The sequence below is a fragment of the Varroa jacobsoni genome, unplaced genomic scaffold (assembly GCF_002532875.2).
Source record: "Varroa jacobsoni isolate VJ856 unplaced genomic scaffold, vjacob_1.0 contig02158, whole genome shotgun sequence".
Taxonomy (NCBI): Eukaryota; Metazoa; Arthropoda; class Arachnida; order Mesostigmata; family Varroidae; genus Varroa; species Varroa jacobsoni.
The window spans coordinates 1-60,909 of NW_019214769.1; the positions used below are offsets into that span (position 1 = coordinate 1).

General features: G+C 37.4%; 5 protein-coding genes across 15 annotated transcripts; 2 read left to right on the forward strand and 3 right to left on the reverse strand.

Moving 5' to 3' along the window:
• Positions 1-15: 15 nt before the first annotated feature.
• On the forward strand, positions 16-11,334 carry LOC111272399 (guanine nucleotide-binding protein subunit alpha homolog). Of its 5 annotated transcripts, none has more exons than XM_022853834.2 (11): positions 22-154; positions 1,024-1,181; positions 1,923-2,027; positions 2,275-2,375; positions 3,084-3,234; positions 3,523-3,633; positions 3,925-4,019; positions 5,517-5,580; positions 5,712-5,846; positions 9,296-9,426; positions 9,668-11,334. In XM_022853834.2, exons 2-11 carry the CDS (start codon positions 1,140-1,142, stop codon positions 9,774-9,776), a joined length of 1,044 nt encoding a protein of 347 aa, XP_022709569.2. In that variant the 5' UTR covers positions 22-154; positions 1,024-1,139; the 3' UTR covers positions 9,777-11,334. The 5 variants fall into 5 exon arrangements, with proteins under 5 accessions (XP_086829382.1, XP_086829384.1, XP_086829383.1 ...); XM_086973255.1 differs by having other exon boundaries at positions 23-154; positions 1,918-2,027; XM_086973256.1 differs by lacking the exons at positions 9,296-9,426; positions 9,668-11,334 and adding an exon at positions 6,421-7,510 and having other exon boundaries at positions 16-154.
• On the reverse strand, positions 11,301-17,356 carry Pgls (6-phosphogluconolactonase). Of its 2 annotated transcripts, none has more exons than XM_022853836.2 (6): positions 16,861-17,356; positions 15,638-15,849; positions 14,661-14,841; positions 13,998-14,205; positions 13,159-13,357; positions 11,301-11,583 (listed from the first exon to the last, which is right to left on the reverse strand). In XM_022853836.2, the coding sequence occupies exons 2-5, from the start codon at positions 15,813-15,815 to the stop codon at positions 13,187-13,189; spliced, it is 738 nt and encodes a 245-aa protein (XP_022709571.1). In that variant the 5' UTR covers positions 15,816-15,849; positions 16,861-17,356; the 3' UTR covers positions 11,301-11,583; positions 13,159-13,186. The 2 variants fall into 2 exon arrangements, with proteins under 2 accessions (XP_022709571.1, XP_022709570.1); XM_022853835.2 differs by having other exon boundaries at positions 15,638-15,821; positions 16,861-17,355.
• A 1,724-nt stretch (positions 17,357-19,080) lies between these two features.
• Positions 19,081-23,285, reverse strand: Alr (Evr1_Alr domain-containing protein Alr). 4 transcript variants are annotated; one of them, XM_022853827.2, is made up of 6 exons: positions 23,265-23,285; positions 21,758-21,827; positions 21,408-21,508; positions 20,469-20,627; positions 19,951-20,058; positions 19,081-19,266 (listed from the first exon to the last, which is right to left on the reverse strand). In XM_022853827.2, exons 2-6 carry the CDS (start codon positions 21,825-21,827, stop codon positions 19,126-19,128), a joined length of 579 nt encoding a protein of 192 aa, XP_022709562.1. In that variant the 5' UTR covers positions 23,265-23,285; the 3' UTR covers positions 19,081-19,125. The 4 variants fall into 4 exon arrangements, with proteins under 4 accessions (XP_022709562.1, XP_022709563.1, XP_022709560.1 ...); XM_022853828.2 differs by lacking the exon at positions 23,265-23,285 and adding an exon at positions 22,279-22,432 and having other exon boundaries at positions 20,469-20,606; XM_022853825.2 differs by lacking the exon at positions 23,265-23,285 and adding an exon at positions 22,279-22,432.
• Positions 23,286-23,709: 424 nt separating this feature from the next.
• On the forward strand, positions 23,710-43,406 carry Ipk1 (Inositol phosphate kinase 1). Its single transcript, XM_022853829.2, has 15 exons — positions 23,710-23,738; positions 24,835-25,053; positions 25,532-25,582; positions 25,844-25,934; positions 26,112-26,248; positions 26,736-26,964; positions 27,310-27,736; positions 28,199-28,959; positions 29,459-29,565; positions 29,849-29,934; positions 30,213-30,401; positions 30,777-35,995; positions 39,990-40,094; positions 42,340-42,464; positions 42,867-43,406. Exons 2-12 carry the CDS (start codon positions 24,859-24,861, stop codon positions 30,928-30,930), a joined length of 2,427 nt encoding a protein of 808 aa, XP_022709564.1. The 5' UTR covers positions 23,710-23,738; positions 24,835-24,858; the 3' UTR covers positions 30,931-35,995; positions 39,990-40,094; positions 42,340-42,464; positions 42,867-43,406.
• Positions 43,407-44,089: 683 nt separating this feature from the next.
• On the reverse strand, positions 44,090-58,056 carry Dbct (Dihydrolipoamide branched chain transacylase E2). 3 transcript variants are annotated; one of them, XM_086973259.1, is made up of 14 exons: positions 57,856-58,056; positions 51,392-51,532; positions 50,982-51,075; positions 50,313-50,461; positions 49,638-49,709; positions 49,358-49,415; positions 48,906-49,060; positions 48,631-48,726; positions 48,461-48,515; positions 47,958-48,091; positions 47,152-47,277; positions 46,676-46,801; positions 46,408-46,527; positions 44,090-45,830 (listed from the first exon to the last, which is right to left on the reverse strand). In XM_086973259.1, exons 2-14 carry the CDS (start codon positions 51,509-51,511, stop codon positions 45,591-45,593), a joined length of 1,545 nt encoding a protein of 514 aa, XP_086829385.1. In that variant the 5' UTR covers positions 51,512-51,532; positions 57,856-58,056; the 3' UTR covers positions 44,090-45,590. The 3 variants fall into 3 exon arrangements, with proteins under 3 accessions (XP_086829385.1, XP_022709567.1, XP_022709566.1); XM_022853832.2 differs by having other exon boundaries at positions 48,634-48,726; positions 51,392-51,544; XM_022853831.2 differs by having other exon boundaries at positions 51,392-51,544; positions 57,856-58,055.
• Positions 58,057-60,909: the final 2,853 nt, after the last annotated feature.

Consider the following 60,909-nt stretch of genomic DNA (forward strand, 5'->3'; position numbering starts at 1 on the left):
GTAGATTTTTCTGACGAGCGTACTAATATAACATAAAAATACCCTTTCTATTTGTTGCAGGCCCTTGCCAATCTGTTAACTGGATTGGATTCTTTCTTCCGAAAACACGTGCGGTGCCTGCCACGTAAGGCGCCTCAGGAGCCGCCTGTACAAGGTATTCATTTGTTTGTAATTCATGTAAATGAACGCCTTTAGCCAAAACGTGTGCTAAAGTACAGGGCCAATCTTCTAAACCTTCTTCTTCTTCTAATTCTAAAAATACTAAGAGAAATGGTGTACATAGGTTGGAAATGTCCTCATCCTTCGGCGTTGTCTCCGCTAAGAATGACATTTCATGGATTCGGCTCTGTTCCATTTTTGTGGTTAGTTATGTTCTGAGGCGCAATTCCTGCAAAGACACACAACGTGAGAGCTTGTGTGATTTCCACTGAGGGTACCATTTGTCCTAATGGCCGCTTAGAAAGCGAGCATGTACAGTCTTTTAAAGGCTAGACAGACTAGAAAAATCACTAGGAGCTGTTAAGGTCTGATAGTCTGTATTGATATGTCCCTGTAATATCTTAGCGGGTAGCATGCGCATCTGTTAGTGATAGCATACGTAACTGTCTAGGGTCGAACATGGACGTAGATACATTTCGCTTAGTATTCGGAGCCAGCCGTCGGATGAACTGCCTAACAGATGTAAATACTGAAGTACTGCATTGTTTTCGCGTTAATTAGTTAGTTTCTTTTTAAAGGAAAGTGTTTTGTGTATCCATCGGCCCACGAGCATCTGAGCTGTTGAAAATTTACTACGACTCAATTGGTTAAACTATATGATCCCAAGTTCTCACTTCGGTTGTATGTTGGCCAGATACTTTATAATTAGTTACTACAACACTTAGCAATATGCTAAAAAATTTATTCGGCATCTTATCCTTTAAACGATGCCTTGTAATCGCTTTGGATTATTATTAAAAATATATTAGGACATACATAAATCAAATTGGTAGTAATAATATTAATCATAAATATTTGAGACAGATGAAGCCGTTGATGACCCTGTCTTCCCGAGTCACCTTCGATCCGAAAATGAAACGCGTGAAGAAAGACGGCGGCTCCGAAAGCATCAGAAGCAACACTCACAGCGAATTGACCAGATGCTCAAAAAGGACCGCAAGCAAATCGAAAGCGAAATCAAGGTTTACACTTTCCATTCCAATTCGTGATAAATTTATTATGAATACTACATAGTACTGCGATATCCGCTGTCATATATATATGGGCTATATATTGTCACAACCTCACAAAGAAGCATTTTATGCCACTTTCGCTTTGTTCAACTTTTATTGCGTCTTTAAGGATAAATGTTCAAACAAACGCATTTTTTAAGCCAAAGTGCACGTCATTTAAGAAGAACATAATTTTTTTTTTATATTAATAATAAAAAAATAAAGTCTTGCGTGGTCACGCTTCGGAAAACGAAGAAGTACTTTAGTTAGAAACTTATATCCACCTTCCAATGAATAAAATCATACGATGTAATGTTTTACATTATGGTTACATTTTCAAGACCTTGATCTCAGTTGACAAGGTAATCATTGTGATGAGTTTTTGGATAAAAAAAAAAAAACATAAAACCGTTTATTAATCAGAAAAGCGAATTATTCTCTCTCGCCGATTGAATTATTAGCCGAAACTGTTAAAAGCTTGACTTCGGGGCCGCCTATAAGCCGAAAAAGTATAGCGCAATACAAAGGATAAGAGATAAAAGCGCGTACAGTATAGGAGTAAAAATAGGCCCATCCCAGACGAATTTCAGTGAAAAGACTGTCACTCTCTATAGAATGTTGGTTTTTGTCGCGTGGCCTAAGACATCACAAAGCCTGACACAAAGCTCCTTTATTAAGCTACTAAAAGATGTCGTGGTCATGCCAGTGCAGGTTCTCTTATTGGGCCCAGGCGAATCAGGCAAATCAACGGTTCTGAAACAGATGCGGATTATCCACAACGTGAATTTCACAGACGAAGAGCTACAAGAAATCAAGGTATAATCGTTTTTTTTTTCCTTAAAAGCCTACGATAGTGTTTTGGACAAACAAATAATTTTCATATATATATATATATATATATATGATGACCTGCTTCACGCCAGCAGGACGATGGCTTGAATGCAATTACCTTTCTTCTATTCTATGCATTAGCATACGTAGGAAGATATATTGCATATTGGTAATGTCGTTTTAAACTCTGTCCGATTGATGTTATTAACGTATTATGCACTCTGATTTACAGGAGATGATTTTTCAGAACGTGTGCGTTTCAATGTTCACGTTGTGTATGGAGCGTGAAAGACGTGGGATTTCCTTTCAGCTGAAAGACAGTCCATTCCACTGGTACGATGAATAGCTATCTGCATAACTAGTTGTCATTTCGGTACTCCCCTCAGACTACCCCCCCCCCCCCTTAGAACCCCGCTTGTAGTTGAAGTTCGACAAAGAAAGCATTTTTTTAACAATTGCCTGGATGTCGTTTTGGTCAAGTTGATTAATTAGACTGAAGCGAATTGATTATCCGCGATAATTTTTTTATCACTACGAGCGGCAGCATCTTCAGTTTCTCGAAGATTAATCTCAACATATTGAGAAGACTAGGAACGCCGATGTTTTAGGTAGAAGGGAACCACATAGAATATATATGTAGCATAATCAAAAAGCGTTGTTGTATTTCAAGAAATGAGCTAACAGTTTGTGTGTTCTCTCAACTCCTGTTCTATGTAACTAGAGCCAGCTAAAAACGTTCGACACTGGCAAAGCATAAGCATTATTATTATTAAAAATGTCGCTTACAGAATTTATATAAAGGAACTTAGAGCGATCGGATACCTTACTTACTAAAAAAATCTTGGAATTATAATATTTGCTATTTTTTTTTAAATGCTAATATATTTATCCAAATGCTTTTTCCAACAGTAATTAGCGCATACAGTAATTAGGTCACATAACCTATTGTTCCAAACACAGCCACTTGTGTTCCAATGATAAGTTTCTAATTATAAAGCTTTCCATCCATCTCATAACTAATTAACTACTTTATATAAATAGGCAGTCTTTTCGGGAGCGGTTTGAACTATCGACTCGAGACGACCAGCGCGTCAGTTTCATCGACTTCATTAAACACGCTCTTGACATTCAGGAATTATGGCGAGACCAGGCGCTGCGCGACACATACGACATTCGCTATAACTTCAAACTGGTCAGCAGTAACCATATATTCAGTGGCCATGTTATATAAGCAATTATTTTTTATTATATTCAGAATCTATGAAAAATACATATTCATATTATGAGACATCACGGCTACTTTGGTATATGTATAAAGCATGGTAGCCAATGCAAAATTCATGTAAACCTTTATTATTTTATTACTTTGTACATGCAAGAAGCTATAATTTGAATTACGACCTTTTCGGCGTACTCGTCGCCATTTAGATACCATGCCTTTCTACATAAATGTATTGAAGTCATATTTGCTTTCTTGTAGTCGGATAGCTGTTCGTACTTCTTTAGCGAGATCGCGAGGATTAAACAAGCTAGCTATGTGCCATCACAGCAGGATATCCTCTTCGCTCGACGAGCCACAATCGGCATTAAGGTTTGTTAGTTGGACTTCGTATAAACTATACTTAGCTTAGGCTCATCTGTTCGCAATCTTTGAACACACGTCTCAAGTTTGCTTTTACAATCTCGCACTCCACGTGCTACCAGTAAGTCATATCATGTCAACATTACCCTCAGAGATGTTATCGATATTTTTCTTGGGTCGGGTCATATGAAAAAGCTGGCAGTCCATAAAAAAGGAGCCCTATTTCAAGCGACGAGCCAAGTTGGCGAACGCATATTGCTTACTTAATTAGTTGATGTTGGCCTTCTCTACTTTTTTCAGGAAATGCTAGTAGATATTCCATGCTCTATGGGTCGAGGCACTGTTCCGTTCCGCTTTATCGATGTCGGCGGCCAGCGTAGTGGGAGACATCTCTGGTCTGTATCCTATATTAACTGAGTTAACAGACAGGTCGGAAGAATAATTTAGCAAACATATTATGCTGCGACGCCTTCTATTTCGAAAGGGGCTTGTGCCTTCTAGGTTTCCCGTCGGTTTGCTTGGCCAGTCTTATTTAGTGCCAAGTTAGGGCCAAGCTCTTCATTTCAGTCTCATTTCAGCATCCTTTAAATATGTCCAGGTGTCTTGCAAAGCTCCTCAGTCCATAGGTGAAGGTTCTGATGAATCCTGGACTCATGTGGGTGTTTCCTATATGCTTCAGCACAGTGAACTAGCATATGTAAAAGGTTCTCTTCACTGCTCTAAGGACATAGGGCGCAGGATACCGCCGACGGGACCCATCCTACGCGGTAGAATGTTTTAGGTAGTTTAGAACAGGTTGTGACCCATAAGGAATCGAATTAAGAAGATATTGAGCTCACCTCGTTTTCTCACGATCAACTGTTTGACATCTGGGATAATACCCCTCACTTTAATATACACCTTAATAATACACCATTCACTCTACTATCTACGAACAATTGCTTCACTTGGATCAGCCTGCGGATCAACCTAAACCGCCTTTCCCCTTAGCCTTCAGGTTCCATAATATTGTGCCTGTTAACACCAATGCTAATGGCTATATATGCCAGCTTAACCAATTATTATCGATATTTTCATAATCGGTATTATTCGCCACAGAAGGTAAAATATACGCATACAGATCATTTATATTATTCTAATATGGGACAGCATAAGAAGCCCCTTACACTTACCCCATTATCCCTTATACTGCGAGCAAGATGCTAATAAAGCTAAATGGACCTTATAAATCAACTATGTCGAAAGTCTTATATTTATCAATCTCAATGATTCTTTGAACCTGATAACCTATCGAAAAGATACTGGACGCTGTATTTAGGAAAAGCCATGGGCTCAACATGAGATGACGATACATTATTTTATAGTTGTATTACGAAATGGGAACAAGGTGTTATACACATTGTATAGCCTACGAGGGCTACTTTGAAAACTGACAAACCGATCGGGTGTGAAAGATCTTGTTTTACAACGAGACTCCTGCGTTTTAGAGAAAGCTATATGATTTAGCTTAATATTATTAAGCGAGAATCCGTCAAACCTTGGAAAGCATGGCTGCTACAGAATACAATGTATCGTGTGCGTAATAAGGGCACTGAAGTGTACATTCGATTTCGCACATAGATTCTAGATGATAGATCAAAACAACTTTAATACTTTCGGTAGAACGTACCATTCGTACTTGCTATAATACAAAGCATGAATGTATTTTACATAACAAGCGGATTAACTCGCTTTCAATACGGCAATACCCATGATGCCCCAGGGTCTTGATAGTATCTTGATCTATTTTTCAAAACGACCTACTATTTATCTAAAATTTTTTGATAACTTTAGACAACAACCGAATTTGTCTATATAAAGTCTGTACTATCGATGTGTGGTAAACATTGCAGGCGAACAGTGTTCCATGGAGTTCATGCTGTTCTATTTCTAGCTCCTTGCTCTGAGTTTGACCAGGTAAGCTGTCTGCTATACTAACAGCCGAAAGCACCTGAATTTATTTTAAGTTGACTTGACTTTATTACGGCTTCGCTGTGTCGCCAAGCTGACAATTGTACTATTTAATCAAACGTTATGTTATCATATAGGTATTAGCGGAAAATTCATCAGTCAACCGATTAGAGGAGTCTTTGAGGACGTTCGCTTGGATCATCAATGAACAGGCTTTTCAAAGTAGTTGTGTCATTCTCTTCCTAAATAAACTGGATCTACTTATTGAAAAGGTAATAGTCGATTGAAAAGGTCGATGGCAGTAGTATGAGGGAAAAGCAACAGTTTCAATTTTATACCGACACTAAATGTAACAATCATCATTTGTTTACAATATTAATTTATGCAATTATGAATATTATGATTTTAAAATCTAATTTTATGCCAGGCATCCCACAGAACTGAATGCCATAGCAATCATGGTAGTGATCATAACACAGCGCCCCGACCCGGTGCCCTCTTTTCGCCTCCTGTCCGCTTGATAGTTGTAACTATAGTAGTGCCAAAAAGACATACACTATTGAATTAGTGGCAAACGAATACATTTAGGTATAGTTTAATACATTTCAAAGGAGACCAGCTCACATGAAAAAGTTTTTCTCGCATTTCTTGTAGAAAAGCGTTGCAAACCCCTTTTAAAGGGGTTTTTTAAAACCTTTTTTTTAAAGGGATAATACTTTTCGAACACAAGTATATCTACCACCCTTACAAATCTTTGCGGTCAAGATAGCCCTTTAAGGAGGCAAGAAGCGCCTATGCACAGAATGAAAGCAGCTAAGCCTTCATATCTTCTCGTCCTCTAGACAGGTTCGTAATGGAGCACAAACTTCGTTGGTTGCACAGTGCCAACAGTCGATTTTATAGCCAGCGTCAATTTACGGCGATCTACGAAGAGCTAGTATAGGACTTCTGTGAGAGAAAAGGAAGATGCACAATAGAAATCAGGTCAAAAAGGTCCGGAAACTCCTAAATATCTTACAGAATCTACTCTTGATGACCTCGGACCTTCAATGAAAGCATTAGACATTGTTTTAGGAAGCTATTTATTGTCAATCGGCTTATCCAAACAAATCCCAATGGGCAATCTTAACAAAAAAAAAACTGTTCATTGGTCTCGTCGGCATATTAGGCTTGCAATAAAAGCGACACGTATATGTTCCCGCCATACGCAAAAAAAGAGGTCATCCAAATGTCTGTAGATGTATTTCATGAACATGCAACATCAAGATAAACCAAACATGCGATATGTACGCTATAGATTCATAGAAGCGACAGCGCTTAAGAGAGCGCTGAGTTCTGCGCTGTTTATGTCAACCGGCGTTTGCCACAAGAAGGCCGGTGCTCTATCCCAAACCATAATCGCTGCTATTTATTCGACACAAGACACATAAGACAACCTTTTATATATATGTATATGTATATATATACATATATGTATGTATCTGTATATATACACATGTGTATACATACATATATAGCAAAGACTATTAGAGAACAATGTTGTGCATCAATTGCGGCGGGCGCCGAAATTTGGACGACAAAGACGTGACTGACGACAATTCGTCTACTTCTCTTCCGGACATGCAGCAACCGGCTTACGCCTCAATCTTTTTCATCAATCTTTTTCGTATTCGGCCTGACATTGCAGCTGTCTTCACCTTTACATCCTTTCTACATCCTTCTTCCCCCATAATAGTTGCTGGAAATCAGCTTGTTCCTAGAGTCATATAGCCAGATCTCATCACGGAGCTTAAATGACGATGCATCTTCCGATTCTTTGATTTATCTTGCTACGCCCGTAAGCATCGTTCGAGCATTCGTTCAGATGATGACCGGTCGTCGTTTCAATTGTAAACGTGTAATGCAATAAAACTTCTCCTGATCTCTTCGCTAACAATCCAATTTTATTTTTTTTGAAGAAAGACTTCATCGTACGCACACTACGCTCCGCGTGATCTAGGACGTTACAGAGTGCACCGGTTTTACTCACTGATCGTTTATGGACTCGCAAATCTCATACTCAAAAGCTCGATCTTCTGTGAATGGTCTTTTCACGACTTTATTGTTTCAACCGCCGAATATCACTTGCTTTCCTAATCGTTGTAGTAGACCTGTATCTCTAAACTAATATCCAACCATATAGACCAACATACCCTCGTATCACTTCGCCAGCTTCGCCGAACGCGTCTTTTAGTCCTGGCCTTAAGTAGTGTCGGAAACACGTTAATGATTTCTGCAGTGCACTCTTATGAAAAAAATGCTAGCTTTGCTACCGGCTGTCTGCAAACAACCGGTCTACCGGTACCGGCGACTATAACGAGACGTCTGATTTCCCGGCCATTCTAGCGCCTGCATTTTTGGTGGCTGCGTTTAGCTTACTCCAGACCCGTTGGATAACTGAAATTAATGAATTAATTACTAACGGTGCTTTCGCAAATTCACCAAGCATTTTTAGCATTTTTTTTCTCGTTTTCCTTTATTTTCTATACAGCATCTGTTTGTCCTGATTAAAAAGCAACAAGTAACAAGCAACACAGCATGGTAAAAGGGTTGGCGCGTAATTTAAACTATAATGACTTTACCTGTATTTTGCTACATTACCTCAGTACCTGTTTTTCAGATGGAAATATTCACGCAAATCTTCAGTGATGTGTTTAGTGAGGTGCTTTGATGATTCATGTTTTTTGCAGCCTTTAAATTATTCGCTGTGGACTATCTCTGGATCTGTGTGTCACAGTCCCTTAAAGGCACATTTGTTAAATAAGCAGGAAATTCGTAATGTAATTCAAGCCTTCTAATCCTCATCTTCTGCATTCTGATTAAATCTCTCATTTGATGAAAAATAATTACGTTATACTAACGTTGTTCAATTTCAAGCTAGCTGATTCATCTTCATGCGTTTCACTGTCCCAGTTTTCTTTTAATTTATCTAAAAACCCATCGTCTGCCCTATGTCAACCTCTCAAATACGTACCGCGTAGATAATTCCTCTCATATAGTGAGTAAAGCAATGCGAAAGTTTTCAGCAGCATATTTTCTCCTTTATACTGCATGACGTGCACTGCTTACTGTTACCTCTATCGTAAACATTTCTGAAAAGAAGTTCACAATGATGCATGAAGAGATTGGCAAAACATTTATTCGCAGATAGTACCATTATTTACTATTTCTGCCCATTTTTTTTTTTGAGAAAGTAAGGCAATTTCTTTCTGTCGCTATGATGTTCCCAAGGAAGCCATGCAGTAGCTTGAGTTGGTAAGAACTCACTCCAGTCTTGATCGACTTTATCATTTAAAAAATAAGCCTGCATCTTTATGGAGTGGATTGTGAAACTTTTCCTATCGAACCGCGGGTTCCATAGCTATACGCACGAGGCGAAAATGGTCACTAATTATGTCTCGAATTAGTTGAGCTTCTACAATGGAGACTTTCGTAGCTACGGCAGCGACTTCTTTAGCTCTGTCAGGTAAAAGAACGGTAAATGATAACATAAAATAATGAGTTCTCTCATCGATGATCTTCTAATCCCATCCTTACATGTTCTACTAGTACAGCGCACCAGGTCGAAAATCTCATTTTCACAGAAATGCCTTTATGATTATATGTGTAAGACTTAGATTTTAAAAGAAACGTATTTTGTTAATCGATACGTCACATTGTGTTCTTCTTGTATCAAAATTAGGTTGTCATTCAACAGAGAAACATTAGAAGTTATTTTCCAATGTTCGAGGGAAACCCGTTAGATGTAGAAGATGTTCAGAGATTCATCCTCGATATGTTTAGACAGAGGGCTCGCAAACAGGCTTTTTACTGGTAAGTTTTACTAAACCGAATGCCTTCTTGGCATTTTGTCGTTCCATAGGAAATAGTCAAAGTTACCTTTTTGAATTTATATCTGAATGAATTCGTGAAATTATTATCTCGCGCACGTTTTAGGGGCACCTTAGGCTTGATTACAATGGTACAGTACATTGGGGCAAAAGTTAATTCCTTCTTCAAAATTCAACTGTAACAATTCTCTAAATATGAGCTTTATGATTTTGGGATATTTCAGCCACTTCACGACAGCAACAGATACAGATCTAATGCGCTCTTTGGTTGCAGACGTTAAGGACAAGATAGTCACGATGAACCTAAATCAACTAATTCTCAACCATGAATAACCGTACCGCGCAAGCAATTATTTAATTAGTAGTACTTGAACGATGAGTATAGTATCAAGACTATGTTTAAGAATAATTCTGTAAAAACAACGCTATTCTAACATACAGCAGCCAATCTAGAAGCCGATGATGAGCCTTTATGGGCATGTACTGTAAAATACTAAGAAACAGTGCCAAATTGTCAGGCCAAATTTAAAATTACAAAGCTGGTAGTTGATCTTCTTTTTTAAACAGCTGTTTTTTTTTTTATCTACAAGTTAGCGATCTTCAATTTAGTTACTAATTCTAAATACCCTAGTTATTTCTATTCGGACTTGCATTAATTTTTGAAATTTATTTATACATTTTTGCTGGCGCAAACGATAAACAATTTTTCTACGAAAATATCTATGTTGCATAACTCTCCGAACATCAGCAAAAATTTTTGATATCTTAAATAAAATTATAATATGGAAAAATTTTTGTTTTTTAAAACGGCCAAGAGTTCGGTCGAAACAAGTTGGCTTAGGTTGGTTCAGATGGCCTCAATAGAGTCACCTCGTATGCGTTATGCTAGAAAAAGAGTTATAAAGCGTTTATTCGTAAAATATCTTTTTACATGTCAGATGACGTGCTCATGACAAATAGTCATCGACTATTTCGTCCAGCGGCTGCGGTTCATACAATCGCATCAAAAATAGTTAATTCTGAAACAAATTTCTCTAAAGTACCCCATATACGATTGTTATATTCTGTCATAATGTCATCGTGAAATTCAAGAGCAAATTAATAGATTTTTTATATTAGAAAAGAGTGTATACAGCCTGTATCTGACTTTTTAATATCAATTTTTTAATACTGAGTTCCTAATAATTGAGTAATAGGTTTAGACATTACCAAACCAGAACATTTTTCATAATTCCACCGATGATCTTTTCTAGAGTTCTTCTAAAGTTCAATAACTACAGTGACTTGGACCAGCATAGTTATGTCGGGCATACATTAATCAGACATATGCGGTATACAATAAATAGCTATACATATATATATATACTATGCGTTATATGGCAAATTCCAAAGTACATGGATCATACAAAGGATCGTAGCACTAGAATTTCTATCAAAAAATATACTTTGAGACAATTTTACTCGCGCGCGACTTCTAGAGATAAGAAAATAACTTAATCCAGATGATTAAACATTACTCATACATGGCTGCGTAGAAGTTGTTACACGTATCAAATTTATATGAGTTCTACTACAATGTCAAATCTTACTACCTACCAATATTTAAAAACAAATGTATTTCATTACAACTGAGTGCTATTTTACATTCAATACTAATGTTTGTTATTGCATATTTAAATACACATATATTGAACTATTTTTTTCTATAAATATGGTTTAATTTATACGATTGACTGCGCAGGACGGACAGGGACGCGGTCACTGGAGTTATTTGGATAACACATTGTAGTGACCATTGCCTGACACAGGAATGTAATGTATTTTCTCGTGATCACATCTTGAATTGAAAACGATCCGTCAACGTGAAAATATATATATATATAGTTTATTATCCATCATGGTTATCATCTTCGTGTCATGTGCTTACATGTTCTTATCATTATCAGTAAAAGTTGTTGTATTTTGTTTTTATTATCACATCTCGTGTACGAGGAAGCGGATTGTGTTCGGATATCGCTTTAACCCGTAAGGCCACTTGAAGCATTCTAAAAAAATATACCTCTCGCCACTTTATAGTAAGATGAGCAGTCCATATTATCGTTACTAATTATCTCGTATCAGCCAACACAGCAGTGGTTCACTAAAAAACATAAGAAAATTATATATAGCAATAAATGAATAGCTTAACTTGAGCTAAATACAAATAAATTGTCTCCCGGCCCTTTGATACTTAGGAGAGGAACAAATTTGAAATTATGAGGTGTGCTTATAGTGAAGTTTAGTAGAAACTTAATCAACGTTGTTTATCGACTACAAAACAGGCCAAGAGCAACAACTACCTGCACAATTGTAAATCTCTATTTTACCTGTTTTGTGTGCTTCTACAAATATACCGAAGCTTTGATACGGCAAATAGAGAAAATAAGGTGCATGTCACAATGCTGTCGTCACCATAATTTAGCCACTAATTGCTTGCACGTTTAGCAGAAATCATTGTAGTCTTGTGAGACAATTGTTCTCTCGGAAATATTTGACTCTATCTTATGCATTCATATACACAATGGAGTAGGTACCACATAATTGATAAATTCAGTTACAACTCGGAAACGTTTAAGAATAATTCACGTGAAGGCAACAATTTTTCCGCTATTATATTATATTTCTAGAAGCCAAAGATCGTGTTATTAAAATTAAATTACTATAATTTTGAAGAAATTAATATAGAATATATTGTATGCGACTCACTTTTGTATAAGAATTTAATCGTAAGGCTCAGAACGCAGAAAAAGCGAGCTGATAAAAAAATTTAGGGCTACATTTATAGTATCCCCGCACAGCCAAGTCAACATGATTCCTTAGGCTTCCTGGTACTGACTACACTCTCCTTAACAGGCTACGATGCCAGCACGACGTACCTAACGTCACAATCGACGTCTTCGTTTTCTAAAAATAAAAAGCATCCAGAAACTATTTCCTAAATACTTGCTTAATCTTTTTGTGTTATAATGACGTACTGTTTTTTTCCAGGGAGGTAACTTTACATTGGTTGCCAAACTCATATTAGCCCAATACGTTCTTCCAGAAACTGCTAGGTTTTATAGCTGGAAGTGGATCTCTCACAATATATATAGCCAACCACTGTTATACCAAAGACCATCGCTGTCATTACACGTAATTTGCGATCCCGTTTTGGTAAAAAAAAAAAGACCAAGTGTCAAAATGACACGACTAATTGTGATTAAAACGCACCAACATATATGCATATAAATATACCGTAAGAAAACGTATTTAATCATTTGTTTATCGTAAGAAGGTAGATTCATCTCCCAGTATCTGGCTGTTATTTGACTATCTTGCAATGAACTGCGACGCCTCACCATATCTACCTTTTAGACTTCATTTCAAGTCCTAAAAAACCAATATTCTACTGCTAAGCATTTTTTAGCATTAGGAAAACAAGAGACGTCGTTCGAATATCGCATGGAAATTTGATTGATTATCAGTTAAGAATATTATCACATTTTGAGTTCTTAATTTTTTAATAGTTAGCCTGCTTCAAGTCGCTATTTCTAAACGACACTGTATTTCTTACAAGCAACATACACCTGTTAGAGCGGTTGTGGATTTACCACAAAACACGTTTTAGGATCATCTATATCTTAGAGATTGAAGATAATTGAAAAAATGCTTCCAAAATTGAGGCCAGTCACATCACCTAGAAAAGCAGTTCCTCTAATCGTTGTCTAGAGAAGTTCTTTCATGTAAGCAGCAGCCGCAGGTTTGTCGCAGACCCAATGCAGGACGCCGGGATTGGGATGGACTAACGAAGCCGGAAGCGCGGGATTATCAGGTAGACCCGAAAGGATGGCGCGGAGAGCCGCTGCCTTTGACTCACCGGTTACAATGAAAATTACCTGCATGTGCTCAAAATCACACAAAATTAGAAAGCTGTAGTAACTTTGATCGTTTCAGCTGTGCTAATCATAAAACAGATGAATAAACAGACAGTGGTTATGCACAATAAAAGTCGGAATAAAGGTTCAACAAATGCAGACTGTCTTTAAACCGTAAAAATTACCCAAAAAAAAAGAAACCGAATAAATGCTGTATAAACATGACGTATTTCATTTAGAGACCGTAATAGCAATACAAAAGCGAATATTTACAAAATAATAAGTATAATATTACCTCATAGTTATATTTGTAAAACAATTTTCTTTTTTATTGTTTTAGACTCATTGAGACGAATGTCGGTCTAAATACCACCAAGACCTAGAAAATGGCCCTTTTAATATTCTTCCAGGAACTCATAAAACATCTAGAATACATAGACGGTGTCATAGATAGTCTGTTGGATACAATAGAAGACACCCATGCCACAATGGCAGGATGTGTAGGGAACCCATTTCTCAACAAATCCGTGTCTCGAAACTACGAAGCTTAGCATATATAGGCGAATAATAATATTCGTCTAATATAATAATATGTCTCCTACCTATAATATATTTTAAAAGCGCAATGCCGTTTGTAGGTCTACGTAGACTTAATACTAACATTTTTGGCTGCATTGAGAACCGGCAACGTAAAGGTGACTCTCTGCAATGGTGGTTTAGGCGAGTCCGCGATAGCAGCCACCCACCGTTTTGATTCTGCTAAAAGATCATGGTGGGGAAAGAGTGAGCAGGTGTGACCATCTGGGCCCATACCCAATACGCAAACGTCCAAGTCAGGCAATTTCCTACCAGGGAAGAACTGCTTCAATCTGACAAACAATGAATACCAACATATATTTTAAGCATAAATTCGAGGTTGTTTAATTCGATGCCAGCAAACTTTTCTAAGAACTACTTACTTTCATAATTATTTTTACTCTATGCAATTGCATGTAACTGTTGTGTTGCAAACACTAGCTTCACCTGTTCAGCCCGACTCACGTTAAAAAAATTTTATATGTCCCGTCCAGAGAATTTACAATGCCTTAAGTTCACTCCAAGCTAGATTAACACTCGATACATTCCGGACATTCTATTAGAAGCCAACACTAACACCCCTCTGCCTTAGAAAATCGGAAGTACGGAACACAACTAAGTAAATCCAAAGCACACAATCTCGTTTGAAAATGATTTACAGCTAGGGATCTTGACAAATCATAGGCCTTGCTAGTCGATCATTCTTATTCATGACTAAGCAAAGCATATAATGTAAACAGAACACAACCTTAACGTGTAGTCCCGTTCACAGTCTTCTAGAGGTAGAACAGGGTTTATAGGAACAAAGAAAGCCTCGGACAAGCCAGGGACAGAAGTAATTAGCGATCGAAAAGCTCCGAACGTCGACTCTGGGTGATCGAAAGGGACCACGCGCTCGTCGCAAAAAAAGAAGCGCCATTTTTGAAAATCTGGAAACAGAATAATAAAAGCTATTGTATCAGATAAATGAATTAGCTTATTTCGGATTCTACTAAAACGTTCACTTTTGCTATACTGATTGGCGGTATTAAGAAATATCATGCTCGTATTGTATAAGTATATTAAAATTATAAAAGCCACATGTTATATTCAACGAAATGCAGTCGTACTACAGGTAGGTTCATTATTTATTGTTATATTTCTATTACCTCTATTTGTTAAAAGTAACAGATCTTAAATCGGCCAAGAATAGCTGTCTGTGGGGAGCTAGTACAAAAATTAAGCCGAAATAGCTACGAAACTTGATAGAAACATGTCTAAACTTGTTTTCCTGCTGTCTGCATATGTGCTTGTCTTGTTACTCTGAATTTGTGTACCAACAGTTTGTTTTTAGTTAGCTTCAGTAATTTTTTTTATGACAGACAGCTTTGGCATGATAGATATTCTTAGGCCTTCAATAAAACTAGCGAGCGGAGGCATAGTAAGGTATATTGACTGAAAAAGCTCGACTAATACTCCTAATGGTGAAGGAAAACTAGTTAAAAAAAATTCTAAAGCCAGAATTGAATTAAAATTAAATCTTTCATGACTACATTTATTATTTATTATTATATATTATTATTATTATATTAGCTTTGAAATGGCCAACAACCGTCAATCCCAAATGAAACATACATAGTTAGGCTAATAAATGAGAGCCCTTCCCACATCAAACGGCGCTTATAAAATGTGGTCCTCTGATGTGGGTACTTTTACCCAACGCGATCTGCTTACATTAAAACTCACCGTCAATTCGTAACTGCTTGAGGACATGTATGGTGATGGCAACAGCACTCCCACCGGATAGCCCCACAGTGAAAAACCCTTCAGCCCCTGTGCGTGGCTTAGTTAATGCTTCCTCGAAAAGTGACGTTACTTTGTCCGTTACACCTTTTTTGTCGTCCGCAACGTATACGCGAGACATGGCGAACTGTTAAAGTTATCAGATGCGAATGCGTCTGTAATCAATATGTCATTGTCTTCAATACAATAACAAGCACGTGTATGACTTTGTGGAAACGTAAGGGCCAATTTAGTTTCACGTCATACTGCTGATTAGGTAAAATGATTGATCAAAGTAGTGCTATGTTTACTTGAAATATTCCACTGAAAATGCTCTAGCTAGACTTCGTACAATATCGCGAATACCATTTTCTTAATATCAATTCTTAGAAAAATATTACTGTGAAGTTACCTAAAGCTCCAAATGCATTTCCAAGTGGTGAGAACTTCGTCAAGTTAGCTTAACTAAGGCTAACATTAATAAACTTGAGCTCTGATAACTAGAAGAAATACTAATTTATTGTTTATTATTTAAAAATTAAGGGACATTTAATTTTATAATTTTTACAAAGCCAGTACAAAATTCGTAAGATGTTTTACAAACATAATGCACTTCATAATGCATAATGCATAATTCTCTTCATACATATAAGTCAGCGCCAGTGGATTGCTGTTTCGGTTAAAGCAGAAGATGTATTCGATCAAAGCACACGATCTTTCTAAAATACGCCCCTAATAGGCATTAAAATCTGTCCTAATTTGCTGATCTGTAACGCTGCAAGCTGAAACTTGTGCTAACTAACAAGTTAATGAAAAACACTTTTTCATGAGATGATGGCTATGAGAATTGACAGCAAGTCAAGATACAATATGTGAAATTAAAAAACAGAGTGGATGTTTTTATTACATTACTTTTGAGGTGAACATTAGTTACTCAAAACATCAAAAGAACAATGTTGATCTACATAGACCATACTGAACTCGAGTTTTATAGTTAAATGTCCAAGCAACTTCATATCAATATAAATAGATTTTATAATACTCTGTCATGCCCTACTTTTGATGTGAATTAGTTTACACATGAATCCGTTTGATACAAATAGCGGACGCATATGTTAAATGCTTATGACATCTTTGGTTACCAACCTTTAACTGTTCCTAAAATACATTATATTTGTGTAACTCACCTATTTTATGGTGATCCTTCTTTTTCGTTCAGTCAACAGGATTTTAATTAGCAACTCCGAGCACTGCACCTCGCTAACTTTTCCGGACACAAATTTATTTAACAGTTGGAGATTATCTATAACAATCGTTACCTCATTTACTATAGCTACCCGGTTTCCTGAGAATGATCTACCGATCGCCGTCGTTCGCTGTATGCGAAAGTATTGAACACCACAACTTATATCTGATACTTAAATTTATAAATATCTGTTAAGTATAACAGATATCCCGATTAGTTAAGACATAAGTGTAAGACATAAGCGATCAATTGTTATCAGCAGGTAAAATTCGTCTTTTACATTCGATTCGTACAATATGGATCGATGAACTGGTTGGATTAAAGTTGTTGTTGATGGAAGTACGTTAATCACCAATGAATGTTTTTTCATGAAGAGGTAAATATTCCCGTGTTGTTGGGTCCATGCTCTTCTGCTGCCGGGCGACGGCCGCCATGGCCTGTTCTAGTGACATGTCTAACCAATATGGCGCGACGATAGTCCCAGCAATTTTGTGAAAATACTAGCGGTGTTCCCGATAATAGTATACTATGGTTTAGGTTTTAACAAAACCAAAAAATACGTTAGTTAGTTTTATACATTGGTACATCTGGGTTTAATATTGAGTGTTTCGCTCATGGCAACAATTGTCCGCTGTGGCCCTCTCGTTATTGTTTATATGTTTAGTGGCCATGTTTGCCGTTGTAACTCGAATCCCTGTCAGACCGGTGTTCGTTGTGTAATTTGACTTGCTATTTATTTTGCGTTTTTAGCTTATTATATTGTGTTTCCAGCCCCGCGTGTATTTAATTATTCTTATGAAACGAATTCTTTCCCATTTCAATCGTTTGTTGAAAACTGTAAGAAGACTAATTTAGGATATTCCATATAGTTTACGGTCCCTGATTAATAGAAAAAATCAATGAGGCAGAATCAAACACACAGATGTGACACTTTCGGGTTGTTAAAATTAGCAGTGTTTACGATGAAGTATAGAATGCGAACCTGTAAAACCGTGCTTATATAAAAAAAATTGATGCGTCGACTCTGCGTAATTCTACAAAAGAACGTGATTAATTTGTTTTCAAAGAAGGCTCATTGTTCGCAAGGACACCGTATTTAAGAAGAATGAAGCGATACCATACTATAGAAAAATTGAACGCATGATAGTACAGAAAGGCCGGGAATTACAGATATGCTTGACTGTGCTACAAACAAACCTAAAAATAAATACTAATGGAAGATCTTTGTGCATGTTTTGTAGGACACATTTTATTGGGAGTACACAATGTCAGTAAGCAAATTTATTGATATATTGTATAATTAAATTATGCCGAAGGAATAACCAAATCGATTCGAAAAATACATAGAACGTATGTTTTGCAAGAAGGTCCTGTCTTTTGCCATTTGGCTCATTTGGAACCTTCTAATACAAATGTACAGTATGTCCACTTCATAACTAAACAAAGGCATTCTTGTGACGTTTTCGATTTTTTGAGCGATTCTATGTCTTTTATTTGAGAAGTCATTAATCTGGCTGACCATCCATCCGTGTATGCGGATTTCTGGCGCTTGTATTATTTTAAGGAAAGCAGACTTTAAGTACAAGATCCAAATAATGATTAGTCTTAAACCAAGTTTAAAGATTTTGGCCTACTTAATGTAAACTAAAGAATTTCTTAAGTGAAATTTACATATTTTTGAAAGCTATACATAAACGCATTTTTACCTAATTCTAGTATACTCTTGGCGTTCAATACCCTAGACTCTCAGCCCACAACGCTCAGCAAAGCGTTTGATTTAAAACTACCTCCTGGCCCCTGCGTAAAGTATTCCTATCAGAGTAGCACTTCTCATTGCCTCGGTGTTGTAGAAGCTATATCTGACTAAAAGGATTTAGGAAGAGAAGATACTCAAGGTCGATGGAACACATAGATCGCATTCTTGCCCTGATAAGCTACTATTGAATGGCTCGTTTAGTTATATGTTCATTAAACTTAAAATGTTTTTAACCTTTAAAATGTATTTAAACAATTAATAAAAGTTAGTGTTTAAACAAAAATAAATATTTATCTTACGTGTATTCGAAAATACTTAGTACTGGTCTATATAGACTACTGGCTACTGCTGAGTAGTCTCCTAAGAGCAAAACGTGGTTAATTAAATGATAAGTTCACTGGTGCATTTAAAAGGTTAAAAAGAGGTATATATTCTTTATTGATAAATATTCTATGAACAACTTCCATCAGGTGGTCCAACCAGCCATCGCTCTAGAACCCTGCTGCAATCAAACTCAGTCTTCCCTATTTTCTTATTAACGATGTTATGTTGCTCGCAGAGCCACATCGACAGCTCCCATCGTGAGGTCACCTGTAAAATAACAGTTATATTTAATTATTTTTAGGTCTACGGAACATACGAATGTTCCTACCCACCTGTATTTTTAGGTAAACTTAGATTTGCACTGTGAAAGGATTTTTAATGCTTATTTAATTTTTAAAAGTAAACGTTCAAATACTTTCTTTTTTATTTAAGCTAAAAAAAAAAATTGCAATTTACACTTAATTATCTTCTTTAATTTAACAAATTACTGGTATTTAAGTCAGCAACTTGGAAGATAATCTGGAATACCGGCAAGTAATTGCTAGACAAATTCTTTAGCGGTTTGTGCTTTGCTAATTTCCCATATGTGTTGACTTGTAGAAATAAGTATGGGAAATTTTGATTTACAATGGCATATTTTCGGACAAAGTTCCGAAACTTCTATAAAATATCTATAGATGAGGTAGAAGAAAAAGTATCGTTCTAGGCTAAGGACAACGACAGTAATTAACCCTATGCTGCAAAATATATAATAGGTATTTCGTATTTAAAAAAAAGTCAGGAACGGCAAATACATGCTGCACAAAAAACATCTGCTGTGAGAAACAGAAAAAATATTATACTCTGATAGTAATAGTTTTTTTAGTTATTATTATCAGAGAACCGTGGGTGTCGCGCTCTTACGCCGAGTAAACTTAGCGGCTGCACAGTTCGTACAATTGTATAGCTCACCCTTGGCGGTGATTTTTGCATTTCCTGACGAAAATCATTCGCACAATGATCGCATGGATAGAACTGCCCGAAGGCCTTGAAAAAGGCCTGTATATGCTCCTGCTCGTCCTAGAATGAAAGCATAACAAAGTCACGTTTGATACAATGGAATATAAGGCTAGTACTTTTAATATGGTAATGTTGCACATTTTATCTGATGATAGCACTTATTTAACCTTAATAACATGAAGGCATTTCCGATCGGACGCACATTGACTATTCAGCTTTTTCTTTCAGCTAATCAAAACTTTCATTTGTATAGATTTTTTCTTTTTTTTTTTTGCGAAGGCATTGGCATATTTATAAGACATAGCTAAATCCATTAACTTACACCACTGGCTATCTGGTGAAAATAGCACTAATAAATGAACAATTGTAATATACAGGGTCTTGATATACGGCATGCACAACGATAAAAGCACCTTTTTTCTCAATGTCACAATGTCTTGAGAATTTTCTGTATTATAAACGCTTGTTACCTTGGAAGGTTGTTGCGGATAATACGCCGCCATCGTATGTAGAAAATACCACGTATGCCTGCCTAGTTCAGAGCGATCAAGAGGGCACGAGGTGTTCTCAGGTTGATCCAAAGGGCCATTTTTTGGATTGCCTCCAGCCTTGAAATTTGCAATTGATAACTAATTTCATTGAATATTAGTGCAATGGAATGATAAAACTGGGTATTATTAGTCGGTGTATGAGGGGCGCACACAAATAGCCGAACAAATGTCGGGCTCCCAAGCTGGCAAACTTGATAATTGTTGTACATTTTTCACGCATCAATGTCTATGTAACATTCAATTTATCCCCTACCGTGACTCATTATAATAGTTCCTCAGCAGGGCTATATACGCTGATGGGGTTCAGCCCCCTGTAAAATATTATTACATAATAATTTTGAAGACCAACAGATGTACTGGGTGATAATGTATAAAAACAGTATATATAATCATTAGTAATTTTCTTATATAACGATATTTGTGCAAGCTGAATGAGATACACCGTAAGCTACTATATGGCATGCATTTAAAGACTTTATAAAAAATGGGAGGTTATTAATGACCCCACCAAGACGTACTTAACTATGGTGCTCTTTGCGAAACGCAGAAGAAAAGTATTGATCGTATTGAAAAATTAGTGTGTAACAGAGCTCATTTATTTGTACGATATGTGCTCCGCAGGGTGAACAGTAGGTTCACTTTAGCTCCGAATACGTGACGTTGTTGCTCCGTGCCCTTAATGCTAGGTTCAAAAGTTGACCTTTGGTTTTTGATAATTATCAAAACCGGATCGTGCAAATATCAGTCGTTTATTATACATGAGGATAAATTTATTGGGATTACAGCAACCACTTTGCATTGTAATACATTTAGTTATACATGTTTATACGTAATGATACGATTCTACGTAAAACTTGCCTTCATCCAGCTTCGAAAGTCGCGGCATGCTCTACAAGGGATTTCGCCTGATTGTTCCAGGATACGGGCATCTGTTTTTATCACTATATTCTTGGCCTCATCTTGTCAAATCAGAGCAACAAGATTTATAATTTAATGTTAAAAGTTAATTGCTGTTCAAAATAAACTACAGGTTTGAACAGATCATGGCTATCAATAAGAAACGATTGTAATTGACTTCCGTAACAACAACAATAGCATTTATAATAATTGGCAATATAACAATACACATTCAAGGTAATAGACGCCCGATCATTGCCGGTGTAGTGGCCTAATATATATTTATACATATATATCTACCTTGGAATTACCATTGGTAACAGAAGAAGGCTCTTTTTGTCCACCTCTAGCGCGGGTTCTGTAGTCGTAATAATCACCCATCTGAAATAATAAATGGGGATGAAGTGCAGAGTATCCATTTGTAATTCACTAACTCGTTTTATGCTTTACCTTATCTCCGTATAGTACTTTTTGTATAAATGCAAATACACTTAGGTTCATAGTATTCAAATCATTGCAGAGATGATAATTAACTTACAAACAATAGAACGCGTTATAATTTTAACCGCGTCATTCAATATTGCCATTGCAATGACGTACGACTTGTGTACGAGTGACAAAGGGTTCTTCAGACGATGCATACAGTAAACGAGAAGAAATCAAAAAATGGGACGGATCTATGCGAGGTGGTTCATGGTTGTAAAGCAAGCACATATAAAGAAGTAAGCATAACGTTGATTGCACTGGTGTTACACAAATGTATGTTTTTACATGCAGCCACGCACGATGGGATTTGCTATTTACTGATAAGTATACACGCAAATAAACTCACCGTAATATATTACTCGCACAGAATTACCGGCGATTTCCAGTAAGATAGTTTATTTTATTATAGTAGTAGTTTACTTGGGGTACGTTCGTATCTTATACAGTCGCTAAAAATCGCTAGTTTCCTGTATCAGCCATACACAATCAAGAAATCAATGCATTCATTCATCCCCAATCGCGCGAAATGCCAACTCATTTTCAGGGCATCTTCCTAGGTTTTCTGGTATACTGAATCAACATGTAAAATTGTACGCACTGGCCAACCCATATCTCTATTTAAATACGATGTCATAGGACCCCCTCAGCGTTAGGAATCGGATTTTTAATGTGTATATTGAGAGCAAGTACTTATCATTGGGACGCAAAGGTTACTTCTTTTTCCGTTTCTCATTCGGTGCGTTTCTAAAGCGTCTCGTCTCAATACAACCTACTCTGTTTTATACATGTCTAAATCTATGAAACATATAATATTCCAGTCGTAATAGTTTCTAATAAGGTATAGTCTCGCAAATCTTTAACCAACCTGGAACAATAATTATGCCTATAGTATATTTGTATGAGGTCACTACGTACCGACTAAATCTTGCATAATAATGACCAATGTCCTATGGTTTTTTGCCTTTAGCTCTATTATTTTTCGAAAACTTCTATATAAACATTTTGTAAAATAAAAAAATCTATGCAAACATATATATATATATATATAAAGGTTCTATACAACTGTCCACTGAATTTTGTGGTGTTTGCAATACCTAGTGTACTTATTTCGTATAAAAGTTGATAATTTTAAACGATTTTTGGGTGGATTTACGAAACGGTACAAGCTTAGCGTAGCTTTCAGTATATTACATGGCAGTACCAATATCGAACGTTGCATTGTTATGGTTCCTATTCAGAAAGCCGTTACCTTGAATATTGAACTAGCACGACTGCAGTTTACAAGTTTCTTCTGTAACCAGTGGTCCCTAACTTTAGATCCTATTGACTCACCTACTTTAGCGTAGCTAATTCAATATTTTTTTCGCTTTTTTCTAAGCAGTGTTTTCCCTATCGATTTTAAGCACAACCCGAAGTACATTCAATCTACAATGATTCCCATTTGGTTCTTCGCTATTGATTTCAGCGTATACATCTAAAACCGATGTACGAGGCAGTAATACGAATGAATACGATAGCCATCAAACAAATTGATCGAGAATTGTAATTGTTATAAGAAATTGCTTAGTACGAACAACAACTTAGAGGTTTGCACGCGTTTATTTACTATGGTGAAAGGATGCACACTTCTAATAATAATTATTATCTTCAAACGAAAAAATTGCGTTTTTACACAAAGCAGCCTTCGTGGCATCTCTCTCCATATGGACTAGATGAAGCATCAGAGAATGGCCGTTGTGGAAAGGACGGCTCAAGGGTGAGAGGAAAGAATAACCGAAAGGGCGGGAAAGAAACCGGATCAGTGCTGTGAGTATCATCGAGTCCTGTATCGATGAAATAAATAGTAGACTCGAAGCAGGCTCAGATCAAGCTAGAAGAAAATAAAAGAGCCTTTTGGACTTTTCGTACAAGGACAATTAGTACGACGCTGTAGTACGCGGTAGTACACGATTAGCTGAGGTCCACAACGTAGTTCAGTATAGAGTGAAACAGGTAGGCGGTCGTTTTCCCCTAAGCAGATGTGCTCGTCTTTGACGGAACCTGGTCTTTGGACCTACATTCCTATTTTACCGCGCACCTGTGCTATAGTCAGTGAACTTGTTGTATGTAGTAGTACTAATAGTAGAAGCGGGATTCTCGGAACCGGGAATCATGCTATAGCAATGCTAAAGAAAGGGCTGTTCTGTGTTTGATGTCCATAAATGAATTGCTAAAATGTTTATTCGTTGCATAGTGTTAACGATGTGTTGACGTTATTGTTTTCTGGATTAGCCACTTTGTGCAACTACATTGTCAGCATTTTCAACAATTAATCTCAGATAAACGCATAATGACTATTATCTTGTACGGTTTATTAAATACACCGATTTTTCACGATAAATGACAATATATATATACTATTTTCATAGAATCTAACAGTTGTTTTGCTTGCCAAGTGCGTTTGGTCCATACCAGGTAGGACGGTCTCGCCACAAACGCTTACGGTCACAAGCCCTAGTAGTGCAGAAAGAGTGAATGATAGCTATATCCTATTGTTCTTCTGTCTTGTCATGTAAAAGTGAAAGTCTAACAATTGTCTTTTTGAGAAATTAGGGAATGTGTGTCGACGTCGATTCTCAACTGTTTTAACAGTCAAACTATGCAGAGGTAGCCGAAGTAATATTTAATTTTCGCATATCTTATTCGTCTTATTATACGTGTGAAAAACCTTCGCGTTTCCTATCTGGGTTCTGAAGGTGCAGCACATAGTGATCTTTCATCGTAGAGTAAGTTAAACTACTTATTATCAGTTGTCGCGCAACATGCGACCGTTTTTCAACGGTCAAAATGGGTTAACCTACTTACCTAGTGTACCAATTCAGTCCGCATTGTATACAATGATTGCAACGATGATTATTTATAGGTTGTTCAGAGCAGAAGGAATATCATGGCAGATCGCTTGTTAATTGGCCATTCGACTGCCGCTGCCTCGGCTATGTGGAACGATGATGACGAGTCGTTACACATTTTGACTCTACTGGGAATGAGAGGACGTAACGATCAGCACAGAATGGGAAAGTTCAATATCTCCCGTGCCAGGTTCCGCGGAGAAGGAAACTCCAGCCTTGTTCTCGCCTTTGAGGTCTGTTTCATGCACACGATTTCATTGTTTACAGTCGCACGCTTCTCAAGTATTTTTCACGGTGTTTGAGCGCATCGTTTACTCGATAATCGTTTTGTACTGATACTGATACTGCCTTAAGCTTATTTGTATATTGTATGGTGTGTAATGATACTAGCACATAATATTTCCATATTTTGGTAAATCTGTAAATTATAGATGTACCCTGTTGGGGCTCATTTTATTATGATATTGTAATGTCACTCGTCACCGTAACAGCTCTAACTTTGCACCCTCGCAGGAGATACTGACTTAAGTCTTACGATGCAACTTATCGCCTTATCAGAAAGAAACAATGGCTGTGCAACCCTCTCGTTTTTTTTGGCACTCAAATGTGGCTTAGCTGGAAACACACCTACAACATACATCACTACATATATATAATAAATATAATACACTAGTATAATAAATATTCCAAATATTTGTGCTTTCCTTTTAGGATCATCCGTATGTGATTAAACTAAAAAAAGTGCCAATTTCCGACGTCGAGGTACGTTAATAGGAGGCTTCTTGACCTACATGTAAACGGTGTTTTCTCTGTTAAGTAAAAATAGAAACTGTCTATAAAAATAGAAAACCCGAGTGGCTATTTTAGCGAAAAACTGACGCTATCCGTCAGTACCGCAGGAGTCCCGCGATGTATAGTGATGTGTATAGTAAGTGAAAGATCTTATATTCAAATCAATACTGCAATTTAATTTTTTTTGCCTAAATTAATATGTTTTTATTGCATGTCAACATTGTGAAATAGAAGCACCGAGATTCAGGCGAGAGCTTTGATCGTGCTGGAGTTGCCGGTCTCTCGCGTTCGACGAGGAATTTGTTATCACTTAACTGTATAGGTAAGGGTAAAACCGTTTCCAAATTGCGTGGGTATTCCGGTTGTGCAGAACAGTATATTTTAAATGAGCGTATTCGATTGATATTGATTGATATATCGTATACATTTCATTCGGTTCCCTGAATCAAAAACGGCGCTGGCAATTCAATGCTTAACTTTTGCTTCTCGTATATTGCAGAGAGTTCAAGTAATTGCCGAATTGGATCCGACCAAGTATCAGCTGATGACTACTGGCTCTCTATGCACAAGTACCAAATCTCTTTTATAAAGAATGTTGCCGTACCCCTGTTAGGAGGATCTCTGGTCGACGTTCCTGTGAGTTCAATATCGTAATATTACACTTATGACAGGAGAAAACTCGTATGCTTACAATCCTACACAGTCTTAGTCCGTATATCCATTGAATGAACATGAAACTCGAGACATTGCTTTATAACATTTGACACCGCTGCTAGGGCTTTTATCGGACAGCTGGCCCCAAGCACTGAACGAAATACGTCTACGCCCGAACTCGAACAAACCCAGACCACCACGGGTGTAGCACCCGAACACATTGCCAATTAAGCCATCACGAAGACACCTTATTATTAATGTATGGCTCATTTATCTAAGTCTATTCACTGCTACGAAATACTTACTAACGTAAACTTCTATATAGGGGGCTCCTGATTGTTGGATTGTTATATATAACCATCGCTGTAGTCTATTTCTCTTTCATCATGCCTGATATTATGGCGGCGATAAGAAGTGTATTCAGCTTCTAGGTTAGGCCTAAATGATTAATAGTAAATTTTAACTTTAGGCGTTGATTAAAATCAGCCGAAGTGAATTAGCTGCATTGCTCGCAGAGTCCCGCAAAGATCGAGCAGCGCATCGGCTGATGAAAGCTCCTAGCCCCCAATTGGGCTGCGGTTTGATTTTCCCTGATTGCTGCATATTCAAATCCAGCTTTAGAGCAGTCGATCCCGAGCAGGCTCGCTCAGTCATCAGCGGCTTTCAAAAAACGCGCAATTTGGACAAAGCTTGTTACGGTGAGTATTCAGACTGTGAAGAAAATATCTATATTTCTTTTTAATATTTTAAGCAAGAGTTTCCTTTGAAAAAATATTGTTTTATGTTCACATAATTATCCTTAACAGTTTTGCCATATTGTGTAGAAACGCTCATAGCATTTCCTATTTGTGGTCATGCTGGTTTTACAGTAAGCTTCAGCAACGTATTAAAACCCGGCTAATAACGCAAAAACAGCTCTTTTTATATATTTCCAGTAGAATGTAACACGTCACAATTATATAATGACAGCTTTATTGGGATCGGACCTGCTGGTCATCAAATACTAGTGATCAGTTATTTATCGATATGTGCCTCTCGTTTAGATGCGGGTCACGTTATTACTGACGGAATGGCGATACCTGTGCTAGGGCCAGTCATCAGTATTGAAATAAAAGCAAAAATGGGATTTCTGCCGCTACCAATAAAGAGCGACGCTGCGTGCACAGTGCCTCTTGATGTGATGACACGTCACTATCCAAACACGAAAGAATCGTCCGAAATATCGTCGGCATCGTCCTGTTACAACTCGAGTAACAGTCCTCCGGGTGTGAGCCATCCATTGAAAGCTCACTCTCCCTATGATCTATGTCCAAGCAGTGCGTCTCATTGTCAGACTTCAGCGTCTCTTCAATTAGAGAAAACTCGTTTGAGATCGCGTTTGTGTCGTTTTCATATGGTTCAGCATCACAAGCTTCGCCAAGGTCGAATTCAGCACATCAGCAATTATTGCCCTCTTGACCTATTTAGTGGGTAAGTGCATAATAATAATCGTCATAATTTATTACCACTGTTTAACATGCAGGAGTCTCTACTTGAGTCAGTGTAATTTTGAAATCACATCTGTTATTCAAGTTTATAATTGACCTGCACTCCATTTGGCCTACTTTCACAAAATTGTTTATGCTATAACGTATTTTTTTCTAGCAACGAGACATGCTAGATAGTAACCAATGAAGTATTAAATTTAATACAATGCATAACTACTGGTTAAATGTTATATGCAGAGCTCATAATAATAAACAGAAAACATTTTCATAGCAGAACTTTTGTACAACGATTTATCAAATATAGCTTTCGATAGACAATTAGTTAGTCTAGTTATTTTCGTTTTGGACGAATACTAGAAGCGTATCTAACTCTCGTCAATTTTAAATCATCGTTTTCGGTTAGCTAGCGTTTCTAAAGTGAGAACATTGGCTTTTCTCTATATAGATGCCCGGAGCGGATGAAGTCCGCTATCCTCGAACTGTTGCATAACCCACAAAATAATCTGCGCCTGTTCCGAAATCGCCGTCTCATATTTGGTGGAGAACATCAGCAGCTAGGACACGACCCTTTCGGAATTATACGTCTATTCGAGAATATGCTGTTCGACTTCCTTCCTGGCCACAAGCCCCATGTTAACAGTGGTACGAAATTAAGTTGCAACGATCAGCATACAGACACAATGTTGACAACCCATGCTATTACTGGGTCTACCGGACGCTCGGATGCTTTTACCACTGAGAATACCTTTTATAGCAATGATCATCCGTCTACGACAGACAAAAACTTACAACAGCTCGAGCACCAAAGTGTTATGGAACGTGCTCTGAGCAACGGGTGTGACGTGAGCGAAAACAGTGGAGATACACTTTCAGCCCAGAACCAGAGTTGCCATGACAAACATCCAGTTGAAACTACACAATGTTGCCAACTGACTCATGGCGACGTTGACAAACACGTCGACGAAAGCAAAGGCATCGATAGTGAACCTACAGTGTCAAAAAAATCGGCCCAGTACGAAAGCTCAGTAAGTCATCTGTGCAATTTGATTCGGTTAGCCTTATGTTTTCCCTTACAAGAAGATCGATGCCAGGAAATTCTATCTGGGAGCGTTCGTCTTGAGACACGATACTGCAAATACTCAACAAAGTGCAGCTGTTACGATGTGACATATAATTATCCAGAGACACGATTTTTAAAAAAATCCGGTGAGTTCCTTTATAATACGACAGCAAAAATGTTGATCATCCAATCATAGCTGCGTCGAAAGCTCTGTATAACTAGATGTTCATGGCGTAGCCTGCAGCTGCTGAAATTACTGTATATAGAACAAATCTAGAATTAACATCATTGCAGTAGTATAAACAGACAAATTAGAGATTAAGGCTCAAAACTGTTATTCTATCACTAGAGTAAATATGCCAAGGGTAAACCTTGTAAAGGTAGCTAAATTCTGTTTTGCATTTTATATATTGTATTCCTAGAGTGGTTATGGTACTATACACTCGGCAAATAATTCACTATACTACCTTTATGCAGAAATATAAAACAGGTATTTAATTCGTTTGGGTTCTCGCGGACGTGTGTGCAGCTGATGACCACGTCCACAAAATCACCTCAGAACTAGGTAGGACAGAAAATTTTGGTAAGATCCAAGATTGACCACATTTATTATGTTACTTATTTAACATTCGTCACTTTTTGTAGCCTCCTGTGAAAAAAACAAAATGTGCGAGGCCAGCATTCATGGCGATAAAAAGCCGCTCTTAAGACACGACATCCCTCACGGTTCAGTACTTTATCGAGTGCTGCAGGTAATTTGAGTGACCACATATCATTACGTAAATTTTTTTGTCATTTCATGCTATTTCACATATCTTGCAATCGCAAATAGAAACAACCAAAGGTTAATCTCTAATAATAGAAATAAGCGAACGTTTTACATCCTCATTGCAAAGTTAGTAAGCTATAAGTGCTGTGTTGAGGCTACGGGGTCATGCAGGTTCCTCTATACTACTCATCAATAACATTTCTCAGGAAACATTTCTGCGTGAAGTTTTACTCTACACTCTCTCTACACTCGGACGTTATTTGCAGGCTCAACAACTCTGCTCAGCAGATGTGTCAACGGTGCATAAAGCTTTCTATGAGGACCATCGGCCAGAAGACTTTGTGGAAGGAAGGTAACGCTAATTACTGCTGGTAATTATTAAAGCAATATACCCCTTTGTATCCAGTACTTCAAATTTACTTTGGTAAGCTTTTTTTGAACGTATGATGTATCAATATAATAACAACTCCTACTAAATCTTTAGCGCGAAGCTATTTGAGTTCACCGTGTGTAATCATGTGGAAGGAGTCATCGCTAATCATAGAGAATTATTGTCTGAGTTGATCTATATTCCAGTAAGGCTTTAATATCAAACTTGCTAGCCTTTTTCTAATTCTATATACGCTGCAGATTTCCATGGCCGGCCATACCTTGTAATCCCGAATGTCTGACAAATAACGAAAGAACGCCTCACGAGACGATGTCACAATTTGCCTCAAGGATTCTCTGGAAGCATCTGGTTGCCCTTACTGCTCGCGATTGTTCCTTGATGCTCACGATGCAAAAAATCGACATTAGCAGGTGGACTGGAAACATAAGGTTTGCCTAAAAAATGTATAGTACAATTTAGAAGTCGATTTCCCATTCTGTCTAAACTAGGGACTTTCAGTGATTTTTTTTGTGTTTAGAAAATTAGAAAAGCTTGGCAATCAAGTTGTTCTAATTGTTCAAAATTAACAGTAAAGGGTTACGATATTTTTAGTGAACGAAATATATATGCCTTGGCTTGACAAACATCTTCCCTGAATACAACTTACTCATAACGCGTTACAAGCATGTAGCTAGCATGTAGCAACTTTCGCTAGAAGCATGACGTGGTACTTCATATGAAATAAAAACAAAATCATTTAGCTCAAGTACGGCAAGCTACAGTTTGCATACATCATGCATTATCTTCAGTTATTTGTGTTACAGCGATTCTCGATTGAATATATTGGACTATGGCGACGAGCGATACCTGCTACAGATCGGGATCGTTGACCTGGAGCCCAAAGCGCTCGACAGAATACCCGAGCACATGCATGACGACCTTGCAATGGCAATGAATTTCTCCCTCGCAACGACCTAGGTATAGTTGCTCAGCTTCTGTTGTGTGCTTACGTTAAGCCATCTACATTTTGATATGTAAATATAGTTTCAATTGTAAATACGACTAAGAGTGAAGGCTACGTTTTGAGCTCTAAAAACATGTGGCCACATAACAAATACACCTAACAGTGAAACACCGTGCATAGAATCAAGGCAGAGTGAATAAAAGGTCCTTAGCAGTAAAACGAAATTATAGTTCTAAAAAGTGCTGTAAGAGGACTTCCTGTATAAGCAATCACCCGTAAAACTCAAGATGATAAACAATGTGTACTTTAAGAATATGCTTTTTATGAGGCGGTTTCTCAGTGAACTACAGAAAACGTAAATTCATGGTAAACGAATAGAATCTCCGAAGGAATAATATAAACCGATTATTCTTAACGAAACGATAGCGGTCAGGAATTGTTAATTTTCATTGTTCGCCAGTACATTTCAGGAAATTAGATATTCAATAAACGCGACCCTTTGGATTTGGACGCTAAAAGATTGAAGTTCTCAAATTGATATTAGCTTTACTACTACTACTACGACTACTAGACCCATTAGCTATATGGTACCTTTTTATGGGCTATTCCTAAAACTCCTAAAATATGGCCTGCTAAGTATCACTGTGTCCATGGAGGTCTGATGCAATACGAAGAGTTTATGTGATGTGTATATGAGTGTATCAACAAAGATGATTGATAAAATGTCTTTGTTTCATTCGTTATTTACCAGCTTTTTCAAAAGTCTTGGCACATACAACCCAGTGTTTGGGATGCAAACTATATATATACATATACGAATTATTCTCTGAAAGCATTTTTTTGTCTCCAACTTATATTAGCAATTCTGATGGCTAATGCATCGATGACTAGTGCATACTCACAGTTTAATTTATTGAGGCTGCTTGCCTTATTGGTGTTGACGTTTTACTGTTTTTTGATGATGCACATTTGTACTTTGTGAAGTTCTTTGAATTTTCATGATTGTTTCCTAAGGACACCTTCTAATGTTGGCCGCGGCCCGTTTCTATACAAAAGAAAGAGCGCTTTCACCGATGATAGCATCGTTATGTTCTTCGAATAAACGGTGATATTCTGCTTCCTCGCGCGGCTCTCTTCAGCTTTTGGTAGCCATATTTGTAAATGGCATTTTTCTGATCCTCTAGTATAGACCACTAGTGAAGAAGCTTCGCTCCAGGGGGCAAGAGGAGCTTCTCACTCGTAATGCAGTTCGATGATCTAGAGAACATTTTTTTCAGAAGGCTGTACGCACCAAGACAAAAAAAGGTAAATAACTCGCTATTAAAATGCCCAACAATATACGACACTTTATGTATATTATCGAAATTCGCTTCGGTCGGGTGCAGCCACAATCTAAGTGGCTTATGATGCGCTCATCGGTAGAAGCGGACTTAAAATCACTTTGAAGTGTCATAAATCAGGCGATTTTTAGGAAAAGCTTATCATTTCATATTAGCGATTGCTTAAAATTCAATTCAATGCACCACCAGTAGTGATTAGTTTCGCATCGTCGGTAGGGGTACGCCAAGTATTAAGCGACATATCTAGAAAGTGATCTCGCTCAGTCATCATGTTGAGTTCTATTCGCGATAGTTATGTACACTGGGCTTCTTCAAATGATTCTGTATTAAGCGTCCATAAATTTCTTCCTTTAACATGTGTACGGTGAACACAAAAATGATATATCATTGTTGAAACTAAATACACATTGAACTCCAGATCTGTCATCTCATTTATTAGAGGGAATAATATCCTTGCCGAACTTGAAGTACATATTACAAAACCGAGTAGAACAGCGTTGGCTAGTGCCATTATTCTTGGTCATAGTTTTGAATCATATACCCTCCGAATAAATTTAGAAGTGTGAGTTTTACCTACATTATGTTCATTTCCTGTTGGTTTTACCTACATTATGTTCATTTCCTGTTGTACGGTCTACGTACTCTATAAATAACGCAGGTTCTTATTAAAGGAAAGCGCATCGAGGGATGTGCACATGGTGGTGTACAATTTGACCAACTTGATAATAAAGTCGTCAATAGTTAAATGCTAACAATAGCATCTGCCCCAAATTAAGTACTTTGTTTTGACGATGATGAGTTAATAGGCGCCTGGGGCAATGGGCAGTTGCAGTACGAGTTGTCATCACATTTCTTCTAATCGATCAATTTTTTCTGGTTAAATTTATTTGTGCTTTTTTTGAAAGTTTTTAAGTGTTTATGAGGAAGTTTTCGGGACTGAGGCTTTGGTGAAAACATCCGATTCAAAATAGCGTACGAAAATGAGCATGGTGCCGTATGTGAGGGAGGCTCTTCTCGACTTCTCTGATGAGTTGAGCCGATTTGCGTTTTAAATTCCTACACCAACATCAGGCCTATTAATTGAACTTATTTGTATTCTATTTTGAGATTAAAAAAAATTGGCAAAAAGTTTGGAATGGTGCTTTACCTAAAGGGAGTTACTTTTGAAAGCCGACAGACAAGTTACACACAAATGTTATCATACAAAAAAAAACATTTTTAGATGAAAATGGCGAAAAAAGATGCGTTTCGGGCGTCGGCTAAAGGCCTACTTGATCTATACTCTAAATCTTCCCTGAATGGCGGTCAAAATTTAGCCCCCGAACCGCCAATACCGGTCGGCTTTTTTATTCCCTTATCTATAACCATCAAACAACAAGCAAAACGTTGGCCAAGGCCAACTGTAGTTGATATAGTACAGTAATTTTGCGCTCTAGAATTGGTCAGTTCCATAAGACAGGGATGGTTCTAGTCATCTATGTGGCTTTTCTCCTTTTAGCCCTCTTACCACGGGGCAACAGGACGTTTAAAAAAAACAAAGTGCATTATAATAAAATTTCTATACGAAGTCAATATACAAGCTCAAATTACTATCCTGAAAAGCACGAAATAAACAGTACGAGTATATAAACAAGCAGAATATTGCGTGTACCAGAAGTAAGTTGGCGGTCACCCGGTTTAGATTAACACACAATTACTCGACGAGGGGGAATCGTGTTCGATGATATTTGTGACATGAAGGGCTTGACGAAGCCGCACGACTAAAGGTTCCGCCTCTGAGCAAACGATTAAACCACACAGATTAGGTGAACGTTTAACAGAAAGAAATCGATTTCGTAACCCGTATGCAACAACGCTCATTTAGCTGTGTGGTCGAACTTCATTAGGTCGCAGTACTGGACGGATCGCGATCTACAATATGTAGTTCCAATAGGCACTGCTTGTTTGGAGCAGCAAGTTTTAAGTACCTCTAATAGAAAAAAAAACATCGATGAATTACCAAGCTGTTGCTGGAAGCTATGTTCCTCCATTATGAAGATGGCATATGCGACAATGTCAAGGACGGCGTCGATCGGTCAAAGCTTTGTATATAAATTAGTACGGAGGTCTAAGGCTTTAGTAAAAGATTGATTCCTGTATACGAGGAATTACAATGAACCGCCTGGCCAATATTTAATTGTCCGTAGAGATAGGCAACTTTGATTCTCTATTGATATCGAGGCTCGAGAAAGCAACTGCTCGCCAAGGATAACGGTGTAAAGGCTCCACCGATTAGTCAAAAGGCACCAAATGAAGCATGTCTACTGGAAGGTACACCCGAATCTATATGGGCGTAGGCGAAGAGCGAGAGCAGGATGAAAGATGAAGCCAACGAAATTGACATGTTGCGATGATTAAGCTTTTACAGATTTGAGATAACATTGCTTCAGTGACACATATATAATGTATATATGCGTGTCGGCATATATACAGACCATATGTGTTGTAGCAGATTAGCTCCATAATGTTGCATATATTGTGTAAGTACGTGTGGCATAACAGTGATTTAGGGCACAATGACTTCTTGCGCTTCTATATATAGTCGCCGATTTTAGCTGCCCAGGTCGTATTACATGCTATGAAAGTACGAAGAATATGTGCAAAATTCAGTTACTTAGTGACACTTACTGGGGTTGCAGCAGAGTGTGGGTAGAGTCTAATGAAAATTTTCAAGTATGCATGGGAAGTAGGAGATCAAGGAGCATCGGGCAAGCGGCATGAGGATTCAAAAACGTACGCTTCCCGTTAACTTGATATCCCAAGTAAACTCTATGCTATATAGTGATCATTTACTAACTTAGGTTTAGTAACACCATATTGGCCCTAACATAAACCAAACATTTTATCAAGATTGGCAAAAATAAGAAGGTTTAGTAACACCATATTGGCCCTAACATAAACCAAACATTTTATCAAAATTGGCAAAAATAAGATGTGCTTCGTATAGTTTCGACCTACAAAAAAAACTTTTGCTTTTTCTCTTATCTTACATATATTCGGGGCAGTACACACCTTTGTGCCTTTTCCGCTCTTTTAAATGTTAAGGTGCGCTTTATATGCACGTGTGACGCTGCAAGAGACGACGCTGCAGTTTTGCACCTCAGTTACCGCTTCAAACGAAAGCTGTACCAGTTTTTACTTTAAAGTACGTACTCTCTAGGACTGAAAAACAGTACTCATATTGTCCGTTCATAATCACTTATTAGGTTTTATTTTGTTACGTATGAATTTCCAACATCAACATTTCGACGATACCTTCTAAAATAATAGCTTAGCATATTTTCTAATTAAAGATGCAATATATCGTACACAACATACACTAAAGCTGGTACAGAAATTCTTGTCGTGCAGCCTTGGTAATGCGATAAGCTAATAATACATTGTGGATCAAGTGCAGCGGCATAGTGAAGTCGTTATGTGGTTCTACCATTATTGTTCTGTCGACGGCGTATGGAAAGGTAAAACGTTTGCTCTCTCCTTTGCTTATATTGTCCTAGCAATTGTCCTTTCCCTGTCATTACGCTCTCGCTTCACAGCGGCACATAGAGGCCAGAATAGGGCAACGCCGCTGGGACCAATCGATGCGAATCAACATTTAGCCTTGTGGTAGTAGTTGTAGTTACCATCACCATAGCACCGGATCATACCACTATCGTCGTATCCAGAATATTACCATCCGACAACCATCGAAAACTACCAAGTAAGCTAGTGCTCTTCCTTACACGCGAGTTTGTTCAAGATCAAAAATTCGGAGACACTTCTTCAAGGAAAGGACAACCATTTTTATGGGTTAAGCACATATCTAACTAGGAATAAATAACAATTCACAACGAAGGCATTGTTCAAACAAATAGGACACCACACCGCATCATGGAAGTTGCTATTGTTTAAGTTAATTTAATTGTAAGCGTCATCACTATATCGATTAACCGGATCCGTATACAGATCTGTTAAATAGAGAAGACGTTGTACCGACTAATGCATGAAAATTGTAAAAATATGCTAGGTTCAACTTGAACGTTTACTTTCTTATTAAACGCCAAAGGAAAAAGCGATAAGCTATGTCAAGCAATCGTGGGACTAATGACCATAGCGTTAGCAAATGACTGTTATGAAATATGACAAGCGCGTCGTTTCCTAGGTGAATCCAGCAAGACCCACCCGGACTACCCCTTCTAGTGGGAGCAAGACCTTGATTCTCTACCGAAGAGATTACTTTTTAGCGCAGTAGGAATAATCGAAAACGTTAGAAAATAGCAAAAAAAGTAGCTGTAGGAATGTTTTCTCGTAGCATCCGTCATACGTAAATACAACGTAAATTTAAGCAAAGATAAATAGCTTTTCGCCTTTTTTTTTTATTTTAGACTTCGGTAAATCATATGAGTTCGATAAAATTTTAAGTCATTACAAGGAAACAACCACAGCTACTTATCTATCTCTCCGCTTCTGACAATGACAGGGAAAAAGCAAATTCAGTGCTGCTAAAAAGGACTCAACGCCAATAACATATTAGATGTTTTATAAATCTAACTTCAAGCGAAGCATTTGTTTCAAATCTTGGTTTATGATTTTAAGCGACACCGATGCTCGTACAAACTCGGCGTATCTGCGATTGGAAATATTTTATATTTGAGTAGGCCTATTCCATTCTCTTTACCAGAAACGACTAGACGTAGTGTCAATTCATCGTTGAGACCCTATGCTAACTAAGATTCGCAATTCATATTGCCATCTTTGCATAGTAGTAATAAAACAAACGATACTAAAATGCTCAAACGGGGTGTGCTTAGGGAGCTAGCATATCATAATTTTAAAGGCTCCAATGTTCGGCTTCAAGAAATTTAACTTTTTTCATAAACTTTTGATCAAACGTAGTTTTTACATTTGTATAAGTAGCTTAACATTTATACCAGGCTAACTATTGAGCGACTACTGGCAGGATCACTGCTTATTGATTGTTATTACGAAATGTCGCTCCTGCATTTGATGCCTTCAGAAAAAGGTAAGTATCCCGCTTAAAGCAGGTGCGCCCCAGTGTGGCGTTCAAATGGCAGAAAAACCAACTGACCGATTAGACCACGGCTACGGCGAGCCTAACGAAACTAGGTCTGTCTAGATCTGTTAAGCCCTTTTGCGCCATTTAAAAAATGATCCGTAAATTCTTCCACGCAAGTTGATCACAATGGCTTGTGAGTGAGCGCAGGACACAAACTCAAAGAACGGGAAAACCATATTTTTCAAAGAACGTCACAGATTTTAGTACAGTGATTACAGAATAGGCGCCATCAAATCCTTATTATGTATGCACAAGCCTGCCCTCAAATTTCACATATTTTCGCAATTTTGGATAATTTATCAGGCATCAAAGCTGTGTTCATGTTATTGCCAAAAAACAGAAGTCATCTAGATAGGACGTAACGTCGCAAAAAAAAATCAAATGGAGGCTTATTTAATAGATTAATCAAACGTTCTAGAAAGTTTGATTAAACCATAAGTTTGAATAAGCATTTGCATCGAATACGGTTTTAAATACGCTGTCATAATAACATAATAGTCGCTACTTGGGTTCTTGCTGATTACTTTCAGTTTCCTTTCTAGGTACCCTAGTGACATCTTCACCATTATATAGTTCTACGCTATTCTGTTCTAAAGTTCAAAGCGTCTTTACTGGAAAGCAAGAGCTATTGATTGAGTAATTCAAATTTACATACATATTAGTTCTTTCCTTTTTTGTACATATATGCAACTATTTACAAAGTTAAAATTTCGATCTTTTCCTCTTTTTGTCTAAGGGATAAAATCTCTTAAAACCCCCTCTAAAGGTCTTGGTCACAGGCAAGACCCTTAACGGAAGTAACTGGTCTCATACGATCCTCCAGCGAACGGGCTTTTTTTTGGGTTGATATACATACTCAGAACCTTTCGGATGTTGAAGTCGATCGGCGGCGTTACGCTTATTACGATATTTTTTTACTTGTTTTTCTGACACTGTTTATGTAAGCTTGTAATGGAAATTGTGTACTGCCGACATCTAGTTTTGACATGGCACTGCGGTATTATGTCTTCTAAGGAAAAATTGTCATGTTTGATATAACGAGCAAAGGGGGAACATGTCATCGAATCTATCCAGGTAAACAACCTATGCTAAACGTTTGTTTTTAATGGTACTTGTTGCTACAGGCACTCCTATATATCACTTCACAGAAGCCAAGAAAAGCAAAGGACTAACATACCTTACTTCATATACAGCCACAAAAAAGACAAAAAAACATTTATCTCTTCGTCATTATCACTGCGACAACGACTATAACGAACTCCCAACCCATTTACACCGCTGCTGACTATATCAAGGTGAAACCATGTTGCAATCTATCATTTTTCTTTTTAGTTACGGTTTCTTAAAGTACCTTTAGGCCTATCTATTTTCATACTTGTGGGATCGCTATACGGGGTAAGTTCTGCGGTAGTTAAAGGCAGATAAGCCGAAGTCGATTTCAAAGCCTATGCTTTCTTTGCACTTTGTGAAAGATTCATACACCGAGCGCCATCCATCCTCGTCTGTTTGTTACCCCCTTAAGATATCATCGGCTACAAAAAACAGGGCATAAACGTTTAGAATTCAAAACTCAGGTGTAAGTACATTAGAATAGTGTGGTACCTGACGAACTTCGGGCGAGTTCAGATTGGCTAGATTAAATGATTCCGTGGGTATGCAGACATTCAGTCTAACCAGTCAAATGATAAGTTTGTTAATGATAAATGGAATGCTCTATATTTTTTTGCAATCATTTTTTTCGCCAGATACTTTTCAAGATTTGCTTTGAAAAAATACCCGGCTTAATTTGATTTTGTTAAAGTCATTTGTATGAGCCAACACATCCTCAAACCGTGGCAGTTCATAGCAGTTTATTGCTGTAAGTTCTGAGTGTGAACCTAAAAAATCAGCCAATTAGTTTGTGAGACAATATTTGTCCACGGCTATAGAGGTCTCGTTTTTGCGAAAGCAAAAACTGGGACTCTGATCATATGGCTTTTAACATCCTAATTTTTGTTTTCTTGCTTTGGCGGAAGCAATCCCAGCCTGTTTGTCACTGGACGGGGCCAATACACGCTAAACACCGTTATGTATGTAGCGATAGCAGCCTTGGCTAACTTGAACCGTTGGACATCAACGTCGATAGAGACTTTCGTGACGTAGGATAGGATATAAACCTACATTACGAACTGCTGAGAGGCTAGCATGCGCGCTCCACAAGATATAACGTTTACATAGTAATTTACAAGTTAATTGCCTAATGCACATCTTGAACTCAGCTATAATTATATTATGCTATTACCACGTGTTTATCAAGCTTTTGTCGGGTTCAAACTGTATGCCTGTTTGTCTGTTTAAAAAGATTTTTCTATTCCATGCGTATTGTTCCATACGATAGTGTGATACGATTTCGTGAACTTTTTACAGACTGAATCTAGAGCAATTCACCGATTCGATATAGGAAGTTTAACTGGAAGTTCTGCTGTAACTATATAAAGAGGTCTCGCATTGTGAATACCTGTTTCAAAATATGCCTGGTGTCCGCAGCTTGCCGTGGTACGACTCCATCACTAAAAGAGAGCTTTATGCTTTGATTATGTGGGGCTGCTTTATAGATTAAGAGTATGATATATAAGAATCTCCAACATTTCATTTAAAGCTTCCACGACGGCCGCCAGTATGATTCGCAACGGGATATCAACATTATCTTTCAATTTACCCTTGTGGACTGCCTTATTTGTAGTCGCTCATCTACCGTCGTCATGTAAGTGTTTGTTGGCTGTTATGTTCTCGCAATTTAATTAATCATTAATTAAATTGTTTTTCATTACTGATCCTCATATTTCAAGCTTTGTGAAGATATGCACATACTCCAGTTGCGCTAATCGTTGTTATATTATACTAACTAACTAGCTATTCTTTATGCTATACCCGTTGACATGAATTCAACATTATGCACACTTGTTTCACCTGTCCATCGATGCTCAAATAAAGGCCTACTTTTACATACATAAACATATGCGACACGCGCCTACTACCTACCTACCTACTCTATCTAACAGTGACTACAACCACTACTTTCTTATCAGAATTGTACAAAGTTGATAAGTGGTAATCTTTTCTTTCCGTTTTTCTACAGTTACCAATTGCATCTATACGAATGAATTGGGCCCGTTACAAATGCTTTTTTTAAAACCTCACCACTAACTTGAGCGGCTGGTTCCGTATTATAGACTCGATTCTAGCGATTGGCAATAACGTTTTACACAAGTGTTCATAACAATTAATTGGTCAGGAACGATATATGAGCGTCATTGTAACCTTTTCGTTCCATCTTTCTAATAACTCCTGAGCTTCCTGGCATCTTTCGAAGATTTAGTTTCTAGCAGTACGATAAATAAATCTACTTGTTGTAGTTCAATTTATTGAATCCTTCTCAGGCATCCCCAAATAATATTGATCGTATTCGGTAAAAACACCTTTAGACAAAAGATAAATTAACTTTTTAGACTCGCAAATCATCTAGGCGGTGATAATTCTTAAGAGATTAGCAATAATTTTTGAAATAACAATGAAAATAAATCCAGACAAGTCATCATATATAACAAATCTAAATGTTTCAAGTTTCAACTTCTTCAAAATGACCATTAGACTGGTTATATGGCATTTGATCATGGAAAAAGCTATCCGTTTCAGTCGTAGTGAGAGTGAGATCGGTAAATATGCCTTAAAATAATTATGGGCAAATAAAGCAGTTATTACAACGTTCGAGTCGAGAAATGTCACATTTATCGAACATGCTTTTCTTGCTGAAATTTCGATTACTTTTCAGTGGGACAGGTTTAGGTCCACTTTCCCTCGCAAGCTAACTTGATAAGATCGTGGTATAGGAAACGATAACGCCTAGAAGTTATTTAACTGCTACTCAATAGAAGCATTTTGAAATTGCCGCCACAGTTCTTCTTACGTTTTTCCGTAATTCATATATATATAAAGTCGAGGGAAATGTTACTATCTTTTGAACGGAGCCGATGTATTCCCAGTCTCCAATCAACGGCGTAAACGACCACTCTTTGACTGAAGCAGTCAAGCTCCAAAATGACAAGTTATCTATATTCAAACTCTAGAGGATGGGGTAGCACAATCCAAAAAGCGGAAGCCACTAACCTGGTCGCGGATAGAGTCAGATTAATAGACGTAGTGTTGTAAAGGCATGTTCTATATGCCTATTGGCGCTGAACATAAAATACAAAAAGAGCTTCGGACGTGAGGAACTATTCTCTGGGAAAGAAACGTAAAAAAATATAAAAATGGCGTTAGAGTGTCGTTGCCACAAACGTTTTGTACAAATAAATCCATGCCTCACTGCGAGAATTCCAGTTTGTCCTGTTACTTCAATATATATGTATATAAATTAATAACTGTCAATGGGCTTCTGCCTCATATTGTGTGTATATGTAATTACATCTAGAGACATTTTCTGTGTATTTTCTTCATATACACAGAAATTCATTACCTGCCTTTTATTTCGTCATGATGATCAGTTAATCAGTCAGTGCCATTGTTTTGCCGGTTGCAACAACAGCGGCTCTAGCGACCCTTATTGATTTTTTCCATGTCTCTCCACAATGTATAGCAGGTGTATCTTTGCAACGCTGTCTTTCAAGCGATTCGCTTTGATTTATCAATCTTAGTATCTCCAAATGATCATTGTTAACATTTAGCCTTTTTAACTAAATGCACTCTTATTGTGTTATATAATTTCAACAGGTCACCAATTTAGATGCGGCCGCAACCAAGTTATAATGTGGCTGAAGCATAGTGCCATTGGCGCTAGTGAAATCACTGAACAGAAATATACAAGTCATATTAAATCTGTTACTTCTACGCGGAAGCCCCTGCATGCACATCACATAGATAGTGATGTAATAATCTTACTACAGGCAATATGCCTGAATACAAAGGAAATCTATGATGAATCTGATCATTTATGCTGCTAAATGTTTCAGCTCCGCTATGTACCCACCCAGTTTCTTCGTGCATGCCACATTGGAATTGCCTGCGACGAGATTCGTCTGGCTGTCCCTATTGTGCACCTGAATGCAGGCTCGATAAAGCGGGTTGTCCATTGCCAGTGAGAAACACATAAACAAATTATAAATAGGAAATTAAAATAGCTTTAAATTAGTAAATTTAAAGATAATTTACTGAATTATAGATTGTTACAACCAATCTGTCCTTAAGTAGCTGCAATTATTGTTAGTTTCCAAGTAGCCAAAGGGCAACGTGTAGCATGTTACATCATAGAATCCAGGAGGCGAATGTATTTCTAATTTTCAAAATACCATTGACGAAAATATTACTAATAGTATAAGGATAAATATCTAAGTTTGGTGCATTTTTTGAAAAGCACGGGTTCTAGTTTTTTCTAGTACTCCGAGGACAACTTAGTGGAGGCTAATTGAATAACATCGATTTGTGTAATAAGCCGAGTTGATTTGCCTTCTAAGAAGACCTTGATAATAACGATTTGCAGGTAGCATGCCTTCGAATGTTAGGCTGTACAGAGGAGGTGAACGGGTGCGTGGTCTGCACGGAAGCGTGCACAGTACGATCCCAAGGTCGGCGATATGAAAGAAAATTTGACGACTTTGTAATGCCACCTGACCAAGATAATCGTCCAGGGAAGCAAGACAGCCACCAAAAACAAAAACGTCCATCGTCGTTTTTAGTTCTATCTCCAAAAGCTGATGCTTCATTTGGCCGAATAGGCGTCGCCAGCCAATGGAAAAACCATATGGCTGCTACCAGCAAGCCCGTTGCCTTACCAAGCGCTAACGACAGTATAAACGATGTATAAAAGTGTAATAAATCTACCGACCTGATATTGAACCAATTCCCAAGGCTACAATTAAGTTTCTCGGAACTTGAAATGTAGCAACTGTAATGCTAGTAGCTATTGCATAAACCTAATATATTGTACATGAATGAAAACTTTTTTTCTTTGTAAAAACCCAACTATTTTTTCTCTTTAGAGAACCTTAAGAGAACTGTAAATAAATGTACGTAACAAAAACGCTATCTCTTTTGTTACTATATAAAAATCGGTACAGTAATGGATGTGAATGTTTTGTGTGTATAGGCAGATGGTATAATTCCTCACAACTGTCGGCGCACAATAGCGTAATAAACTTGTTTACCAGAGTTTTAGCGCCCACTGCGCCGTGCCTTTTCATCTTCTGCGAGCATCGAAGCTAAGTGGCCTATTGCTAGACATACTTGTTCTAACAAACAACAAGCTGTTTTCATGTGAATGGAACCTTATAATTATATAAACAAGATTCTCCTGCGACCACTTTAAATGCCTGTGCCAATAGCTAACAGTAAAAATCTGAAATCCACACAATACTCATGTACAACACGACCTTAACATTGTCGCCATCAATAATACTAATGTCGAATAACACCTGTTATCAGGTACAACATGTAAGGAACTCGTTAATTGCTATTTACTTTATACAAAATAACCCGCCTGACGCATAGAAACGTCAACGAACTACAAGTCTGAGTAATACTTGCAGTAGTCGCTTTTGTTCGAAGCCGTCGCTGAAACATCAAGTTCGTTACGTTTGTGTGGACCTAGACTAATATAACCACTTGATTTTTTACATGTTTCCTATTCGAAATCATGAAGATAGATAGATCGACAAAGTAAGAGGCAAATTTCGGCATGCTGCATATACTAAAAAGTAGCTCGTCTTCAATTATAGCCAAACGACTGTACTCGGAATTCTTAGAACAAATTTATTTAGAAAACGGTACTAATCAATATTTTTCCCACTTATGATAACTACAGCACATCGAACTATTTGTTCCTGTGGTAGGTGCAGGTTACAAATTCTGTGTATTATATGAATTGTAGAATCTATAAGTAACATTGCTGTGGTCGCATGCATTGCCGCAGATGATTGGCAGACTAATCTCTGCCATGCAACAAATCTAGGGTTATCTGTTGGTCTTAAGGCGCAGCCTAGTGGTATACATCAAGCTGGAAATACTGATGTCGTTTTTGTTTGCGCGTTTATAAAACGTAGAGAAAGACACAAAGCAAGAAGCAAAAGAAATTGGGGTTCGGGTCAAGTGTGGAATTTATGAGAGAGAAAAAGAGAGATATGAAGATGTAGAGTTCATCAACCAGACTCTTCTAACAAACGAAGTTCTTATCCGACGCTGGCTTGAACTTTTATGCCAAAACTTCCCGTTTCCCAGCTTAACTTTGACGCAACCTGTGCGCGCAACTGCTTAGCTTCTATGGCACGTACATATATTTATACACATACCATTAGGCAAACGTCAAGCGCGGAATAACCATGTCTCGTTTGCCATCATTATTTGCTCTCAATTCAAAATTCAAAGCAAAGATTCGCATTTGTTTATAGGACTCGTATATGGCTGATGTGACTACTGGTTATACATATATGTGCCTGCATTTGTACAACACGTATTATTTTTGGCATCAACAATCAGACACAGTTCGAGGGCTTCAAATTTTGCCGCGCAATGTTTACGTCAAATAGCAACTACTTCTATAAGTACATATATATTGTCAATTTGATTAGTTGGTGCGAGCCATTGTATGAGCTACAATTTTGAAAAACAGGTCCATGAACATGAATACGAAGAGAACAATTTAGAATATATATTCAAACAGGTAGAGAATATCAATCCGTGTAACTAAGCAGATACGTTCACTTAAGATACCAAATACAGGAACGAGATAATGCCACTTTATAGGGTTTGCTCATCCATACGATTGGCCTGTTAAAGCCTATCGGTACATCTAATTATTATTAATTATTATTATTAATTGATGTACTTCATTTGAAGTACATCAATGACCTTTGTACTACCATCGCAGCCGACAGCTTAATTGTACGTCATTAAGCGTGAGGCTAAACGAGTATTCAAGTCTCAAAGAGGTCATTGATTCGGGCGTTAAAAACACTAATACACCGGTTGACCTAGATGTAAATCTAGCGTTGCATTGCAAAATTATTTGTATAAGTAGAACATTTCACCATAGCATGAAAAGGCATGAAAATAAGACATTTCCATTCACAAATAGTCCTTTACATCCCCATACATATCCCTCCACGAATTAGACCTGCAACAACGTCGCTTGTCCCTCTCTCTGTAATGTCTCTGACATGTCCCTGGGAAACATAAATGCTCGCAACTTTTTTCAAAGATCCGCGACCAGTTACTGAAGATGCATTAAAAGTAGATGAGGCTTTTCGAGGTAACGTTTATAGACGTTCGAAAATCTCGCTATCGTTGCTCCGTCAATAATACGGTGATCTGCGGACCAGCTGATTTCCAGCACGTGTGCGGGCACAATAGTGTCGTCTTCCAGATATCGAGGTACCTTTCGAATGCGTCCAAGGGCTCCTATACAAACATTTGGTGGTAGAATCACTGGAAAAGTATACGTGCCACCGATCTGTCAAAAAAAATGTAAAATTCATTTTTTATACTAACGGATCATTATTGTTATTATTAGTTATTGGACAGAGTGACAGGAACTAACTTATGTTTGCCACATTATAACTTAATACACAGGTTGCGTAGTGGGCGTCATGGGTCTGGCATACCCAGCAGAACACCGACTAAGTTGGCTTGTTACGTTATGTGATACTATTGTTATTATTATTTTATTTATTTGTTTATTTTATTAATTATTGGGCAAATGGGTAAGCAAAGTAATAGGTAAAGTAATAGGCTCTCCTTTTATCTAAGGCAATAATTTTATAATGTAGATAGCTTTGGCAAACTGTGAAGTTATATATAACTGAATATACAAGAGCCAGTTTGTAAAGACTGGAACAAAATGCAATCAACCATTGTTTTCATTAACACCTAAAAATGGACAGCTGGTACAGAAGTAATTCACAGCAGCTGCTTAATATTTAACTGTGTAATGCAGTGATGTATACAAAGCACCTTCTCTTATTTATTATTATTTATTACCAACTCTCGTAACGTAATGGTACAATAATGTCTCTTTTTTAAGTCCGTACCGATCCTATGTTAGATAACGCGAAAGTTCCTCCGCTAAGATCATCTGCGGATACCTGTCCGGCATTAGCAGCCGACTGCAGACGACTTAATTCGGCGCCAATTTCCAATATGCTCTTGTTCTAAATCGAAATAATGTACATAAATTCAGTTACTATACAGTTATTACTGTTTTTATTGCTACTCCATGCATGTGTTAGCGACTGACTCATTTAAAAGGTAGAAATAGAAATGAAGGTCTTCTTAAGAGAGATGGAATGATGGGCTTACCTGACAATTTTTAATGTTGGGCACAATTAATCCTATAGAAGTATCCACAGCCAAACCAATGTTGTGCTCAGCTTTATAGATGATTTGATCTTTAGATTCTGACAACGAACTATTCAATATGGGATACTGTAATAACAAAAAAAAACAGGTATTTATGGCGTTTATCTATAAGCAATGTTTGATTAATGCTATACTTTGTTCACTGTTATTATCTTCTTACAAACCTATTCCCAAAGTGAGTTACGTGATCCATAGGAAAAACCATAATCTTTTGTACAGCGTTTATATTTCCTAAGCTGCAATTTTGCGAACGTTATAGGTGTTCTTAATTTTAACCTTCATTTAACATTTAAAACCTTCTCCGCTTGTATCAATCCATTTTTAGAGCCGTACTTCCTCCTTCGATTTTTACAATAATTGGGACAGTTCAAACGTATTCAGACAAGCCGACGCCACGGTTGATCATCGTGTCATACCTGGTACAGGGCAAGAGATGCGGCTTTGACGAAAAATGGCACGTAAGAAAGTTTTACCCCGTATTGCTTTGCCTCCTCTGCCATTTCCTTACGAAGGCTCACCAACGTAGTAAGGTTTATCTCGTCCTGCAAATCGTGCAATTCGTAGCGTGATTTCATGACCAATAGTATAAAATATAGCACATCTACTAACACAACGTGTGCTTCAGCATTATGATGTGCAATCCAATTAATCTCTTGCCAAGAAATTTCTTAAACTATATCTTCATTCATAAAAGTCGTGCCAAAGTGCTTGAACTTTCCTTAAACATCAATTCAGCTGTTAATAATCCGAAAAACCTCAACAAGAACAAGGGAGCAGAGCGACATCGAAGTCGGACGATTGTCAACCCGATATCTAAGTTCTGCATTAGCGTTAATCTAAAATAACCAACTTATAATATATTTGAATGATTTGACGTAACCTTTTAATACTGATGTTCGAGCCCACGTGTAACGTTTATCAGATGTTTCCTTCTAAATAAAAGGTATTAAAAAATGTAATGAAAAAAATCGTATTAAAGTAACACCACCTACAGAATAGCCCCCTCATACTCAATAAGTTAATACTTCTCCAATATAAGGAATTGCTCTTAACAAATTAGTAATTACTGTAGCTCCCCAAAAAGATATCTGTCCTCAAGGTAATACATATCCTATAAAAGCAGTAGCTATTAATACTAATAAAATTATTACCCCTATTCTTCTAGCACGGGTGAAGGTTTTACGACACGTAATTATGCATTGTAGCTATGTACGAGACTTACCTTGTACCCAAAGTGCGGAATTTGTAATGATGTTGTCATCGTTTTGATCATGGTGCGAGTATAACCAGAAATTGGGGCAGTCTTTGCTTCAAGTTGTCTTTTCAGTGGTAACACTTGACTGGTGTCAGTTAAATCTAGGGAAGAATGCGCGAACATTACTTATGTACTATAAGGATATTTGCGAGATAGTTTATCAACGTCCCTACAAAACTGAAATGTTAAAAATATTGAATAAACACCGAATTGAAATTAGCGTCTAACATCAGCTATACCGACATTTCCTTATACCTATTGCACCAGCTATACCAACATTTCCTTATACCTATTGCACCCACTCGATTCTTAGACAGTTATTGTCTTTCTAAATGAACGTAGATTTTGACAATGTTTCGATGGTAACGTGATAACGTTTCAACATATAATTATCTGGTGGAATGGTTAAATTAATTGGTAACGGTAACTCTATGTTAATAGGTTAAAAGGCGCGATCCGCTCGTTCGCACCGATTGGCGCTGCAGTCGCGCTGGTAGAGATCACTCGTGCGGTAGAAGGCCCACTCTGGAAAGTCAGGTAAATTAGAAAAATAGTCAAAATATGATTCAGCCTTTGCGTTCATCTTGCATACCACAAATATACAGAGCACATCTTCATGGTAAGGGCCACAAAAATATACCACGTGTACTCGCTGCTGCCGATCAAGATAGGCGAAAATATCGTCCTTAAGCACGCGGTTTCCTTTGCCTGTCCCTGTCACTTCAGTCAAAGGGACCTGAAAGATGATACGGTGCGCGATTTCGGTTTAACCTCACTCAACACATTACTTACACCCCCGAAAAACTGATTGACAAGGTGAATACGCTATTGAAATACATTTGCATAGTTGTATCACAGAGTTAGCAAGATAACAATTAAATATAGAAACATGTATATATGAATACATGTATATACCTGCATCTCTGCAGCCATTCGTCTGACAGCAGGAGTGGCTAACACTTGTCCTTTTTTTGAGTCCTCAGAAGGTCCCGGCGGGCTACTAAAAGCTCTTGGGTCCGATGTCGTCATAGCAACCCCATTATTACCAACCCCACCAGCGAAACTCTTGTCTATTGAAAATATTACATACTGACATTAATTATTTTACAGTAAATAAATGAACCTACGTTCTACGCCTATTGCCTATGCTATGCACACCTTTTTTAATCAGTATCTTCCAATGCGCCTTTAAATGTGTTTGCGATTAACACATTTAATCAAACCTAATTCTATTACAACGAACCGTTCTTTAATACTTGTGGCAAAACCAATTTCGATAATAGCTTAACCATCGAGTATACGTAGGACTCTCTTGCTGCTATAAGGCTATAATTTAGCTCTCCCTTCCGAATAAATTGACTCCATACCAGATTCATCTAGTTGAATGTCAATAAGCGGCTTCCCCACTGCGGCGAGCGCCTCAACCTGTATACAACAGATTGTAGGATTATTAGTAAATGGGCGAGCTCAAAGGGCACTGTGTGCATGTAACTACAGAGAAAGACATCGGAACAAAGCATCGTGTGCAGAAAATCTATCGAATACAAATCCAAATACAAATACTCGATCATTTCGTTATATAACTACCACTATCTATTTTTTCAGTGATTTTGATTGCGCATGTTCGAAAAATGATAAAATATTTACCTGGTGATGGAGCTTAACGACAACACCATCATAGCGAGATGTAATTGTCACCGACGCTTTATCTGATTGTACCTATAGAATACAAAATACAATTTGAATAAAATGAAAAATTCTATTTAGAATGGATTTAAAACATACTTCTTCAGATTATCGTTCGAAGATATAGGCGTCTCTTGAAGAACGCTATTTGTCGCCAGTTACGTTACATCAGATATGCCATGCTTGCCAAAGGAATATCGCAATAAAGATCCGATGCACCAGTATGACATGATACATCCAATAAAGGCTGGACGCATCTACAAGTTGATCAGCATTTACTTTATGCTCGCGACATTTTCTCTGAACACTTATTATCAGAGTGCGACATAATAAATATAGGAATTTTTTGGCGATCGTGAAAAACGTGCTGCATGTTGAATGTCCAAACATCATTTGGTTCCCAGTTGAGCTTTTTTGTTATTATTTCAATAATTATATGCTCGTTGCGCTGTTACATTTGATTAATGTCATATATGTATATATATATAATGATGTGCGTAAAAGGATTTCGTCACACCAGCAATGTCTCTAGCAGTATTGGGAGATTTCATTCCCTGTGTAAACTATAATTTTCTGTACTCGAACTTCAGTGACAATTAATAGCAAAGAAAACATAAAAAGTTGCTAAATACATACTTCACAGATCGGGTCGAATTGTCTGACACGATCACCAACTTTTACGAACCACTCTTTAATCGTTACCTCAGAAATACCCTCGCCAATATCGGATAAGATGAATGGCACCACAGGACTGTCGCCACGGGAACTCTGTTGTTGCAGTGAAACTGATAAATTATTTACTTATTAGTGATTAAGATATTCTATGCATTCGTACTCGTGTTCACGGGAACAGAAAATTTCAGACAGAAATTAGTTTGTTGTATTGATTAAGGTTGACGTCTAAACATTTCGAAATTTTGGTATGAACGTTACCTTTTTACTGCGTGAGAATTACTTATCCCTATATTATACACCTAATAACAAGGACGTCTGCCGGAATGCCAAGCTCGAACGTTAATTTTACACATCGATATCGCCGTTTCTCTTCTATTTCTAAATGTAAACATCCGTAGTGGTGATACTTATCTAAAACTACTCCATTTGAAGGCTTTCAAATCTTCATTTACTCTGAGATAGATACAATACTTAAGTGTGTCCCGTTAATGGGAATGCGTAACTGCTTCGAAAAGGCTGTTGCATTTGAAACGAAATTCATGTGAAGGGAAAGTCCATGGATGTACCGATTGAATTTTTGCTGGTGTCGCCGTACTAATACTCTCCGAATCGAAAAGGAAGGTTACTCACCTGCAGTATGTAGGCAGCCTGCAATGCGTCTGTCATGTATATTTACATAAGTGATTAAATTGCCGCGGATTAATAGTTGAGACGACGCGATCGACTGAAATAAAAAGACAAAAATGTATATGCACACGGTCGATATTGAGAATAATAATGAAAATGTTTGAACCTCGCTATTATTCATTCTTTAGTAAGTTTTCAGTGATGTTTTCGTTTTAATAACTACCTATTTGCAGCGAAAAAAGTAATTAATATAGCTTCAATGCAGCATTTTGAAAACCTACAGTCGTCTTAAGAGCTTTTTGATTTCAATTATTTACGACCGGCATTATTTTAGCTGCAATAGCATGTCAGACTGGGATGCTATGCTCTCTCACTAAGCTAACCACGTGTTAACCATAGGAAACGAAGCTCACCTGTGCCAAAATAGGCCCTTGAGATCGGTTTAAAGGCCTGGTATTGTACATTTGTCTGGCGATCACACACTGTATCATGCGTCGCGACGCGTTACGAAGTTGAGCGGGATATTGTACCATCTTGTCGGCGGTTTAGTCTGCCTGAAGCAAAAACTAATCCATAGCCAAGGCCAACATCATTACATACTAAGTATATCTCGGGCCTTTTTTTTGACAGACAAACATTAACCAGCGTACCAAGACGTTCATTCATTCGCAAGTCGTTGACTTTTCTTTGTTGGTTTATTCGTTTTCTTCATCTCTTCTCCCAAGGGAAAAGACTAATCTAATCCTCTGCTAGTGAAATTCAAGTCACGAAACCCAAATGAACAAACCACTGCAACAACTATAAACGATTGAAGTTTAGTGGCAGAATGGGATTGGTACCTTTTTCAAGTTTCACATCCGGAGCTGCCGCATAAAATGCAGTGCGTCTACGTTCGGTTTGAACGCTATTATATACTTTAGCTATTCCTAGTGCCCACCCACCTTATTGTAACTATTTTGGCATGAGCTAGAAAACGAACGCAGGCGCTTGGATGTGCTATATTTTAATTGTCCTGAATGCTTGACCCCAGAATTGCGGGGACGGAATCACGGAATACCCCCAACACTACATACGTCTGCGTGAGTCTAATGAACAACTCGAACCGGGATCAGCTGGTTAACAGCTCAGCTGTTCAATTGATATTATTAGGCTTGAAAGTCTACATATTAGACTTACTTAACTATCACCCACCACTATATTTACCGAGTTTACTAAAAACCACCATTGAAAATAGCGAGTACTCTTGCCTGGGGTAAAATTTCAAGGCAAATTGCAAGACCATCTTTCGCAATTGCCTGCCAAACATTTCGGAACTGCAAGGATCGTCTAAATGATTTGGTCCTCTCGTTGAAGATAATTTGGATTTTGTGTGATTTGGTCTTTTTATATATCATCTTGCAAAACTGAACCTAGAAGTTACGGATATAGCTAGACGATATAGCAGTATTGGAAGGATTTGTCTTGTCAATGCTTTTTTGCATAACAGCATTTTTCTTTCCTGTTTTCTGTTAATGTATCGATTATATTGACTACGCAAAATTTAGTACGTTCTGTATGTTAGAAAGTCACCTTTTTGGCTTCTATCGACTTATGCTCCATTTTGTTGATTTCTGAAGAAAACGTTAGAGAAAATTAAATACTTGCCAAACAAGTATAGTATACCGCCCAAATGCAGTAAGAAAGCAGCGTGTTCAAAATCAAATCTTCTGTACCTTATCTTATTATATAGCCCAAACAAACTGTGCTAATCATAGTAAATAAATTGTTCGTTCTTTTTTAAGATTCTCGGAGAAATTTAGTTCTCTATGTATGTGTTTGTGTGTGTGTTTGTATGGCATAAATGTGTACGCGTGTGTATGTGCGTTTTGTGTCTGTATGTGTATGTGTAGAAAACCTAAAAAAACAAATCCTGCCATGAAACAAAGCCATTTCAGGGCAGGCAAGCAGTGCAAGCACACTTAGTCCTTTCAATTTTTTTTTTGCCTTAGATCAGTGCTATCTTTCACCTCTTACTTAGATATCAAAAACGTTGCTCTTTCTTATAGACAACAATTTATATGGAGGCAAGCTTAATGTAGCTCTATGTTTGGAATTTTACGTCTGGTATCGCTGTTAGGCGATATTCGATCAGACGATAAATGACGACGTGTGTCTGTCTATGCCTTATTGGTTCGAACCTAGAAGACAACGTGCCCTTTATTATTATTATTATTAGCAGGCGAGCATTTTATCCACTAAAGCTGAACGTAATGGCATATTTTACAAATAGCCATAGATAATGTTTGAATGAGCATCTGTATACTGCATACATTGTTTCTACAATTGAAGCAATATTCTATTATTATTGCAACACCCAACTTGAACTTAGATTAGCGGGTTGTTATGTTGTACGACAGTCCGCTAATCTAGCTTGTAATACGCCGCTGCTGGATTCTACATCAGTCTCTTTGAAAGTCCATTTACACTAAAATAGATCTTTTCTGCTAAAATCTTATGGTCTGATTTGAAACGTCACATCAATGCTGTCTGATACGAGTAATACAAATTTACACGGTGTGTAGTGCGAAAATCAGAAAAAAGCGATAACAAACAAACCATAGTGCTCGTTCCTACGATGTCAGCACCTTATAATGCTACAATGATGCGTATGATCATATTCAAAAGGCTAGTCACGATTTTAGGCTTTTTTTTTACTATTTTTTTAATTTATTTTTTATTACATTTAAATCTGTATCGAAATAACCTCAGCAAGGATCTGACCATCGCATCTAACAAGACGGATAAGGCAATGAATAAATGTTTGTGATTCACGTCTGAAGTACTAAAGAAATAAATTTGAAGATGTCTCTAAGGACTTGGTTATTTCATATATATATGAAATATCCAAGGACTTATTTTAAATAAGTCCTTATTTAATAATAATTACCTTTATATATAAATTTGTACAGTATAGGTAGCTGCTTTTCAACAACAGAAAAACGACCTGATTCCTTGGTGAATATATTTCAGTCATTAAAAACATCAAAACAAAAACAAGCTAATCATTGGATCTTAAAAGTATTTATGCTGCTAAAATTGTGAAGTTCGTATAATAAGAAATTAACTACAAAAGGGATCCAAATGGTAATATTGTTAATGGTCTAGCGTCAGCGACTGGTCACCTGAAAAGCCCAAATACTGGTACATAATCTCCCACTTAAAATATTATGACCAGCGAGTTTAAGATCCCGTGTTACTGTGCCGGCTAGGAAATATACTTCGTTATCGTCTAAACCTTAACAATAAAGCACTCCAAATCTTTTTGTTAATATTTTTACCAGCTTTTTCCACACTTTGCACTTGTATTCCACAATTTGAATTTTTTCTTATAGAGTATGAAAACCACGAGAGTCTTAACCCAATACGTTTTGATAATTTTTCAACGTACAGTCGAATTGCTCGCAAGGATTACACATTTGGGCAGGCATTTTATAGTGCACGTGCCTAACTGTGTCCATGCCAATTAGCTGAAACCAAACAACCCGGAACGTCTCATAATAATCTTCTAGTAAAATAAACTAAATTTATGCTGCGTAATAACAAATAGATTATCGTACCTGCTTTAGACTTGGTGACGCTCGTGCTTGCCCTTAAACAAGCTAACATTAAAAGTGATCATATAGTAATAATAGTAGTAATATAGTTTATTATGATAATCAAGTAGGCCTGGCTAACATTAAAAGTGATCATATAGTAATAATAGTAGTAATATAGTTTATTATGATAATTAAGTAGGCCTGGAAGCAAGCATCCGTGTGGCAAATATATGAACTGATGAAGAAATCTATGCTAAAGAAATCTGAAGGCCCTTAGTGTACCATCATTTGGGAAATGTAAAGGGGATTACGGCAGGGCTAAAATTGCGCTAAAACACAATATACATGTACCATTCTGTAGGGATAGGAGATAAAACCCCTTACTTCAACACGCCAATGACACATACGATCTGTGGGGTGGTGAAGCCCAGATTTTCAATACAGAACAACTTAAGAGATATCTAAAGTTAAGATGAATTTAAATTTGGCTACATGTCGAACTTGGTGCAGATCTGGCTTTTCTTTGCCAGATTGGTGAGAGAACTAGAGAACCCATGCAACACCTTGAAATAAACCGCCCCCCAAAAATTTCAGTCTACCTAGGACGACTTCACCGACTACTTGCTAGGCTTCTAAAATGCCAATACCGTTTTCAAATTTGATCTCTAGTCATTATCGAATTTTTTTGTATACTCACTTCCTATATCATGGTTCTATGCACAATAATAGTATTTGGACACATGAACATTTCTGGCGGATAGAACGGTGGTTGTCTTTGGCCGTAGGTGGTATTCACAATGCTATAATTTCAACGGTAGAACTGCTACAACGGACGGCAGACGCAGTAAGAAGCAAGTAATTATTAGAACCTCATAAAGACTATCATTGAAACTTACCATCGACCTCAACAAACTGTGTCAACTCAGAGATTCCGCTCTTCCACGCATTCACTCAATGTGTGTAAGGTTATCACAACATCCATTGTTCTAATGTATTACACTTCAATACTGTAGGTGGTAGGAACTGTGCCACTGTGACAGCTAAAATGGCAGTCTGTAAGTGTCGTTGTCGGTTCCAAACCATACCCACAAAAGTATGGATGAATGTAGTAGCCGTGAGATCTTAGATAGGGATGTCTTTAAAGACCTCAGAGTTCGTCTTTTAAGTGAGACGAAGCGCTGCGTTTTCGGCATTACGCGGCCTTGCCGTATTCCGTCCAAGGCCCAACGTTTCTACTTAAGCCCAAGCGAATTACACGGCAGTGTAGCAGATTGTACGTAAAAATACGCGATACGCACAAAGAACTTCAACAAAATTAATGATCGGACCCTATTAATGATATCGAATAACAGCATATTTATATAGACGATAACGGGGTTAGTATAATTACAATAGAACATTACTGCTCAATAAGCATATGTATCGATACGCGTAGAATTGTGTTTGATATTTTAAAATAAATCAATGCACGACTAGTAAATAGCAATAGAAGTAGTGAACTAAAAAGGATGTTAATAATACTTTCAGTTAAGATGCCAAGCGTATTTCCTTCCCTGTTGTGTTTTCTTTTTCACTGAACAGTAGGCTGGCCATTTCTGTGCGTGACCAAATAGCTGTGACATGCAAAATAAAATGTCAATATTCTGCTTTTATTATATGAACTAGGATATAGCACAGTGGAATAGATATATTTTTATTTGATGAATTTTCTAAATGCAACATTAGCTCTTTGCGTGTCTCCTGATCCTCAAATAACAGATCGATTGGCTGTTTGATACCTTGTACTACTTATCAGTTGCTCCATTTTATTACCATTACCATTCAAATGTGGACATAAATAGCCAGAAAACGGCCCTGCTGTATATAGAGCCTTTTAAGTAAATTAAACCAAAAATGTTTATCGCAGCGCGATAGTCCAATGCATTGTCTGACTTGGATTCAACAAAAAAAAAGTACACGCCGCTATCGATCGGTTCTATATAGTATCACTTCCTTACACAGTAAATAAACGTATCATTTATATTTAAAATATATAAAATAAAATAATAGTCTTATTTTATGGAAATGTTTTTCACTCGATATTTTTCAGCTCATAGCTCAGGTTGCTGCCGACCCTTTCTCTAACAGTTACCTTCACTTAATGCCGGCTAACTTATCTATTTCAAAAATCCGTCTGCCTATGAACCATGGAAATCTATAGTAATATTGTAAATATAATGCAAAAGATAGGATGTAATCAATGTCAGAGTCGAAAAAGGTTATTTTTCAAGAAAGATATATTAGGCTAACGAATTATTTTACAGCATTCTTCATTGTCTAGGGAAATAATTATGTATTTAATACGGAGAAAGCACGTTTTTAAAGCATGTAATAACCAACTCTGTCCTGGATAGCAGTTCTGTCCGGCATCTGACTAAAGATCACATACTTTGCGAGTATATGTCAATTTCTAATTGACTGTCCTACGCAGAACACAACAGATTTGCCTATATATATAAATACTAAAGGCATTATACTTCTAATAACGGATATATATTTAAAGTGACAAAGGAGTGGGATAATTAGAACACTTCTTAAAACTCTTATCAGCACGATCAAGATGATCACAATCGAAGAACGTATATCTAGTGGCAATATTGGGCTGCTCTTAAGGGGCACCTTAAAAGCCGCAGAGCAATATATGTAACAGTATTTCGGGAGTATTTTCTGACCCAAATAATCAGCGAAATTCCAAGTGGTTAGTTATTTTATCGTTTCTAACGTATCTAGCACGTATGATATAGTACGTTTTTGACTGTAGCTAGAGAAAAACATGCATTTCTTAACGATCTATACTTAATATCTATCCCTTTCGCTGCGCCTTTTGATTTTCCCTATTATAATGTCGTTAAATAGATGTTCATATGCTGTTTCTTTGTTGCTATTTATCAGAACAGATATTGGCAGCTCATTGATGAAAATCAGTAGTCAAAATTAGTAATAAGATCACTCCGATTAATCACTCATTTAACTATTAAGCCAGTTAACTGTGGTGAACAGATCGAATACGTTCTGCGTATTGTTACACTTGAAACGTCAGCGAAAAGGAACTAATAAAAAGATAGCACGCGTATCCCTGCTTAATGGATAACCACCGTCTCTAGAAAAATAAAAAGTCAAACGTGATAAAGCGGAATCAAAGTCAGGAACGGTTACATATCTCACCCACAAGAACGTACGCAACATAATGTTATTATTTTATATTATCAAGGCTAGTCACTATGCTGGAATTAGACGTAGTGAGTGCAAGTCATTTTACTTACTCAGATCATTAATAGGACACTTGAAGTTCCAGCAACTTGTAGTTACCACTTAAAACAGTCAAATGCAGTATTCGGGCAAACTCATGCCAGCTTCTGGCCCCAGCACAGCAGAACTCAACGGCTAAGTGCATTTCATTCTTGATCTACCTGATCTACACGGTGCGTGTATAGAGGCCATCCTCTGGATGGCTGATTACTGGCGCTCCCTTTACCAGACAGGGTCATTGCGCCACGGTACGTAATTACCGGTCTTCTGTTTGTTTGTAGTCTATTAATCTATCTGGATTTTTGCATATCAGCTACTGGTCGACTGTCGCCGTTTGGAGCGGGTCGTCTCAAACCGAAAAGTGTTTAAAGTAGAAAAAATAAATTGAAACAATGAATATGAAATTTACTGATTAAAATTTTTGTTTCAATTCATCTTATTTAAATGATTGTATCATTTTTAGCTAGCTTGAGATATAGTGCCAACAAATACACTCACGATTTTGTCGGTTATGAGAATTATGTATCACCGCTATATTAACTTTATAGTTTATAAGGAAATATGAAAAGCTGAACGCCGACCATTAAAAAAGTGGCACCTGTCTAATGGCACCCAAAACACTTCACATAATATAGCCTTTAGTTTAATCTTCAATTCTTGACATTTTAGACATTAGTTCTAGTTGTCTAATTGTGAGTTCATCACTAGTATATTGTTACGTAATTTTTACGTTACGCATTACGAATTTGTGTGCTTGTTTCTCATGGTATCTGATTGGATTTGTATAAAATTGCACTAGGTTAGAATTATAAAAAAAAAAAAGCGTTAATTGCGTACGCAGTAATTTAACTTAAGTTCCAGGCATATTTCAGCATAATTTTCCCTGTTCCTATCGCTAACAGCATAACGATGGCTCAGTCCGATTATATGATACTTTTTAGGAAAAACGAAGAAAAAAAAAAACCGAATTTATTTCCAATTGGACGTGTGGACCAGATCCGCTCTATATTAGTTATTTAAAATCACAAGGATCATATGTACAAATCTGCATGGCCAATTAGAAGAGTTGCAAGACGGCGTAATCTGGGTGGGTATCGCTCTGTTTGACTGCGTCGTCATGGTCACCGGGAAAAGAATAATAAAATGTGTAGCCACGGTAATTAAAACCGCAGCACTGGCGAACACGACCGCCAGAAATTAAAAAAAAAAGCATATAAAAATTGGATTAATAACAACTTATATTGGTACCATATAATTTTCAAAAGTTTGTTGGTGAAAATCTAAATAAATTCAGCAAGATCCAACTCATTTTAGTTGGCCAGGTTCTTGACAGTATATTAAAGAAAAGTTGTTCCCAAGAGCCATCTTCTTTAGTCAATCCTGTTTGTCGCTAGCTTTTCAGTGTAAGATGAGAGGTATACCAACTCTGTGAACGCACCTTTTATACGTATTTTATAATTGTAGAAGTAATAGTAGTAACAGATGTAACTTCGGTCGGCCGTAGGCCCTAACTGACTGAGGGACTTACCTACTTCATTAGTGAGACATGGCCTGAGGAAAAGGGTATCATCAGCTCGATAAACTGGGCATATCCTTTGCCTCACTACCTGATCCGGATCAGACTGCGAGTGCGAACGAGGTGTCCCATACTCGCGCTGCCATAAAAAGGGCATCTTCCAGACATCAACCCAAATTAGCTGGTTCTAATACAGTGTTGTAAATGTTATTAATTTGATTAATCGCGCTATAACAAAGAAAGAGCGAAATTTCAAATGCTCAGTTCGTTTCAGACTGACGTTTTTCACTGAAACAGTCTTTGTCTATGAAGTACTCTATTGGACCGATCCACTTCCAGAAGTGTTAACGCAGTTAATTTTATTATTATTATTACAAAAATGGCTACAACGTGGTATTAAAATTATGTTTTTGCGTTATCGACACAAGCACGGCCTAATAATAGTAATAGACCTAAAATTGTAAAGTAAATATATGAATAAATAGATGTTTATCGTTATCTGGTATCGCAGAGTAAGTAACTTTAAAGAGCTCGTATCTGCTATCAATAAAAAAACTAAAGCAGATCGTTGCTGCCTCAACTAGAACTGCCCCTATCTTTGAAATACTCGTATTCCTTATGTAGCTGTAAATTTACTTGCGTAATCACAAACTTCAGTTGTTTCGCGCGCGCTTTATATGTTTGTGCGCAGCATGATACATGACAGTGTCTATCTCATTTTCTAGTATTGTGGGATTTGTACAAGATCGTTTAAGAGTGTACAGTTAGAGAAACGATGGCTTGCAAGGCTACTTTCTTGCTAGTTATAAGCAACGAACAAAGGTAATATTTCGAAATGGGTACACACCAGAAAAAACATACCGGAAGCGGGGTGAGAGAAAGAAGGAGCGTCGGATTCATTTTTAGAGGGAAAAATACGTTCGTAGCTGGGAGAGATGTTCTAGTCAACATAAAAATGGAAACTGTGCAAGCAGAACTGATAATTGTTCAATGAGTAACAATATATATATATACATATCCAAACGATAGGTGTTTATCTCATTGAAAAACTGGAACTATAACGGGATTGCAATTGGGATGAATGATGGCGACGGTAGGGCAATTACGATACGAAACAACTGCGACGGGTCTAGGCTAAACAGGTGAACCAGTTTTTGTTCGTTAAACTTTAATGCCGCCGGCTAAGTGTCAGGTACCCACATGAACTGTGAATCATGTGTAAATGATGAATGGAGAAATGAACGGGCCCCAATATCGATGGGTAACCGCAACCGAAATGCCGTCAATATGTGGCTCTGTTACCACACGGGTTCAGTGGCCACGATTATTCGGTGGTAACCGTGCGAATTAACAACTTGGAAAATGAGTCGAGAAAACCGTTGTTCTGTCATGTTGTCTTAGAACATGAAAACGTTTAGCAGAAGTATAACGAGATCTATGCGCATGGAATGATAGATGTCTAATTGAGTTAACCTTAAAATCGTCTACTATGCTTTATGTGATCATAATTACCTGCTACCTGTACGGCCACCAAATAGAATTGGCGGGGGGG

What these genes read in the sequence shown, in the direction of transcription:
- LOC111272399 (XM_022853834.2), top strand. Translation starts at nt 1,140, where the DNA reads ATGCTCAAAAAGGACCGCAAGCAAATCGAAAGCGAAATCAAG. An exon ending in AAATCGAAAGCGAAATCAAG is followed by an intron (nt 1,182 to 1,922) that starts GTTTACACTTTC and finishes ATGCCAGTGCAG; the next exon opens with GTTCTCTTATTGGGCCCAGG. An exon ending in AAGAGCTACAAGAAATCAAG is followed by an intron (nt 2,028 to 2,274) that starts GTATAATCGTTT and finishes TCTGATTTACAG; the next exon opens with GAGATGATTTTTCAGAACGT.
- Pgls (XM_022853836.2), bottom strand. Translation starts at nt 15,815, where the DNA reads ATGTCTCGCGTATACGTTGCGGACGACAAAAAAGGTGTAACGGACAAA. An exon ending in CAAGCAGTTACGAATTGACG is followed by an intron (nt 14,842 to 15,637) that starts GTGAGTTTTAAT and finishes TTCTGTTTCCAG; the next exon opens with ATTTTCAAAAATGGCGCTTC. An exon ending in TTCTCAATGCAGCCAAAAAT is followed by an intron (nt 13,358 to 13,997) that starts GTTAGTATTAAG and finishes GAGCACATGCAG; the next exon opens with GTAATTTTCATTGTAACCGG.
- Dbct (XM_086973259.1), bottom strand. Translation starts at nt 51,511, where the DNA reads ATGGTACAATATCCCGCTCAACTTCGTAACGCGTCGCGACGCATGATA. An exon ending in AGGCTGCCTACATACTGCAG is followed by an intron (nt 50,462 to 50,981) that starts GTGAGTAACCTT and finishes ATAATTTATCAG; the next exon opens with TTTCACTGCAACAACAGAGT. An exon ending in TTCCGCACTTTGGGTACAAG is followed by an intron (nt 47,278 to 47,957) that starts GTAAGTCTCGTA and finishes CACGATTTGCAG; the next exon opens with GACGAGATAAACCTTACTAC.
- Alr (XM_022853827.2), bottom strand. Translation starts at nt 21,827, where the DNA reads ATGGGTGATTATTACGACTACAGAACCCGCGCTAGAGGTGGACAAAAA. An exon ending in ACTTTCGAAGCTGGATGAAG is followed by an intron (nt 20,628 to 21,407) that starts GCAAGTTTTACG and finishes CAATGAAATTAG; the next exon opens with TTATCAATTGCAAATTTCAA. An exon ending in TGCAAAAATCACCGCCAAGG is followed by an intron (nt 19,267 to 19,950) that starts GTGAGCTATACA and finishes GTTATTTTACAG; the next exon opens with GTGACCTCACGATGGGAGCT.
- Ipk1 (XM_022853829.2), top strand. Translation starts at nt 24,859, where the DNA reads ATGGCAGATCGCTTGTTAATTGGCCATTCGACTGCCGCTGCCTCGGCT. An exon ending in GCCTTGTTCTCGCCTTTGAG is followed by an intron (nt 25,054 to 25,531) that starts GTCTGTTTCATG and finishes CTTTCCTTTTAG; the next exon opens with GATCATCCGTATGTGATTAA. An exon ending in GTTATCACTTAACTGTATAG is followed by an intron (nt 25,935 to 26,111) that starts GTAAGGGTAAAA and finishes CGTATATTGCAG; the next exon opens with AGAGTTCAAGTAATTGCCGA.